This window comes from Medicago sativa, chromosome 3, assembly GCF_051527215.1.
Source record: "Medicago sativa cultivar Bolivia chromosome 3, Bolivia_mono, whole genome shotgun sequence".
Lineage (NCBI taxonomy): Eukaryota > Viridiplantae > Streptophyta > Magnoliopsida > Fabales > Fabaceae > Medicago > Medicago sativa.
The window spans coordinates 82,139,275-82,206,072 of NC_140751.1; the positions used below are offsets into that span (position 1 = coordinate 82,139,275).

The 66,798-nt window shown below is 36.2% G+C and overlaps 4 protein-coding genes and 3 long non-coding RNA genes across 12 annotated transcripts; 3 read left to right on the forward strand and 4 right to left on the reverse strand.

Annotated features, from left to right (window-relative positions):
- Positions 1–8,816: 8,816 nt before the first annotated feature.
- LOC146940924 (uncharacterized) lies at positions 8,817–10,350 on the forward strand. Its single transcript, XM_085754708.1, has 3 exons — positions 8,817–8,964; positions 9,319–9,407; positions 10,016–10,350. The coding sequence occupies exons 1-3, from the start codon at positions 8,935–8,937 to the stop codon at positions 10,161–10,163; spliced, it is 267 nt and encodes an 88-aa protein (XP_085610834.1). The 5' UTR covers positions 8,817–8,934; the 3' UTR covers positions 10,164–10,350.
- A 3,977-nt stretch (positions 10,351–14,327) lies between these two features.
- LOC146940925 (uncharacterized) lies at positions 14,328–17,264 on the reverse strand. Its single transcript, XM_085754709.1, has 2 exons — positions 16,856–17,264; positions 14,328–15,528 (listed from the first exon to the last, which is right to left on the reverse strand). Exons 1-2 carry the CDS (start codon positions 17,163–17,165, stop codon positions 14,465–14,467), a joined length of 1,374 nt encoding a protein of 457 aa, XP_085610835.1. The 5' UTR covers positions 17,166–17,264; the 3' UTR covers positions 14,328–14,464.
- A 1,430-nt stretch (positions 17,265–18,694) lies between these two features.
- Positions 18,695–22,050, reverse strand: LOC146940926 (uncharacterized). Of its 3 annotated transcripts, none has more exons than XR_015032192.1 (4): positions 21,475–22,050; positions 21,178–21,377; positions 20,885–21,020; positions 18,695–19,270 (listed from the first exon to the last, which is right to left on the reverse strand). It is a non-coding gene; the product is annotated as an uncharacterized LOC146940926 (long non-coding RNA). The 3 variants fall into 3 exon arrangements; XR_015032193.1 differs by having other exon boundaries at positions 18,695–19,275; positions 21,475–21,734; XR_015032194.1 differs by lacking the exon at positions 18,695–19,270 and having other exon boundaries at positions 20,744–21,020; positions 21,475–21,734.
- Positions 22,051–24,017: 1,967 nt separating this feature from the next.
- On the forward strand, positions 24,018–25,657 carry LOC146940927 (uncharacterized). The gene is made up of 3 exons (XR_015033511.1): positions 24,018–24,348; positions 24,690–24,808; positions 24,888–25,657. It is a non-coding gene; the product is annotated as an uncharacterized LOC146940927 (long non-coding RNA).
- Positions 25,658–26,809: 1,152 nt separating this feature from the next.
- On the reverse strand, positions 26,810–30,237 carry LOC146940928 (uncharacterized). Of its 3 annotated transcripts, none has more exons than XR_015032197.1 (5): positions 30,088–30,237; positions 29,683–29,844; positions 29,332–29,456; positions 28,845–29,191; positions 26,810–28,071 (listed from the first exon to the last, which is right to left on the reverse strand). It is a non-coding gene; the product is annotated as an uncharacterized LOC146940928 (long non-coding RNA). The 3 variants fall into 3 exon arrangements; XR_015032196.1 differs by having other exon boundaries at positions 28,845–28,995; positions 29,683–29,854; XR_015032195.1 differs by having other exon boundaries at positions 29,683–29,854.
- Positions 30,238–30,533: 296 nt separating this feature from the next.
- Positions 30,534–32,689, forward strand: MAD2 (DNA-binding HORMA family protein). Its single transcript, XM_085754710.1, has 6 exons — positions 30,534–30,744; positions 30,841–30,856; positions 30,975–31,105; positions 31,841–32,065; positions 32,164–32,285; positions 32,373–32,689. Exons 1-6 carry the CDS (start codon positions 30,672–30,674, stop codon positions 32,427–32,429), a joined length of 624 nt encoding a protein of 207 aa, XP_085610836.1. The 5' UTR covers positions 30,534–30,671; the 3' UTR covers positions 32,430–32,689.
- Positions 32,690–38,787: 6,098 nt separating this feature from the next.
- On the reverse strand, positions 38,788–43,788 carry LOC146940930 (Homeodomain-like superfamily protein). Of its 2 annotated transcripts, none has more exons than XM_085754712.1 (5): positions 43,248–43,788; positions 41,230–41,268; positions 39,775–39,903; positions 39,454–39,678; positions 38,788–39,245 (listed from the first exon to the last, which is right to left on the reverse strand). In XM_085754712.1, the coding sequence occupies exons 1-5, from the start codon at positions 43,747–43,749 to the stop codon at positions 39,043–39,045; spliced, it is 1,098 nt and encodes a 365-aa protein (XP_085610838.1). In that variant the 5' UTR covers positions 43,750–43,788; the 3' UTR covers positions 38,788–39,042. The 2 variants fall into 2 exon arrangements, with proteins under 2 accessions (XP_085610838.1, XP_085610837.1); XM_085754711.1 differs by having other exon boundaries at positions 43,173–43,788.
- Positions 43,789–66,798: the final 23,010 nt, after the last annotated feature.

The window sequence follows — 66,798 nt, forward strand, 5'->3', positions numbered from 1 at the left end:
TATTTGTTTATGTCTTCCACCTACTCTTAGTAGGTTTATGTCTGCCACATTATTTGTTTATGTCTTCCACCTACTCTTAGTAGGTTTATGTATATTCTTATTGTATATATATATATCTTCTTGTAACAAATGGAACGGCAAGGACATTAGTTTACAATATTCAATATATCATTATTCTCTTACATGGTATCAGAGCGTGTGGTCAATAGTGTAGGGTTCCCTGAACATATCGCAGGATGCGTTTGAGGGAAAGCATGTGGTCAATGCAAGGGGCATGCATGTGAAGACACACCTGTTGGACAGCATAAGAGATGTCAGGTCGAGTGAAAGTAAGATACTGCAAGGCTCCTGCAAGACTTCGATATAGAGTGGGATTGTCATATGATGTGCCGGCGGTGGTACTGAGCTTCTGTTTGGTGTCAACTGGAGTAGCAGAAGGTTTGCACGAGGCCATGCCTGCACGAGCAATAATATCACTAGCATAAGTACTCTGGCTGAGGAAGAGTCCACCATCATGTCTAGTTACGGCAATGCCCAAGAAGTAACTCAGTGGACCCAAATCCTTCATGGCAAATTCAGATGCAAGGAGTGCCATGATGGATTTTCGAAGATCATGGGAGGAGGTGATGAGGATGATGTCATCTACATAAAGCAAGATGTAAGCCATATCAGAGCCACGTCGGTATATGAAGAGTGAGTGATCTGAAGTGCTATGCTGAAATCCAATGGTGGAGACAAAGTCAGCAAATCGCTGGTACCAGGCACGAGGCGCTTGTTTAAGACCATAAAGTGATTTTCGCAAGCGGCACACATAATCTGGGCGATGAGGATCACGAAAACCTAGTGGCTGATGCATGTAGACTGTCTCCTGAATGTCACCATGTAGAAATGCATTCTGAACATCTAGTTGATGAATAGGCCAGGATTTGGACAGTGCAATGGAGAGAACGGTACGAATCGTCGCCGATTTTACTACAGGACTGAATGTCTCATCACAATCCACACCTGCAATCTGTGACCTGCCATCACCTACAAGACGAGCCTTGTAACGCTCAAAATTACCATTAGATTTCTTTTTATGACGAAAAATCCACATACAACGAATAATGTTAACATCACAAGGTCGTGGAACCAAATCCCACGTATTATTTCTAATAAGAGCATTAAATTCAGACTGCATTGCGGATTTCCAATTTGGGTCAGATAAAGCTGGTTTAGGGTTTTTGGGAAGTGGTGAGATGGTCGGATCATTAATGGCGACAGAAAGGTTAAAGAGTTTTCTGGGTTTGTGGATACCTTTCATGCTACGGGTGGTCATGGTCCTAGTAGGAGGTGCTGGCGGGGCTGGTGGTGTAGGTGATGGAGAGGTATTAGGTGAATTTGTAGAGGTTGAAGAGGATGTCATTGTAGGAGAAGTATTAGGAGGTTCGGCCATAGTGGGAGATAGATGGTCAGGTGGCGGACTAAGATGGTTACCAGGAAGAGGTTGTAAGGTAGGATTAGTCCACTGGTTGATCATATGTGGGTGTAAGTCATCGGTGAAACATCTGTAGTCAGGGTGGGGTGGTGAAGATAGTTTGGAAAAGGGGAATTGGGTCTCATCAAAAATTACATGGCGGGAAATAATGATCTTTCTGTGCGACAAATCAAAACATTTATAACCTCTGTGATTAATGGGATACCCTAAGAAGACGCACGGGGTCGAGCGTGGTTGTAGTTTATTAATGGTAGTTGATGGAAACAAAGGATAACAAAGACAACCAAAGACACGAAGATGTGTGTAGGAGGGGTCACGGTGGTACAAGAGTTGAGTTGGAGAGTAATTGGCTAGATTCTTTTGAGGGAGGATATTAAGAAGATATGTGGCCATTTGAAGTGCATGATGCCAAAATGAGGGAGGAACGGACGAATGAGCAAGAAGAGTGCGAATCATGTTGTTAATAGTGCGTATCTTACGTTCCGCCTTGCCATTTTGAGATGATGTGTGAGGGCAAGAGAAACGAAAAATAAGACCATTATCAACACAATATTTATGAAACAGTGAATTATTATATTCACGCCCATTATCACATTGAAAACATTTGACAGTTTGAGAAAATTGTGTGCGAATTTGATTGGAAAGCGAAATGAACATTTCAAAAACTTGAGACTTGTTGCTTATAGGAAATGTCCACAAAAAATCAGAATAATCATCCAAGAATAAAACATAATACCGATGACCAGAGGAACTTAAAACTGGTGATGTCCATAAATCACTGTGTAAAATATCAAATGGCATTAAAGTAACATTTTTCGATGAATTAAAAGGTAACTTAACATGTTTGCCAAACACACAAGAATTACAAATAGTCTTAGTACTCAATTTTTCATTACTAATGAATTTATTTTTATGAAGAGATTGCAAAATAGAAGAACTAGGATGACCAAGGCGCCTGTGCCAAAGACTAGAAGCAAGACCAACAAAGTGAGAGGGAGAGGTGACTGGATAGAGATCTCCGAGGCTATTACATCTCATGAGAGAAATCCCCGTCTGAAAATCAAATATAGAGAAACCAAAAGGGTCAAATGACACAGAAACATTATTGTCAGTTGTGAGTTGTCGCACAGAAATCAAATTTTTAATAATTTGTGGTGTGTGTAAAACTTTGTTAAGGTTTAAGGGTTTCTGTTTGTGAGATGTAGGTAAGGTTGTGTGGCCAGACCCTTGAATTGGAATACCTTGTCCACTACCAACAATCAGTTTCTGATTTAAATGACTCAAGTTAGAATAAGACGAGAGATTACCTTGTGATGCTGCTGTATGGGACGAAGCTCCAGTGTCCATGTACCATGTGGTATCCGAAGGAGTGAGAGACATGGTATGCATAGCAGCTGCAATGTCAGTGGGAGTTGGTGAAGCAGTGGCAATGTTAGCCTGAGGACGCTGACCTAGAATGCTTGGTTGCCTGGAGGGACCGGTGGGGCGAGTCCAGTGAGATGTAGGGTACGGACAAGGAGGCACACCCCAAGGAGGTGGGGTCCAACCCCACTGAGACCAGGGTGGATACTGGGGCTGCTGCCATGGCTGAGGGGTCCAGGACGGACCATCAGAACGGGAACTACCACTACGCTGTCCACGACCTCCGGTGCGAGATTGATTGTTGCGGCTACGATTGGAACCAGAACGGTTGTTCTGACGGCGATTAGAGCGCTGATGGGAGGAATCATCTAAGTCTCTTGGAACAGCAGTGTGCAATGCAGTGGTAGAGCTAGTGTTGTGCATTTTTGCTAAGCCGGATTCTTCTAAGGTTAGCATGGAGCGAGCCTGAAAAAATGATGGCAAGGGGTTGCTCTGGCGAATCAAGGTGGCAACCCCACGGTACGGCTCAGACAGTCCGGACACCAGTTGAAGGACCAATCGATGATTGCTGACTGGTGCTCCAACATTCTTCAATTGATCAGAGAGTTGCTTGAGACGCTGACAATATGCAGAAACGTTAGGAAAATTTTCCATGCGAGTTGATGAAAAATCATGTTCAAGGGCAACGGCACGAGAGTTTTGATTGTCTTCAAAGATATCAGCTAAACGTTTCCAGGCAGCCATGGCGGTGGATCCTTTTTCCATAATGGTGGTAAGAAGATCGAAGGAGATGGTGGAATAAATCCATTGAAGAACCGTTGAATCAAGAATTGTCCACATTTCAAAACTAGCATCAGTTGAAGTAGGCTTCTCTTTTCCGGGTTGAGGGATGATGTGGTTAATAACCTTGTGGGCACGAGCATGAACCTCAAATAATTCAGCCCACATGGTGTAGTGATCCTTCTCCATTTCTAGCACAAAAGGAATGCTATTTTTGATATTGGTGACGACAAGGGCCGGATGAAAATCAGATTTTGCTGAAGCAGTAGCGGATGTCGTTGAAGAGGTAGCGGCGGATGATGACATGGCAGGAGTAGAAGACATCTTGTCGGTGGGAGGCAATAGTACAGTGACGTGACGTAGCGTCGACTGAACAGAATCAGAAAACTACAATCTGAAACGGTGTTGAAAACACAATCCAACACAGCCAATTTAATTCGGTAACAGAGCCGTGAATCACAACAGATTTGTCAATTCAAAAATTGAGAAAAGAAAGAATAGAAGAAGTAAAAGAGAAGAAGGGGGAAGAATCGAAAAATAAGAAGAAGTATGGAAAGTTTTTAGTGTTGTTGGGAGAAGAAAGAACACGTCTGTGTTCTTGTCAGCAGAGAGAGAAAAGCCAAGAAAATGGTATGAACCTGATGTTAGGAAGGAACAGGCGGCTGTTTGTGTATATGTGATCACGCTGGAAAGAAAACAGCTCTTGATACCATGTAAGAGAATAATGATATATTGAATATTGTAAACTAATGTCCTTGCCGTTCCATTTGTTACAAGAAGATATATATATATACAATAAGAATATACATAAACCTACTAAGAGTAGGTGGAAGACATAAACAAATAATGTGGCAGACATAAACCTACTAAGAGACCCAATTCCCCTTTTCCAAACTATCTTCACCACCCCACCCTGACTATAGATGTTTCACCGATGACTTACACCCACATATGATCAACCAGTGGACTAATCCTACCTTACAACCTCTTCCTGGTAACGATCTTAGTCCGCCACCTGACCATCTATCTCCCACTATGGCCGAACCTCCTAATACTTCTCCTACAATGACATCCTCTTCAACCTCTACAAATTCACCTAATACCTCTCCATCACCTACACCACCAGCCCCGCCAGCACCTCCTACTAGGACCATGACCACCCGTAGCATGAAAGGTATCCACAAACCCAGAAAACTCTTTAACCTTTCTGTCGCCATTAATGATCCGACCATCTCACCACTTCCCAAAAACCCTAAACTAGCTTTATCTGACCCAAATTGGAAATCCGCAATGCAGTCTGAATTTAATGCTCTTATTAGAAATAATACGTGGGATTTGGTTCCACGACCTTGTGATGTTAACATTATTCGTTGTATGTGGATTTTTCGTCATAAAAAGAAATCTAATGGTAATTTTGAGCATTACAAGGCTCGTCTTGTAGGTGATGGCAGGTCACAGATTGCAGGTGTGGATTGTGATAAGACATTCAGTCCTGTAGTAAAACCGGCGACGATTCGTACCGTTCTCTCCATTGCACTGTCCAAATCCTGGCCTATTCATCAACTAGATGTTCAGAATGCATTTCTACATGGTGACATTCAGGAGACAGTCTACATGCATCAGCCACTAGGTTTTCGTGATCCTCATCGCCCAGATTATGTGTGCCGCTTGCGAAAATCACTTTATGGTCTTAAACAAGCGCCTCGTGCCTGGTACCAGCGATTTGCTGACTTTGTCTCCACCATTGGATTTCAGCATAGCACTTCAGATCACTCACTCTTCATATACCGACGTGGCTCTGATATGGCTTACATCTTGCTTTATGTAGATGACATCATCCTCATCACCTCCTCCCATGATCTTCGAAAATCCATCATGGCACTCCTTGCATCTGAATTTGCCATGAAGGATTTGGGTCCACTGAGTTACTTCTTGGGCATTGCCGTAACTAGACATGATGGTGGACTCTTCCTCAGCCAGAGTACTTATGCTAGTGATATTATTGCTCAAGCAGGCATGGCCTCGTGCAAACCTTCTGCTACTCCAGTTGACACCAAACAGAAGCTCAGTACCACCGCCGGCACATCATATGACAATCCCACTCTATATCGAAGTCTTGCAAGAGCCTTGCAGTATCTTACTTTCACTCGACCTGACATCTCTTATGCTGTCCAACAGGTGTGTCTTCACATGCATGCCCCTTGCATTGACCACATGCTTTCCCTCAAACGCATCCTGCGATATGTTCAGGGAACCCTACACTATGGTTTGCATCTCTATCCATCCCCTATCGAGAAACTTATCTCCTATACTGATGCTGATTGGGGTGGATGTCCTGACACCCGCCGTTCTACCTCTGGCTATTGTGTGTTTCTTGGTGACAACCTCATTTCCTGGTCTTCCAAGAGACAACCCACGCTTTCTCGCTCCAGCGCAGAGGCTGAGTACAGGGGTGTTGCTAATGTGGTATCTGAATCGTGTTGGCTTCGCAACCTTCTCTTGGAGCTTCACTTCCCACTTTCTCTGGCAACTTTGGTGTACTGTGATAATGTTAGTGCCATCTACCTTTCTGGTAATCCAGTACAACATCAGCGCACAAAACATATTGAGATGGACATTCACTTTGTTCGCGAAAAAGTCGCTCGTGGCCAGGCACGACTCCTTCATGTTCCCTCTCGTCATCACATTACTGACATATTCACCAAGGGCCTACCTCGTGTTCTTTTTGATGATTTTCGAACCAGTCTAAGCGTTCGTGAACCTCCCGTTTCGACTGCGGGGGTGTGATAGAATAATTAGGTGTATGCCACCTATTCTTATTTGTTTATGTCTTCCACCTACTCTTAGTAGGTTTATGTCTGCCACATTATTTGTTTATGTCTTCCACCTACTCTTAGTAGGTTTATGTATATTCTTATTGTGTATATATATCTTCTTGTAACAAATGGAACGGCAAGGACATTAGTTTACAATATTCAATATATCATTATTCTCTTACAGGTTCTGGGAATTTAAACACTTGTATTCTAAAACTGTTTGCTTAGGTCCATGATTTAACCCTAGTACGGAACAATACTCTTTAGGAATATTGATTTTAACACTTGGATTCATGTTTATGGGTTATCTCAGGAATATTGATGCCCATAAATTATTTTTGGGGTCTTGCTAACAAGTGTTCTAAGGGAACTTGTTAAGGATTCTAGAATGACTTCTTTTAGTTACATCCCGTGAATAAAAACAATTGCACTCAATTTTCACTGTTGAACATAATTAAACTTTTACAATTCATTTTGGTTTTACCTAAATTTGGTAGCGTACGTGAAACATAATCACTGCAACACATTCAAAACTTAGGGCAATTAAAAACATGGAAAAGAAATTGAAAAGTGTTAATTCACGTGAATTGGTTACTTAAGTGATTTTTCTTCTGCACCTTGGTTGCACTTAGAATGGATCAGTACGAAATCTAGGAACATATCATAGAACAATTTAGACAAATTCATCGATTCATAGCATACATTAATTCAAGGTAGTTTATTGAAGTTGAAAAGAAGATTGCATTTGAAAATTTTACTACGTGAACTAGATTCACTTACACCAACGTAAATTGAGTTCACGTTGAAATTATATATAATTTATAAGTTAAACCAGATTACGTAAGTGTTAATTTATATGTGACAAAGGGCAACTTTGGTATAACGATAAAATACTAATTAAATTTGGGTGTAACCAGATGTTTTTGGGGTGTAACTAAAAAAACTCTTCTAGAATAGAAATAGTTGATAGGTTTTATGTAGAAAAAATTACCTTTTCAAGTTTCAACGTGTTGAATGCATCAATCTCAAGATAAAACTTACTTAGAATAGAAATAATTGATAGGTTTTATGTAGAAAAAATTACCTTTTCAAGTTTCAACATGTTGAATGCATCAATCTCAAGATAAAACTTACTTATTTAGGTTTTTTAACAAGCTTTAGGGCACTTGTTAGCATTTCCTTTTTGTTAGGATTTAATATTAGAAATGATTGATGATTTTTATGTAGAAAAAATTACTTTTTGTTGATTCAATGTGTTGAATACACAATTTCCAATAGGAAGTTTCTATTTTAAACTTCTTTGTTATGGCTAGTAGCATTGGAAACCTATTTGCATCGATGCTACAGCAAACAAACCAACGTTTTATCGAGCTTTTGCTCATTTTGTCCGTGTGTTATGGGTTTTACTAAGCAAGTGAGATATAAGGTCTTTGGTTGGAAGGAAGGGTTTTTCATTTTTGCCAAAATGGATTTTGAGTACCTACGTGATTTTTGTTCACATTGCAAATGGTTGAGATTTGATGTCAACGAATCCGTTGATACCAGGTGTAAGTAATGACTTACACCAAATCTATATTGTCAACGGATCCTACCCCTAATATATATATATATATATATATATATATATTGCGTTTACCCTTCGGTTTTTAGGAGAGTAAAGCTCTGATAACGTGAAATTCAATCGTAAAGTAGGTATAACTTGACCAAATATTATTGTACCAAAGAATCAAATTCTACTGTACAATACATCTATCGGTGAAGTTTATTATTCACTATTTTTTTTAGAGGAAGTATGAAATGTCTTTAACTTTTTTTTTTTAAGGAATGAGATGTATTTAACCTTATTTACGAGACAAACAATTACCTTCTTTTTTTAAATAGTAAACAAACAATTACCTTATACGTACTATGGCACTAATATTTTTTTTTTATTGAGAAATTGATGGACTAGGCTAGCATTTTAATACGCGTTTGGTTGGGTGTTCAAGTTGGATTGTTCCACCTTGGTTTTCACGGAAATCAAAGAAAGAGAACAATATTTTGACCTGTTTATAAAAGAAAATTAAAAATAAATGTACTTTCCAGAAGGACTAATATCACGTTGGCCAAAAGAAAAAAGTATCAATAAAAAATTCTTAAAAAGAATATTCGAAGAAAGAATGGCCCAAATTGAAGGGCAAGAAAATAGGCAAGTAACCAACCACATTCATTGACACAAATTGAACGCAACTATTTTAATAGGCGGCGGGTCGCACATTGCTGACCTAATCTTCACATTTGTTACACACATGCTGCCCTAATTTTTCGCGTTATATAGTTTTGGCCCATAATTTACGTGTCACGTTCCCATATATAAACCGTATTCTCATTCACAATTTTTCGTCACAATTTTGCTCCGCTTCCTTTTCGTTTCATAAGTTTTCAGTTAATTCGCTTCGTTTGGAAGCGGGGCATCTCGTAGCGTTATTATTCTCTCCATTTTCTTCCTCTCTTCTCATCATGGCTGCTAACAGATGGATTAGACCTGAGGTACATATTTTTACATTCCTTTTGTAACGGTTTCACCGATGGAACCGCGCATCGGTGTAACCGTTAGATCTGATTTACAAAAGTACATAATTGAATTGTTAGTATATTTTTGTTTTATATGCTATTCGTACATGTTTGGATTGATGATTAATTGTACCAAAATCACACAATGATTTTGCTAAAACTCGTAAACCTAAGGTTTGGTGATTTTGTCGAATAGATGGTCAATTCAAACATGTATTTGTGATAAAATTGTTGTTTTGTAGATTACATATATTTTTTTATGTGATTGCACTACATCAAATATGTGATGTGATATATCTAAATGAGAAATGTGTTGTATCATGTGAATAGGTATACCCACTTTTTGTCCCAGTTGGTGCTGCTGTTGGGATCTGCGTCATGCAACTTGTTAGAAACATAACCACCAATCCTGAAGTCAGGTATATAGATCTTTCATTATTATTTTTATTTGGTTTGTTTTTTGATTCATTCAAATTGTTCAAATCTAGTGGTTCCTCTTTTGAAATGTTGAATATGATATATTTTGATGAATTATGTGTATGTTTGGGTGACATATTTTGATTTTATAAATTGATTGTGGGAAAAAAGTAGGTGAAATGATTTACATTAATGAAAATTTGATAATTGATTTTATGTTATTCGAAAACCTATAAACTTTTAGGTATAAATACAATCTAGATTGGTACTGAAATCAATATTTGTATGCATGCCAAACATGACTAATTTGTGGTAAAACCAGTCAATTGTGATTTTAGGGGGTGTTTGGCAGTGGAACTAAACACTGGCCATTATTCTTCAAAATCTGCAGATTACTTTTTCAATTGGATCTATTTTTCATTTTATATATAAACTGATATTTTGTTTTTCCGGATCCATTATTATAACTTTGCTGAAAGATCCTTATCTATGTGTAAATTAAAAATTCAAATTGTAGCTTGTTGCAAGAAATATATATCTGTTTGTTTTGAGTTTTGAGGTTTTTATGTATGATCTATAATTGAATTTTTGAATTTGATTATGTTTTCAGGGTAACCAAACAGAACAGAGCTGCAGGAATTCTTGACAATCATGACGAGGGGGAGAAATATTCACAACACTTCGTAAGGAGGTTTGTCCGTGGCAAGAGCACTGAGATTATGCCATCCCTCAACGGCTTCTTCTCTGATCCTAAATAAACAAACAAATGTCCAATTTTCTGTTATTGAAATTTGATTTCTGGGATTATTTTTTGCTTTATGCTATTTCGAATTGAGAAGTAGGATAAAGGAATTTGACTTTTCAGATAAAGGATATTTGTTAATGTCTGGAAATTGCTGTTGGATGACATTCAATTTGTGTCGTGAATAAAGATTTATACTTACATTTGTTGGTGTTCATCAGTTTTATTTCATTTAGTTGGTAGAATTTTCTTGCATTGCGAACAAAATAATACTTCATCAAAGGAATTTGCATATTGTTTAATCAATCGAAGTTTTCATCTACACCGTTTTCAATCTAAGCTGGAATTTGTTTTGTTCCATTTTTGGAGGATCTAAAAATTGATTCTAGAGATAAAAAAAATTAATTTTGGCATGTTTTGTTCCTATGTGATAAGTTGATTTTGGCTCATTCTAGAGTTGATTTTTACATGTTTCCCAAAAAAAAAAAAAAAATTGATTTTTACATTCAAATTATTTATTGTTCGAATCATTTTTACACTAATATTTAAACAAAAATCATTTAAAAAAAATCATTTTATATTCAATTTTAATGAATTATTTCATTCAAAATCAATTTTTCTCACCGCACAAACAAACATACAATTTTTCTCACTACAAAACCAAACATACAATTCTTTTGTTGAAAACTCGAAGTCCAATTAAAAAAATCAATAAATCCAAAAGACCAAACATACAATTAAATTATGGTTGCGTTGAATCAAAATAAACACAAACTAACTTTCAAGAGCGTTTCTCTTTATCAAAGGTTGCCTGATACAAATTATGGAAAAACTTTCAACTTTCAAAAGGGACGTGAGAATGACGAGCTTGAAGCGAATCCAAATACAATTCATTTTGAGCATTGAAAAACAAATTGTGCCTCTGCAGCTCTTTGATTCAAGATTATCACGCAGTCCTTGTGTTTGTTTTGAAAGAAATCACAAATCAGTAAAGAAACTACCAAAACAAACAGAACTGAAACACGTAGGACCTGTTTGATATGGTTTTTAGAAAATATTTTTACTTTTCAAAAGTTACAAACTTAAAAACCTTTTTGAATTTATGGAATTATGGTTTTGCAAAATTGTTTTCAAAAACTATTTTACATTTTTCATTAAAAGATGGTCAAGTTTGTGACACAAGTGCTCCATTCATTGCATTTTTTGGTGGTGGCCTCCATTCATTGCATTAAAAGTACGTTTTTCTTTTGAGTTTGGTTAACTTAATCTTGATGTTTCTCAAAAACATATCAAATGATTTTAGATTTGTATAAAATTTTACATGGATAATCTATATGACATAAACTTACGATCTAACGGTCAAATTTAAAAAATATGAATCAAGTAAAACGATACTGAGCGGTGTAACATTAAATTAGTGTAATTTGATCTCTCATCATATATATTTAAAAGTAATATCTATATTGAAATTTGATCAAACAATCACTAATATGGCTGACTTGGTGCAATCACGAAGCTCGCCACAAAATCCAAAATTGTAATAATACTAAAAAAAATGAAAAACAGGGCATCAATTGCATTTAGAAAGTTTAAATAAACTTTTTTTTGGGGAAAAGTAAACTTAAATCCATTTTATAATCATTTTATAATAAATAATTTTTTTTAATTTGTCGACATAATTTAAATCCATTTTATCGTGTTTTTTAATACCTTCAATTGGTATCATATCTCGGTCTGTTGATTGAACACCTTACCATTTGAGAGTATGTATCCTGTCTCTAGAAGACATTTTATTTTTTTGGTTTGACTTTGTGCATCACAGTTTTTTAATAACTGTGAAGGAAAAAACTATATTATAAGAAGATATTGAATTGGTCGAAAGGAATGCAAAGTTGGTAGGGCAATATTCTAATTGATCAAGTTCACAGTTTTCTTTAACTAGAAATACTTGATTTTCTGACGATTATTTTTCTTTCAATCTTATATGTTTAATTGAATTGCATTCATTGCAAAACAAATAAGCACATTCATTCAATAATCCTAGCAGACAATGAACATGAAATTCTCTTCTCTTGCAAATAATTTTTTCTTTTCAATAAACTTTTGAGAAGCGTCCCTAGTTAGAACTTGGATTATTCAAAAGATAAGAGCTAGAACAGAGAATCATAATATGAGGATAGGAAGTTCTAAGATGCATATCAGAAAGATTGTGTGTAACTCATGTATATGTGGAAACATACCAACCAATGTAGAGCTGGTAATTGCTTAACTCACTGATTTTCTTTTTTGTTATCAAATTGCTTAACTCAACTTGTTCTATATTTTTATTTTATTTTGTGGAAGTTCAATCAACCCTCAAAGAGTATTTGATAATTCTCATTCATGTTATATTTATTAGGTCCTTGTAGGTCTTGTGTTTCATCAGTTTGGCTCACAAAAAAGCTATTGAAAAACATTTTTTTTCTTCTTTTTTTGTTCGACAAAGAAATCTAGAGACTCCACAAAAGGCCAGTCATCCCAACAATGTTGGCATTGCGAAAGTAAACATGCCAAACAAGGATAACCATCTCAATTAGGTTGACACCACATAAAATAATTCGATAATAATATAAGTAAACCATTAGTTAAATTATAATAACAAACAATTTTTAAATGTTTAAAATTTAAGCATAAGCTTAAATATTTTCTCTATGGTTTCATATTCAAGTTAATCATATAGATAAAGGAGCGTATTTGGAAGAATATGCAAAACTAAAATTCTAGATCCCTTTCTCGAGTAGGTAAAGAAGTCCTTATTAAATCAGTGGCTCTAGCAATCCATTCTTATTGAACGACTGTTTTCCTTCTTCCCACTACCATTCTAGAGGAAAATAAGCACGTGATGAATTCTTTTTATTGGGGTTTGAAGAAAAACGGTGGTGTTGCATTAACCGGTTAAAATGGGATACAATGACACATTATAAGGATCATGGAGGCCTTAGTTTCCGCGATCTTGAAGGTTATAATCTTGTGTTAGTTAAGCAAAAATTGAAGCTCCTCACAAAATTTTCCTCTCTTCTCACTAAAGTTCTCAATGCTAAATATATCCTTAGAAACAGGTTTTTTTATGCTAATATTGGTCATAGTCCAAATTTCACTTGAAGTACCTGTTTGATTTGGAGGTGGGGCAGCCAAACGCACATCTCAAAGCATGCCCACCGTGGAAATAAAGAAGCTAGAAAACTAAGCTTCTAGCTCAACATGATTTATAGCCGCTAATTTGAAAAAGTAAACGCCATTCCAAACATAGACGAAGTAGAATTTGGAGCAATATACCTCTCTGTCTTGGCTATAGGTGGAAAATTGGTGACGGTAACAATATCAATGTTTGGACATATCCATGGATCCGTACTTGGCAGAATATGCGTCCATATTCACCTCCTCAAAGTAGCCTTCTAAACATGATTGCTACTCGACTTTTCAATCCAATTATCAACATTTGGAAGGCAGAATATGCGTCCATATTCTCCTCCGTTATATTAAACATCCTTGCACGTCTTGTTAAATATGGCCAAGCTCGCTTTGCATCTATCTTATGAAGTATCTGGTGCTCACGTAATGGGAACAAAAGTCTGTTAATGTAACCACACAACTACTTGTAGCTTTGCAATTATTGATTAATTCTTTTTTTAAGTATTTAGGATGACCTTATTTTTTTTAAGGAGGTCTGAATGTAGTTAAGAATAAGTTATTAGAACTTATGTTAAACACTTATACCTTGAAATTGTGTTTAAATGATTTCTAAAAATTGAATAAACTCTTAACAATAATTTGATGTGATTATTTTTCTCATTTTTCAAAGGGTTTTCATCTTTTTTATATTTAAGAAGTTAAAAAAGAATATTCCTTAGAGCCAAAATAATGCTATAAAATCAACCCATAGCACAAGAGTCGACCCATGCACAAAATGCTTGGTAAGGGGGAAAGGAATTGTTAATAATTTTTTTAGGAAAATATAAAATCCGGAAAAAAAAAATACGCTCTATCGCCAAAAAAACATCTTCAAAACTTTTATGGTGCATGATATGCTTCTCCCCAATGTACTATCACTATCCACAACAAGCAACGCTACGACTACATATGATATGCTTCTCCCCAATGTACTATCACTATCCACAACAAGCAACGCTACGACTACATGTAAGAAAAAGGTATATAGAATTCTCTATACTATCTCAAAACTTGTCCAATATTAAAACTACAAACCATGACAAGATTGCAAACAAAAGGAAAAACACAAAGAACAAGGTCCAAACACAGTGTAGAATAATAAGCATGCTACTCAACAAGACAATAATCTACATAGTTTAGATGTCTAAAACACCAGTCCAAGTACAAGTAGGGTTGTTCCGAGTCGGATGTTGGTTCGATAAGTACAGAAGGTGGAATTAATTCTGGCATTTTATTGTCATCCCCTTTATACACTCTGATTTTGTGAATTACATTATTGGTGACACACACAGAATTGTTTTCATAACCCCACATGCTTGGGTTGTTCAATGCATAGTACTTTTTCTTCGAAGCATGAAATAATGCAATGTAACCCAAAGATTCCAACTTGACATAATTCATGGTTGAGAAGTCTATCTTGTACAGATTAAACATTATGTTGGACGTAAAATTTAGCACTAAAAGATGTTCATCACAACTAACCAACCTTACATATGCATAATCAGCATAAGTTACACTAGGAGTACTCTTCAGATCTAAAAAGTTTATATTTGCAGAATTCAAACTGAGTATCCCAATGTTGGCCTTGTCAGTGATAACATATATGGTATTGTGCAAAACAACAAAATCAACAACCCTATGTGGTGTTGAATAAGTAACCCAACCAAGATTTCGAGATTGATAGACATGCAAATTGTTAGAACCTCTACATAAAACCACCAAGACAAATTCCTCTGAGCCTCTGTAAAAAGCAAGTAAGACATGGCAAGAACCACAGGAGTAATCAACTTTAAAGACTGAATTATTAATTACCATCTTTCTTCTTGTAAATGGATTAATTAGTATAAATGAATTATTTTTCCCTGTCATGATCAAATATCTGCTAGAAGACCCATGATAGGCAAAAATGACGAAGTTATTGGCCATCTTTGAGTGATAAACTTTTTGGTGAGATAAGCTGATAAAGGAAAAACCATTCTTAACACGGGACCTTTGGACAAGTAATGGTTCTTGGAATGCCATGAAATTCCTCCAATAAATTTTATGAAATGCCCGCCAATTCTTGCACACACTACCAAATTGGAAGAGGTCATCAAAATCTATCATTCTGGAAATGATATCTAACAAATCCCAAGGAAGCTCACAATTCTCTGCTGCCTTCATTTTTTTCCCTTTGTATCACAGCAAATGACAGTGTTAGGTGATTTACAAACACATGCTCTCTTTTTTCTAACCAAACATTAAACCATTTAAAAAAAACAGGAGTAAATAAAAGTAGACCAAAAACCCCATACTCCATCACAGACAGACTCCCACCTCAAAATCACAGCAAACACCTTTTACAGCAACATAACTATGCCAAACAATAAATACCCATTTTCATACTCAAATGGAAATTAACAATGTAGCATCCGGTGCAATTCTGGTTTAGGCAGCTATTAGCAACTTTTATAGCTTTCATAGGGATGTATTTTGGTGCGTTTTTGTGTTACTTTGGTGGCCTCTCTGTTGTGCGGCTGAGGGCTAGTTTTTCTGCAGGATTTGTGCTGATTTTCTGTTCAGTGGTAGCAATTTTGGTCGACAGTATTCGTGTTTTGTTTCTGGTGTGTTTTGGCTGGTGCCTCGGTTCATCTTAGCACTCGGATTGAGTTTTTAGTTTGTATTGGGTTATGCTTTGCCTGGGGCTATTTGTTTTGGTGTATCGGTTCCTTTGTCGGTGTTGTAATCTGTGTTGTTTTGTTTCTGATCCATGGCTGCTACCTAGCACGTGTTTTCGGATTTGTGGCTTCTATACCAATTCCGAGTTCGCGTTGTGTTTGGATTTGTTTCACTAAAATTTTATTTGCCGAAAACTAAACAATGTAATTCTCATAAATAAAACAATTACAATCAACAACAAACATCCTAATTGTAGAGGTAAATATAGTTTACCTTGTGGAGCCAATTAGAGTGGCAATATCATAATTTGCATGTTTGGTGTCAATAGCCCAATTCAAACTAAATAGAGTCCTAGGGTGGGGTTGATGATGGCAAGGGTTTAGGACAGACATCAACCTCAACAACATCACCATAAATGTTGGGGAATACTAAACTTTGTGAATCTAACTGAATTCCTAACTGGATTTTAATGATTTTGTTTTCTTGTAAAAGTTATAAGAGGGAAGGACTCCTTGTTTTAACAGCAATCATCAGTTTGTTGCACAAATATTTATATAAAGGAGTTTGCTAATTAGACCAACCTAAAAACATGAAGTCTGAGTAGGCAAGTACGTACCTTTTTATTTGTTATGAACACATTTGTTACGAACGCATTTATGTCACAGATACTTTAACTCACTTTTGTTATAAACACATTTGTGTCTCAAATAGACAATTACAAACGGTAAACAATAGTTTTTTTTTGTCTAAATTACCAAACCCATTTATAAAATATATAGTAAAATTATCAACAAATGTGAGGTACAATAATCATAAAAAAAAAAAAAAAAAACTACTAACCAGTCTTATGACCTAGTTGTTGATCATGATGGATTGGAATTGGAAGCCTGATTCGATAATGCCTCATGTAGTCGTTGAATCCCAAAATTAAATACATATGCCCGTTAAGGACCTCATTCACCCTTTGTTTGAATTCTTGAACTGGAAGTCTGACTCGATGATGATCATTCATGCATCTCTTGAAATCATCTATGTCTTTTACAAACTTATCATATTCTTCCCTTTTGCCATGAAACAAGCCTTTTACTTCATGGAGAAACCCGGTTCCAGATTTTAGAACTGGAAGTGTGACTCCATGTTCGTTTGCCATGGAGGCTGCTTAAGTAAATTGAAGAAAGCGAGCAATCCTAAATTCAGATCGGAAGCTTTTGTGACTTGTGAGTAAGGTGGGGGCAGTAAAACCACAACTTAACCCTATTTCATTTTTTTTATTGCTAATTCTTATTTATTAATTTTGTTACGTCTGCAGCAACTTAACCTAATTTTTTCTTATTAGGTTTGCAATTATTTATCCTAACAAATTCCATCTAAAAAAATGTATCGCACCAATTTCATTTTATCCTCTTGCCTTTTTTTTTCTACACTTATCCTTATTTATTAATTTTGTTACGTCTCCAGCAATTTAACCTAATTTTTCCTTATTTATTAACTTTGTTAGGTCTGCAACAATTTAACCTAATTTTTTCCCGCTCATTTGTTTTATTAGGTTTGCAGTTATTTAATCTAACAAATTCCATCTAAAAAAATGCATCGCACCAATTTCATTCATATTCTCTTGCCTTTTTTAAAATTTTATTAGGTCTGCAGCAACTTAACCTAATAATTTCCCTCTAAAATGATGTATTAGGTTAGCAGCAATTTAACCTAACAAATTCCATCTAAAATGCAGCGCATCAATTTAACCTAACAAATTCCCTCTAAAATGCCGTAATCCCTAATATTTCTGCTTGCTTTTCATTCCTATCATGTTTTGTAATCGTTTGTATATATCTATTGTTTCTGTAGACTTTTTTTTTTACAATAATTAATGTTAATATTCCTAAAGTCCAACAACTTTAAACCAAATATTCTCATACTTCTTTATTTTCATACGTCTTTAAAATTTTATTTTATGGCAAAGTATTATACCTTTTAACATATTATTTTATTTATGATGCAGACTATGAATATTATTTTCTACCACTATAAGCCAAGTATTGATAGCTTATTTAGGTGTGAAACTAAAGTCAATATTTGTTGGTTAAAGGATTTTAACCATTAATATGTTATGTTGTTTAATGAATTTTATTTATGAATTTAAATTATTTCAACCTAATATATTTATGTTTGCCCGAACACAAAAATTTGCTTATAATAATTAACCCGGGCAACGCCGGGTATTTAGACTAGTTATCTTTTTAATTTTGAGAAACTAGATTGATGACCCATGCGTGCACCACGGGTCTTATGAGCTGGAATTTCAACTCATAGAAATAATTGTTTGAACCATTATTTAAGAACCAAAAATAATAAGTGTAAGAAAAAATTAAAGTTTATGGGAAGTGGAAAAAGTTTAACAATCTAACAACACAATACTAATATTGTTATGTTGAACATCCTGATCGCGGTATGAATCTTAAATCTTGCAATTATGTGTGAATTTTAGTTGGTACTTGCATTCTCAGTCTACATATAAAAAAAATTAAGAATCAACTTGTAATAATAATTGTATTAGAAGCACTTATTTATGGTTGATGGACTTTGAAATGAACTATAAAAATGAGTGAAAATAAGACATTTTGGGTAAGAATACAAATAAATTTTTACAAAATAAAACTTTGAAATTTCTACATTATGTTGATCATAGAATTACTCTTATTCCTCTCCCTCATTCTTCTATCTTTGTTAATATTGTGTTTCTTCAAGTACTTTGTCAAATATATTATGTCAAAGTTACTGTCTAAATGGCATAGACTCCAGCCTGAAAATGTCATTCTCTATCTGCTACCTATTTTCGACAACATCGATTTCCAACTAAGAGATTGAACACAATCTAGCAGTCCAACCACATTAGAAATACTGTCCATAAAAATTATATTATTTCTAGTAATCTATAAAGACCAAACAACCTCTCCCAACAACATCTCCCAACAACAATAGACTGAGCCTTTTGTTTTTCACTCCCCACAAAGACACATTATGTTGCAGCAAATGTACCACAGGATCTACATGAGTTAAAATTGACACTCCAATCCACTGATAAACCTCAAACCAAACCACAACACTTCATTGACAGCCAAAAAATAGATGTTCCTCGCTATAATTATTGTCTGAACAGAACACAAGGGATGAATTATGATCTGCAGGCCTAATGTTTCTTGTGATTAAATTCAACATTTTCGGCAGCCTCTTCTGCAGAAGCTTCCACACGAAAACCTGGACTATCAACACATCACCAAATTGTTCGAAAAACCAAAAAGCAAGAGAATTCAATACAAACAACCAACATAAACATAAATTAAAAACTTGTATTTTGTACTAAAGCACTTGCAGAACAAAACAAATAGTAGAATAAAAGCTGCTCCACAAATAGTTATTATTTCAATTACCATTTCTTAATCATAACATGAAGTTAAAGCTTGTTATGACAGCTTTTGTATCTCTTGTTGGAGGAAGAGACTTGTTGATGCATATTCTAAAATTACTTAAGTGACCATATTCTTGTGGATAAAAATTACTTGTTGGATTTAGACTTGTGAATGAACTAATTTTCGAAACATACATTTAGGCAATGAATAATATAACAGGAATGAAGAAAATTTCAAATCTAAAAGCACGCACTTGTAGCACTAAAAGACATGAAAGACGAAAGTGAAATCCAATGAGTGATTCAAGCAAACATGTAACAGGAGAAGTAGGTAACGCTAAAAAACATAAACAAAAAGATGCATCACGTTGGAAGAAGATGGAAACAACTCACTCTAATCGAGCCACGGCAGGCAATCACCGCCGCATAAACCGTCACTGCAAGCTAGATTGCCACCGAGAGCCGATTCAGAGAATATTGTATAAATCGTGGGTGATTGAATTAAATTAAATAGAATATGTCATTAGAAACCAAAACTGGCACAACAGTCCAAACAGATTCGGACCAACCAGGACACTAAACCAAGGCAGAGAACACAAAATCAATGCAGCAGAACACACTAACTCAAATAATACAAATTGATGCAGCAGATGATAGAAACACCGCACAACAGAAGCAAAACTGCAGGAATACCCGCTACAGTTGAGGCGAACCAAACCAAAAAACTCCAAAAAAATGAGTAACTAACCTCTCAAAAGGTTAGAAAAATAAAATTAATCCTTCAGTAATTTGTTTAACATCTAGACCCAAAATCATAAATAATTATCCCATACAATGAAGCATATCTAAACTTCAACAAAGGAATTAATAATAAGCTAAAAGTTGTGACATTCTATAATCCATACAAACAAAACCAATGAACTTTATTAGCAGTAGTTATTTTTTTGAATCACTTAATTTGTTGTACTCGATATAAGTAAGCAATAGTAAAATTGATAGCAATGCAATTAAAAAAAACTCATTCAATAACAAATAACAAAAAATTAAGCAAAGCAAATGCTCTCTGTCTAATTTCAATAAGCAAATGCTATCCCTTTTATTCTTGAATTTCCACAATCACAAATTCTAGATTCTTCAACTTGACATGTAAAGGAAATAACAATCATGTGATAATAGCATCTAGCTAGCAAATATACATTCCAATTCAAACATCACACATTTTTAGTCTATGATCAAGTTGTCAATAAGCAACCCTAAACTAAACCTTGGAGACAACAAGTAAAGCTGGAACTGAAAATCCAAACATAGTAATTTTCTCAACATCATTAATTTTCTGAAAATGATACTAAAAAATAAACTATTCTGAATGTTGAGATTCAACAAAAGTTAAATTACACCGAACCAAGATACAACTAATAAAATTGATGCAAGTACCAAATAACAAAAATATTGAGAAGGCTTACCTAATTCCATATCCAGTTATTGATCTTCGACATCCCCCTCCTTTTGTGAAAACTGAACCATCTTCCAATGCCCGGTCAGCTTTAGCATACCAAGAAATTCTTCTTCTGTTTATTCATATTCTTCAACCTCAGAGTCCTAATTTAAACAGACCCACAGGATTAAGAACTGTTAAATATTAATAAACATAGTAAGCAAGAGAACATGTTAATCACAGAACCTTGTAGACAAAAGGAGATTTAAGTCTACGAAAACACTAAAAACTGATATACATGAAGAAACTGTAAAGATTAACCTCATCATAATCTTCGGAGTCATCATCGTCACTATCCTCATCCACGCCATCTTCATCCTCTACTTCATCTCCTTTCCCATCTTGTAATTCTTTCAACTGAATGGATACCTCCATTAGTGAAGTGAAGCAGTTTTGAATTGAATCACCACACGACTTCCCTTGTTTCAGGAGTTGCTCAATCAATCGACCCAGTGCCATCACTAAAATTCACCCAATAAATAAATTAAAAACACGGTTTGTTAAAAAAATAGATTCAACTGTTTGACTGCGTGTATCAGTAAGGAATGTAAATATTACCTGCGGAAAAATTGAATCATGTCGGCGGAACCTTCACTGCTGCAATCATCTTTCTTCTCTGCTGTCCGCCGCCGTGACGAATTTTGTAAATTTGAAATCTTTTTCGTTTTTTTCATCTGGGTTTTGATTGTACTTTAATTAGCGGCGATGGTTTCAGCGAAGAAAACAACACCAACAACATTAATTCATCTCCATCGGAGTTGACGGATCCATCGTTGTTCTATGAAGGAGATGAAGAAGAGAATAGAAAAAACTGAGAGAAGAAGAGCAGAGATTGAGATAGGAGAAGAGGGAAAATACTTTCATGACATAGCTTGTGTGCCATTGGTGCCATTGGGAAAATCCTGGCCATTGATGTGTGTGGATGTGTGTGGGGATGTGTGTGTGATGTGTGTGTGTGGTGGAGATTCAATGGTACACAAGCTATGGCACCAATGGCACACAAGCTATGGCACCAAAGTGGAGTCCGGAGAAGAGAGAATGAGAGAGAAAGAGCAACGAAGGTTTACTGCATAATAATGGGCGTGGGAAATAGAGAGAACTTTAATATGCATGGAGGAGCGGAACATGTATGTTGAAAAAAGGCATTGGAAAAGGCATCAAGTTTAATGGGGGAATTTTGAAAATGCACCGTGTGCTGTGTTGTGTGATAGCAAAGAGAAAAGCATTAAGTGTAGATGATAAATGGCTCACAATGAATGGCGCTTAAATGATCAGCATCCAATGGCTTAGAAAAGTGGAGGGAAAAGATTAAGGTTAATAATAGCTTTGGGGGATAAGTTTTAGTAAGTAAGATATCGGTTTAGTTTTAAAGTTTTTTAGGTTTAAACTAGGTTTTTTAAGTTTTACCTTTGAGAAAATAAATTTTTTTTTAGGAATTAAAATTAAATAGATTATTTAAGTTGTTAATTCAACGGTTTAAAAGTATAATTGAAATTATAAAAAAATCAATATAAAATCTCTATCATCCTTAGTGTAATGTATTTTAATTTTTTTAATTAAAATTTAAAATAATATTATTAAAGGATAAAATATTAAATAAAATAGTTTAAATGAATGGTAAGAAAAATAATGAAAAAGTCAGCTCAAACTCGTGTATTTTAAAGCATATTCTTTATATATAGTATATAATAGATATATAAAGTGAATAGGGGATTTTGGGCTGCGTTTTTTGTTATTTCAATTATACCCTTAAATAATTTTTCCTATAATAATGTTATATTTTTGGCGTTATTATAAAAGATAAGAATTTTTTATATATTTGTTATAGAAAAAGATAAATATGGTTTATTGAGTTTGTTACATTTGAAAGTCACAAATATCTATACTTATAATTTTAATATATATCAAAAGTTTTATATAAAATATCGTTTGTAATTTACACGCAAAATTTCTATAAAATATCGTTGGTAATCTGCATGTGTTAGCGCATTAAAAAGAACGGAAAAACAGATGCATGAATGTTCGTCTTTTCGCTAGTATAGTACAGATAAAGTAAGGTCGTTCTTACTATAACAACTAACACTTGTCCGTCTTTCCGCTCTTTCTATCGCGGTAACGCGTGTAAATTATGAACAATATTTTATATGAAATTTTAATTTTGTTTAAAGTTATAAGTATAAATTGTAACAAACCCAACAAACCATGTTTATCTTTTACAATGAGTACAATAATTTAACAAATATTATACATTTTTTTAATAACACTGAGTCACTGACAATATAACATTTATTAAAAAAAAAAACAATATAACTTTAATATAAGAAAATTTGTTTAAGGGTACAATTGTAATAATAAAATAGGCAGACTAAAATATGTATCCTCTTTATATATAGTATAGATAATATTGATCCTATTGTGGTGTAATATTCCTATTTCGATATAATATAATTTTTTAAATTAAATTTTAAATAATATTATTAAAGGATAAAATAATAAATCTTAAATCCTTATATATTAATTTTGTTACGTCTGAAGCAACTTAACCTAATTTTTTCCCGCTCATTTGCTTTATTAAGTTTGCAATTATTTAACCTAACAAATTCCATCTAAAAAATGCACTGCACACCAATTTCATTCCTATCCGCTTGCTTTTTTTTTTGAAGAAAATATTTTATACCATATCAATGATCTTACGGGTTAAAGATTATTTATTGGTCTCTATTATAGTCGAGAAAACTCGTGCAACGCACGGGTCAAAATCTATTAAAATAGTATAAATGAAAGGTAAAATAGGTAAGAAAAAAAAAACATCTTGAACTCATGTATTCTCTTTATATAGTATACGATTGTACCTGATCAGAAGGTAGCTATCGACGCGGCGTTTGCGTGTGGTTAATGGCAGCTGTTGCGTGTAAACATTCGACGATATTATTAATCAAAACATCATTCCTCTATTTTTTTAGAGTCCTGATACACATACACCCTAACGTGGCAATACCACTCCTACACCCACATGAATAAATGACATGTGGCAATGTGGGCCCCACACTCCACTCATCCTTAAGCAGTTAGTGATTTACTACTGCTGTTGTGCAGAACTCTGCTTCTCATCGCACCCAGTTCTCTTCTCTTCCCTCACTCAAACACCAACCACAAAAATTAAAATCAAAATCAAAATCAAAATCAAAACTAACAAAAAAAAAACCTTAAATTCAATTCTTAACCTTTCTTCCATCATTCTTATTCATCTCTTTCACACCATTCTCATTCTCTTCATGGCTTCTTCACTTTCCTCTCCTCTCTGCACGTGGCTTGTTGCTGCTTGCATGTCAGTCACGTGTGACTCTCACTCTTCTCAATCTCATCGTTCTCGTCGTCGCAGCAGGAACAACCACCTTAATCTCTCTTCTCCCAATCGAATGCCCCGTTCTGGTAATTTCACACTTTTTTTAATATTATTAATTACTCAATTTTCATTTCATTTTATTATTTTAAGTTTATTCGTTAATTCTGATGCTTATTATTTTTTTTTCTTATTTGTAGTTTATAATTAATTTTTATATCATGATGAATTTTATGTTAGTTATTTTGAAACAATAAGCATTTGATTTTAGTTTTTTTCCTTGTTTCTGTATCAGCTTTGTTTATTCATTTTTGCAAATGTAAATATGCTTGTTGTTTTAATTTATTAATTAATTTGCTTATATCTATATATGAAGCGCAGACACTGACACATCGACACCAATAATATGTACTGAATTATTTGAATGTAGTCACTTGTGTTGTGTCCGGACACGCCTTTGATCAGAGATATCGGTGCTATAATAATCTACTTGATGGTGTTAGTGGGATAAGCGAGATTAATGGTTTTGATTGTGCACAATATCCAACGGTAAACAATATTTCTTCCGAAGTTCATTCATATTCGTGCCTTTTGTAGTTTTTTGATATTAAGTATTCTATGTTTCTAGAGGATTGCTGGGGAGATCAAATCTTTCTCAACTGATCGCTTTGTAGCACCAAAGTTTTCAAAGAGGATGGATAAATTTATGTTGTATCTGCTGACAGCTGGAAAAAAAAGCCTTGGTCAATGCTGGAATTACTGAAGAAGTAATGGATGAGTTAGATAAAACAAAATGTGGTGTTTTGATTGGCTCCGGAATGGGCGGAATGTGGTGTTTTGTGGTCTCAAATTGATTGTTTGTAGTCTGAGTCATCGAGAAATATTTTTATTTGCTTATGAATCTGCTGTTGATATGCTATTAACAAGACTTATTCCGATTGGAATGTTAGAAGCAGCAACATTGTTCATTTTTCTGTTGCAAATACATATACGACTCCACAAGGCACCAGATGTTATTATGTTTTTTGTTTGTGCTTCAAGTGATGAGAATGTTGCCTACTGTGGTGAAAGGCCTGATCACCCTTCGAGAGAATTTTCTGATTTCAATATCCTAAGGGATCATTGTGCTCGTCCCTTTGGTTATCTTATTTGGATACATGGCTATTTGCTACAAATTCATGCCAAGATGTCATTTGAAGAATGTGTGTTTGCTTTCAAGGTTGATGACATTGACATGTTTATTTCAACTGATTATAGCTTGTTTTGAAGGAGTTAATTGCTTTTAAAAAAATTTAAGACATCAATAATTGTCCCATGAGTTATCTCTTTTGAACGGAATTATTTACATCTGGGAAATATAAACTAGCCAAATATATGGTCTGTATGACCACATTTTTTCATAAATTAGAACTTGTTCGTCCTTAGGCGTGATAAACTTGCCGATTGTAAAACTGTTTATTTATGGTTGGAAATGCTTTTAGTGCAGTGATCAAATGAGATCATGCGTTCGATTCGCCTAAAACGATATTATTTACACATGGTAAATATAAACTAGCCAAATATATGGTATGTGTGACCACATTTTTACATATGCATGACCACTATATTTTCAGAAATTAGAACTTGTCCGTCTTTAGGCGTGATAAACTCGTAAATTGTAAAATAAGTTATTTATTGTTGGAATTGCTTTTAGTGGAGTGATCAAATTAGATTGTGTGTTTGATTTGCCTAAAACAAGATTATTTATACCTGGTAAAGATAAACTAGCCAAATATATGGTATGTGTGACCACATTTTTTAATATGCGTGACCACTATTTTTTCAGAAATTAGAACTTGTCCGTCTTTAGGCGTGATAAACTTGCAGATTGTAAAAGAAGTTATTTATCGTTTGAAAGGATTTTAATGCAGTGATCAAATGAGATCATACGTTCGATTCGCCTAAAACGATATTATTTACACCTGGGAAAGAAAAACTAGCCAAATATATGGTCTGTATGACCACATTTTTACATATGCGTGAACACTATTTTTTCGTAAATTAGAATGTCTCACTGACAATTGGCTTGAATTGTTTTTTTTTTTTTGCACATGTAAGTTACAGATAACCAAATAAACGAACAATATAACCATAATTTGTCAAAGGCGTAACCATTTTTTCGTAAATTAGAATGTCTCACGACTAGTTTTAAACACATGAAAGAAAAAAAAACATGGTTACGCCTTTGTAAAATTGTGGTTACACACTTCAAATATTTGGTTATACATAATTTTCCTGTGTAAACAATATTATTTTAAGGCGAGTTATCACTGAAAGTGATAAAATGTAGTGAAAACAATATCATTTTAAGGCGATATATGTATTCGAGCTTAAACTATTTACTCATTGTTTGATGATAATAAAGTGAGGTGAATGATCTTCATTGTTTGACAGACTTTAGGAAAACTATCCAAAAATGATCTGCGTTTAACCATTTTTTAACAAAGGTGTAACCACATTTTATTTTCATGACCAAATTGTCTTTATCACTATTTCACATGATATTAAGAGTTCAAGAAACATAGAATCTATATCTTTTGATATTTCAGTGATAAATTTCCCATTGATTTACAATAAATAAGCAATGTTTACAATACCTTAATATTACACATCCAAGTCAAAACATTACAAAGAAATCTGTCAATTATCAAAGAATCACTCATTCTTTCTTGAGCCACTATATCATGTTATGGTCCTTCCCATACACTTTTCATCTTTTCTTCTAGTACAACCAATCCCTCCTCTTTGTTAAACTGGTAATACAAGACCTTGACTTTCATGATTCCAAGATCTTTCTTATCTTTCACCTTGGGTATATCAAGTCATGACAATTGACAACAACCTAAATTGAAGCTTCTTTTCAGTTTGTACTTCCAGATCAAGGGGTAATATTATAATTCCATTCCCAATCGTTTATATTGCTCAATGTCATCATTAAAAACCTGAAGTGTTAGTTATTGAGTCTTCTTGCAATCAACTAATTTTTTTGATCCCAAACAACAAACACATTACTAATCATTATCAAATGCAAAATAAAATATGCCACAAAACAACTCCAAAAATGAAAAATTACATACGGGTCCAATTTATACCAACAACAATCACATTAATATATGTACCTTGTTCCAAGAAACTTATAGAAACTGCTATTCAATTTCATACCAATGATCATCAATTGCAGAAATAGGAAAACTGAAATCCTCTAAAACATACATGTAGTACTTATAACATGAGTTATATGTGAATAATTTTCTATATTTGACAAACTTCTTCATTCCAATTAGTCTCCTTCTCACTATTTCTACGCGTATTTTTTGTGCAATGCCTACATCTGAGGCAATTTTGCGGGATCTTAACTGATATGCAGGGTTCATATGTGAACTATTGTATAACTTTCTATATCCGAGTTAGGAAAACTAACAAAAATTGTGCTAGAATTCACCATTATTTTTCAAATGAGTTACCCTGTGTGAGATGTGAATTACTAAAAAAAAAGATTGAGAATGACTGAACCATGTTTTTTCCGGGGGTGCAATTTTTATTTTCATATAGATTTTGTCTCTTTCTCACTACTTGTCTATGTGCTCTCTTTGAAAGGAATAAATCTGAGTACTTATCAAAGTTGAATAATGAGCATGAGTGAGAGGTGAACATACATCCACCTTTTACAGACTTTAGGAAAACTAACCCGAATTGAGAGACACTTAACGGCATTTGACTAAGAATTTTTGGCACAATCTCTACGTCATATTAATCAGAGGATCAACAAAAATCTGACTAAATAATTGGGGGAAAACTTATGAGTTTTTACTAACAAACAATACAATGAGAAGTGAATGATCTTCTATGTATAACATGTTTTACACAAACAAACTCAAAAATAGATGCACTTAACTAACACAAATTACAATCCCAAACTCATATGCAATTCCAATCAAATGCAAGCATTAACATAAGAAGAACCTCAAAGCGGGTAAGAAGCAAAATGTTCATAAAACTATAAGTATCAAATCTCATATTGGCAAGCAGCCAAAATGAAACAATCCGACTGAGATTTCAGAAAAATTATGAACTAAACATCATAATAATATCATTCAACATTTAACACAAATATGTCCCAAAATTGGAAACATACACTTATATTTTACAAAATTATTTTGGAAAACAATTCCAAAATTTGTAAACTTATTTCAAAGCAAATTTCGGTCTTTACCAGGTTTGGGTATAGGGTTTAACAGCTAATTTCAAAACAAATTTCAATTTTGGAAAAGTGCATCTATTGGTTGGTGTTTCATGACTAGAGACATCTTCAACCACGTCTTCTTTTGCTTTACCCCATAATTCATATAAAACTCATCTTCCTATTAGTGTTACCGATATCGGTCTTAACAATATAAAACATTCAAAATCAAAATTTACTAAATTCATAACTATTAATTACTTATCAGTGTTTATCCAATTTTTGAGAGCAATCACCAAAATCCACAAACCTTAAATACAAAGCCACATCACAAAATGGAATAAAAAAAACTAAGATAAAGTTCACCTTCAACATAGAGATTCAGTTTCCGACCGGATTCCGACGATGTGATCTCCAACGATGATAGAATAGGGTCATGACAGATAGAGGGAACAGGGTCACACGAAGATTATGATGCGGCCGTGAGTGTTAGCCTACGGTGGTTGCAGGGCCGTCCCTGAGAATTCGGAGGCTCGGCTCAGGGAATGAAAAGAGGCCAGTGATAAAATCAAAATGTATTTTTTTTTAAAAGAGCAATGTTCTATTTATATTTTTTAAAAGATAAATACAAGGTGCCGTATATATGCGGTACACCCATAGGAACTAATTCTAATATGCCTAAAAGGCTAAAACAAGAGGACAGAAAATGAAACCTGTTGGTAGACATTAAACACATATCAACATTTAGCAGGGCAGTTTGTTAAAAAAAAAAAAACATTTAGCAGGGCAGTATCTATCACAAACTAAACACCCAGAAAAAACTGAGGTACAATACATAAGTGATTGTAGTTACCTTGTGAAGTCCCTCTCAATTTCCCAACAGCTATGAATTCCAATATTCTTTCCTTCACATCAGTTAATCCATAATGGTCTTCATCAAGAATCTTTTGTGCCCGAGTAACATGAAAGTTCTCATCACTGGATTATGAAATTAACAGATTCAGACTCATGGTATTCATGACAGTAACTTACAAAATGCATACTTAGTTCATCCAAGAGCCTATGAAAATTATGCTTATGCATTTTAGTTGTCAACTTCTAAGGTTCTTGCTGAAACCTTGTTCTAGGGGGGCTGCGTTCTCCATGAGGCATACATCGAAATCTCTAGCAATAATGATAAGAATGAAATTACATGTATACAAACCTGTATTCACCCCAAGGCACTGCAGTCAACCAGTCCAAGTAGTTACGGGTAACACTGAATTCACTAGAACTAGCCTCCAATAGCTGTAGCTTTGCGAGTTCCTCGTCTATAACTTGTAATACATGAGGTGGGCATTTTTCTCGCTTAGGTTCAATCCTTTCCCTGAATTTACCTGAAATAAAAAGTAAATTCAATTATACATTGAAATTTGAATAATTTTAACAAAACCCCCAAAACAGTAAATATGAAGAAATCAAATATTACTACTGTCTACTTCTATTAATAATCAACCAAATCTCTATCAATCTCTATTTTAGCAATTTCAACATTCAACAAAAATCACCCAATTTCATGAAAGAAAGTAAAATAAATCAATGAAAGAGAGGTTATTTACTTAGCACTTACCAAACAGTGTTGTTTACTTGGTTTGGAAAAGCAGAATCAGTGAATTAGTGATTTGGTGTGAAGGAAGAAGAAGAAGGAAAGCCTTGATGATGGATTGATGGTGAATCAGTGATGACGCAGAAATCGGTGATGTCGTTGCCGTGATGGAATGGATGAAGTGAAACGCGTGAATCAATGAAGAATGAAGAATGGAGAACGGCAGAACGCGTGAATTTACCAAACCACCCCTTATCACGTGAATTTACCAAACCACCCCTGCCACATCAGCGGGTGTACCAAAAGGGTGTACCAAAAGAGTGGTTCACCAATCTTTTTCCATTTTTTTATAAGGGAATCACAATCTTGACCGTTAAATAACCAAATTCAAAATAATCTTATGGATAAAAAAAACAAACAAAAAAAGGCGCAATGAAAACCAAAAAGCAGAACTAGCCGTTAAGGCGCTTCCCCTACAAGTTTCTTTCCAACTCGAATCCCTATTTTATTATCCTCTTTTCTCTCATTTTCGATTCACTTCATTCTTTTCTACTCTTCCAATCCCAACTACCAAAATTACCAAAATTTCTCTATCCTTTCACTTGATCATGGCATCAAAAACAGTTACCAAAGACATAATCACTCTTCGTGGTTCTGCAGCAATCGTTAGCGAGTTCTTCGGTATTATTATTATTCACATTTTTCCCCCAATTTCACTCATTTTTCTACATTTTCGTATTTTCCACTGATTATTTTTTTGTGCTATTTTCGAACCAGGATATGCTGCTAACAGGTTTGATTCTCTTTGTTTAAGGGTTTTTGTTTAGTATATATTTTCAAATCATTTATTTGTGAAATTTTGTGATATTGATTAACAAGGGTTTTGTTTATTTTATTGGGAATTTGTTCAGCATCCTTTACAATCGAGGTGTTTATCCAGAAGAAAGCTTTGTGAAGGTGAAGAAATATGGCCTTCCGATGTTGCTTACTGAAGATGAGGGTGTTAAGTCCTTTATAACCAATTTAACCGCTCAGCTTTCTGGTAACTAACAACCCTAACCCTACTTTGTTTCTTTCTATAACCAATTTAACAACCCTTTATAACCAATTTACTTTGTTTAGAGAAATTGATAAAATTTAAGTGTTGGGACAGTTACTTATACATATTTTAAATCACATTTCATTTGACAAAATCACGGTATCATCGTAATTTTGTTGAAGCTCTAGAGTGTAGATTTTGCAAAGTCAATCTGGTTTTCCGTGATTCTGATTCTGACAAACTCATAGTGAACCCAATCATGGGCTTAAAAGTTCATTTGTGAAAATTATAACTTTTTTTGTGAACTCACATGTATACTTTTTTGTTATGGAGATTTTAATACCAACAATCAAGCCTTATCCATGTAAGTTGGGTTATGTAGATTTTAATGCCTACTCAAATTATTGAGTCAACTGTTTTTTTGTGATATCATTTTAGGTAAAAAAAATACACATGTATACATGTTAACTTTTGTTTATACTATTTTGTTGTGGAGATTTTAATACCTGTAAACATGTTCACTTTTGCTTATACTATTTTGTTATGGAGATTTTAATATCTAATTGAACTAGAGAGTGAGTGATTTTTCTGAGGTACCATTGTGAACCATAATATTGAGATTTTAATAATGTTCTGTTATGGAGATTTTAATACCTAATTGAATTTGAGAGTGAGTGGTTTTTTTGTGATATCATTGTGGACCGTTCCTGATGATTAAACTGTTTGAATGTTGAAAAGAATGGCTTGAAGCTGGCAAGTTACAGAGGATTGTCCTTGTTATAATGAGCAAGTCCACTGGTGAAGTCCTTGAAAGGTGGAATTTCAGCATTGAGACTGATAACGAGGTTGTCGAGAAGGGCGAGTCAAGGGAGAAGAGTGACAAGGAAATCATGAGAGAGATACAGGCCATTATGAGGCAGATTGCTTCGAGTATCACCTATTTGCCATGCTTGGATGAACCTTGTATGCTGTCACTCTTTGATTCTTTTTTATGTTTTTTCTTTCTTAATCTTCATTTTATATTGTTTTATCTCCTAGTTGAATTTGGCTATTTGTTTCAGGTGTGTTTGATGTGTTGGCATATACTAACACAGATGTGGAAGTTCCATTCACTTGGACTGAGAGTGATCCAAAGCTGATTGCTAATCCACAAATGGTGAAACTGCATTCCTTTGATACTAAGGTGCAATTTGGACTTACCAATTTTGTTATTTATCGACTGACATGGTTTATCCTTTGGCTATAAGTAATACTTATTTTGGTTATGCAGATTCACAAGGTTGACACACTTGTATCATACAAGAACGACGAATGGGATGAGCAGTAAAGCTTAGCCGCCTGTGTCCTTTTCTTGTCATGGTTCTGTTTCTGTTATTTTTTCCAAATCAAGTGGATTGTGCCAGTTGTGAATTTTCTATTCACATGGTTAGATGTGTACTGATGTGGATGAATGTATTATTCCTCGCTTTTGTATGTTTTCCTTTTGGCAAGGATATCAAAAAACTTCCCTAATCTTTTCAGAATTATGGTTGATTGTACTCAGTTTTATGAAATAGTGAATCATCCCTAGTACTCAGTTTTATGAAATAGTGAATCATCCATGATCTCGAGGAATTTCCTAATCCTTTCTTAATCATGGGTATTTGGACCTATCATTCTAGCATTTAAAGGAGATACATAAAATTCTTAATCCTTTCATAGTTCTGGTTGGAGTAGAAAGGAGATAATATATTTATGAATAACTCTTGTCAAAAAATAAAATGAAATATTGAATCAAGAGTGAATATTTAATTTGGTCATTAAAATATTATGAATTAGTGAATCTGTCTGTGTGAAAGCGTTAAAATGAGATCATACAAAAAGCAAATCCTCCAAGAGCATGTTCTTTAAACTATTACTCTAATTTTTTTTAAACAATCAAGTTAATCCTCAAACTATTAGGTTCTCTCCTATTTTGAAGATAACTGGGTGACAGATGAATTGAGAAGATTAAGAACTATCTATCATAAATCTATAATGACCAATATAGCCATATAGTGATATCAAATTGAAGGTTTACTCTTGAAACATTTACTACGAATTTTGGAAGCTTATTTGAGCTTATAACATGTTACTTATAGTCTTGCGGTTCTACCAGAGAGTTGTTCCGGCACTCCTTTGTTCATATCTGGTTGTGCATGTAACCATGTAAGGGGGATCTCAAGACATTTTTCCTAATCCTTTCAAAGTTCTGGTTTGTTGGATTTATCGTTTTAGTTTAATGAATTAGTGAATCACTCTGAATTATTAATTCAATTCTGATTACGAAAGCATCAAAGGAGACCATAGAAAGCAAATCTAAGAGATGTCAGATGTATCATTTGGAGTTGAAGCAATTGCTAGAAAGCTGTAAGAGCTTATTTGAACATTTTTAACCACTTTATAATAATAACTTATGTCACTAAATATAATAATAACCTGTGACGCTTATAGTCATAGACTTGTAATCTTGTGCAGCCACTAAAGTCTTCTTGCAGTGCCTCGTTCTCATGATATCTCGCTCTACTCCTCTACTGCTTTGTGCCCAACTATCATCACCACTCTGCAGCATCTATCTCCTATTTTTAGAAAACTTTAGGTGCAACATCTATCGCACCTGAAGACCAATCGAATAAACATCTTTTCAATCTAGCCCAACAGAACCATGATACTCTGCGGCAAGTACTTCTGCAACTCTCTTGATTTCCCTCTCTCGCACGCACATCATTATCTCTTTTTTTCCTCAATATTCTCTTATTCATATGACTTCTGCCACAAATGCAGCATGGCAACATGTGCTCTCCACAATCTGCTTGTATCACATTAAATTTGCACAAGTTAGCTAAAAGAATAAACTGAGCCTAACCTTCATCAAGGTGAAGAGTTTGATTTCCTACAGGCTTGTCATGGTTAATACTTCCTAACAGGTTGTGTATGGCAGCGGTCAAATTCCCGATCAATGTCCCACTCTTCTACATGAAAGTTTGATATTTTCAATCAAAGATTCCTTTTCAAGGTTTTTGTCTCCTGAAATAATTTTCTCGGGAATGATACCTGTCCCTAATGAATTATAATCTGAAGGCATACCTTGGGGGATATATTTTACAACTAAGAGTTGTCGATCGATTAAATTTGGTGTGCTTAGAATTTTGAAAAATCTGTAGTTAAACAACAATTCAACTGTGAAATCATACATTGATAAGGGATGTAACTAAATGTATGCAAATCAATCCAAATGCAGTACAATATGTTTGACATTTTATTACAAGGAAAACATTCAAATTGTGTAAGTACACATATCTAACAATGTAAACGGAAAAAAAAAAAAAAAAAAAACACATAAACTGAACAGATGACAAGAAACGACCCGCATATGACTACTTCCCCAAGGTTTCCACTGGGATCCCATCATGACCTTCATCTTTCGCAATATCGCCGTCATTACTGGCTTCATCAACAATAGCCTTCATAACCTCGGCCTCATTACTGTCTCCATCATCAATAATCTTCACAACCTCGGCCTCATTACTGTCTCCATCATCAGTAGCCCTCACAACCTCGACCTCATTACTGGCTCCATCATCAGTACCTTGAGCCTCCGCTGTGTCCCTAGTCCCCCTAGCATTTTTGACCCTTCTACCCCTTCTCAGCCTTCCGCCCCTTCTCAGCAACAAGTACATCCTTGCAGCTCTTGGCACCATAAACCACCAGATCATTGACCTTCTGACCCTCACCCGACCGTCCTCCCTCACTGCCCTCCTCGGCCCCCTTGCACTTCTCGCCCTCCTTTGCCCCCAAGTTACTGTGAGAAAGGCCCTTGGTCTCCTCGGCCCCCTTGCATTTCTAGCCCTCCTTTGCCCCCAAATTGCTGTGAGAAAGGCCCTTGGTCTCCTCGGTCCCCTTGCATTTCTAGCCCTCTTCCGCCCCCATGTAGCCAGCATCCTCAACCTGGGGCAAATCCTGAGTGTGAAGCCTGAGGGCATCCTCCTCACCTCTGGTTGAGCTGGAGCTGGAACTGGAGCTTGAGCTTCAAATTCCTCTTCAAGGTCAAGTAATGGAACTGGAGCTTGAGCTTCAAATTTCTCTTCAAGGTCAAGCAATATTTCAACAACATCCCTCTCATCTTTGTTTAGCTCCTTAGTATCAACCATTTTCTAAGGTTAAGAAAAAGAAATAATGTTAAAATCAAGAACTAATCAACTCCTTAGTATCAACCATTTTCTAAGGTTAAGAAAAAGAAATAATGTTAAAATCAAGAACTAATCAACATACATCAAAGATGCACCATTATATATACAAGATCAAATATGCACACTAGACAATTTTGAAAACTGATGAAATCAATGTGACTCCTCAAACCAAACATCAAAAAGCAGAGATTACATATTCTCAGAACTACTTAAAATAGCAACGTACTGAAATTTAAGATCAAGACTTAAACTTCAAGATCTCTGATTTTACCGAACATAAACGATGCTTAATTGTGAATTCATGTCAAAGATAGATCAAAATATTTTTAGCAACAAAATCAGTAGAATTTGATCAACAAAGTACATATGACATCTCTATAATTTTTAAACATACATTAACTGAAGAAATCCAAAATCCTATGGTTTGGTGCATGAGATTAAAATATTCAACATATGGAGTGTACATGAAAACTAAATGGTAGCTAATCACCAGAAGAAGTCCTGCTGATGATTTCAGCTTCCTTGAGTTTCTGTGTAAGAATCTGTAAGAATGAGATATCAACCTTGCTCTGTGATTTCAGCTTCCCGTAGAAGGTGCTTCAACCTGAGAAGGAAATTGAAAATAAGAAACCGAGAGAGAGAGAGAGAGAGAGAGAGAGAGAGAAGGAGGAGGAGGAGGAGGAGAGAAGAAGAAGAAGAAGTTCTTCTTCTTCTTCTTCTTCTTCTTCTTCTTCTTCTTCTTCTTCAAGAACAATTCTTGTAACTCACTGTGGTAGTTGAAAGCAGAAGCCTGGCGGGAGAGAATGTGAAAGCTGTCACATAAGCTCTAACAGAAACGGTTATCAGTAAAAGTTACTCAAGTCTTTAGCATGGTTACTTGTTACACAAGACAGCTGTATTTTGTACATTAGATTGGACTTAACTGATAAACTAACTCTAGTTAGAGTTAATTATGATTGGTTAGGGACTTAGGGCAGTTATAGTTAGTTAGGCAGTTACAATAAGAAGTTTTTTAGGAGAGATTGAAAACTTTCGCTAATGTTGCCTCATCATCATAAAGCTTGCATGAGAACCCTAGAGTTGCCACATAGGCAAAATGCAAGGCAAATAGATAGATAGATTACTTTTAATGCTTCTCTGTGTCATTCAATTCGATAAATTGTTGATTCACAATTTCTCTATACCGTAAAGTTCTCTATATGTTATCAGGGAATATCTCGAGTAATGATACATAGACATCCCTAGGTGGCAATACACCATTTAACACCCACACAAAAATCTGACACGTAGCTACGTGGACCCCGCACAAGCACACTTTCTCTTTCCTCCCCTCTTCTCTCTTCCTAGTGCAAGGGTGTATGGGAATAAAGGGTGTCTATGAAACATTTTCCATTTTTTAAACCATATAGAGATTTAAGCAGTTGGTTAGGCAAGCCTTAACAATGATTATTAACCAAAATATAATTGTAAAATAACTTATGCGCGTTATTACTTATTTCAATACATTTTTTTTTTGTTACTTGTTTCAATGCATTTTAATATTATGTTCTTTTCTCTTTGAAAAATTACAACGATTTTATGTTTTATGATTTTTGAAAGCAACGATTAATGTTTTTTCTCTCAACAATTTATGTTTTATTTTTAACTAAAAGCAGCGATTTTATGTTAAATATTATTTTTCTCGTCATCGTGAGCTTAGCTCAGTTGGCAAAGGACAATGCATAATATATGCAAGGTCAAGTACAAACCCCGGCCACCACCAAAAAAAGTTATTTTTCTTAGTAATCTTTTTAAATGTGTTTAAAATATTTTAACAAATTATTCAACATTATAACGTAGATAGAATACTCATAATGTAAATTATATTCTGGAGGTAATCTATGAAGAAAAAAACACATTTTAACATAGAAAGAATTTTTGGAATAGAAAAAAATATCGTGGTCGTAATCTTTGAGGGGAAAAAACACATTAGAACGTAGAACAAATTTTTCAAAATAGAAAAAATGTTTAACAAACAACTTTAACGTCTTTAAAAAAAAACATTAACGGCTAAAACAAGTTGGGGCAAACACTAGCTTTCGTATTTGCTTGTTTATAAGTTATTTTATAATTATATTTTGGCTGAGTTTTTTTTTTTTTTTTGACAAAATATTTTGGCTGAGTTGTGCCTTGAATATATCAAAATGTATATTGTATATTTTAATTATATTCTAAATTTGTAAATCATTCTCACTTCATTATAAAATATAAGCAAAATTAATCACTTATTAAAAAAATTAGTTGTTTACATTTACTCTATTAATTTTATTTAAAAGCTCAACTTCATTACTTAAATTAGTCTTACACACTTATTAAAAAAAATTGGATTACCATAAAAAAAAATTTATGGAGAATATATTTTTTTGAAAGGAGGGAGAATTTTTAAAATGATGAAAAATTATGAAGTATTTTTTCAAAGTTATTAAATTTAAAGAATTTTTAATGACACTTAAAATGTAGGAGTTTCAAATTGCTTCCTACTTATAATTTTTTCAAAATTTGTAAGTTGGTGCCTATATTTTTCAAAAAGTTCAAACTAACCCCTATAAATTTTCAAATATTTCTAATTGGTCCCAATTCCAATTTTTTGAAGATTACAATTCAACCCCTCAAAATTTTCAAAATTGAAAAATGACCTCTCATAATTTTTAAATCGGCCACTAATATCAAGTGAAGTTTTTCATTACTCTATCCAAACAAAAATATTTTAAAATGAAGAAAATTCAATTGAATTGTCTAAAATTTTAAATTATCTAAAAATTTCCAATTATCTCATTCAAACACACTCTTAAGGTTCATCACCAAATTCTATGAAATCCACATTGCCCCTCCTCCAATGAGAAGAACAAAAAATACCGATTCATCTTTCCATGAAACTCTGATACTTCCATTCAAGATGCTCTTGTAGTCTTGCGGCTCTGCTACAACTTCGTTCCAACGCTCCTTTTTTCATAAATCATATATGAAAACGTCAAAAGGAGTTCATAAAAGCAAATCTCTAGGAGATGTATGGTTCGGAATTGAAGGAATTGTTAGAAAGCTAGAAGAGCTTATTTGAACAATCGTAACCACTTATTATAGTATATAACTCATGTCACTTAATATGATTACTTTTTTTTTAGGAACTTAATATAATTAGCTGTGATGTGATGGTTATGGGCTATCATATTGACAGACAGTGCCTTGTTCTCACGATGTCTCGCTCTACTCCTCTGCTGCTTTGTGCATCAACCGTCGCAACAGGTGGGTAAAGCACTCCCCACGGTCTTGTATCACATCTTGCATTCCTTCATCTAAAGTTTCCAGGATTGAATTTTTATGACAAAATGTTTGTCTGATTATGGTTAACAATCATGATGGTTCAAAAGATTCCGGCTTAAGCAACGTGCTAGAAAAAGAATATGCCACTATCCTGGAGAACTTCACCAGCATCAGAAGTAACAATTGAAAATTATCCCATAGAATATATTGACAATAATTCTTTTTCTCACTGTCAATGCATATTTACACAAGGCAAAAGAACCTGTTCATTCTCCTATTATAGACTAATTATAAACAGCATTATCAAACTAAACAAATACAGTTTCAGGTTAATGCTGCACATATATATTGTCAAAGATCCTCACAGTTCCCTCCACTTATCTAGACATTTGATGCAAATATTTGAAGATTGTTCATGCCATGCACCTGCCCTCAACTCACGCCTCGGTATATGGCACCAGGCCGAAGATCATCCATATTGTCAATATTCCTATAACCATCAAATTCTCTTAGACCTGTCCAAGCCCGACGTGCCAGAAAATCACGGTAATCATCCTCGGTATAAAATATCTTCTCTTCAGTATGCACAGGGATATGGTCAGACTCGTCATATAGGCATACTTTGATGGCCATTCCTGCAAATGATAATATATTGTTACGTCAACAGAAACGGTGCACAAAATACGGTTTGGCTGAAATGCAGTGTATGCCCTAAATGTAAGGGGTCAACAAACTCAAATCCCAGTACATGAACTTTAAACAACAGTTAAACTCCTAGACATTAAAAGTAAAATAAACCATGAAATTTGCACAAGTTAGCTAAAAGAAGAAACTGAGCCCAACCTTCATCAAGGTGAAGAGTGTAATTTCCAATAGGCATGTCACGGTCAATACTTCTGATAATCTGTTCCTCATCCTCCAACCAAAATGCACGTTTAGTTCTCAACCTAAAAGCGGCCCTAATTGCCTCCTTTATGGCTTCCGGAGTGCCATCAATACCTATCCGTCTTGTATAATCACCCCATTTGACTGATATAACCCTTCCACAGCAAGACTGACTTTCCCCACCTGCCATAATAGTAAGAACCAGTATCAGAAATAAGAAAGCGATTAACCTAAAGAAGAAGAAAAAAATGAACCAGTCCTTTACATAGCATAGCTTACCATTTCCGGGAGTTTCTCTCCAATTCCAAGGAGGGACTCCGCTTGCTGCAACATCTGCTGCGGCAATGGCAAGAGGATGCCCATCATGATCCAAACTTCTCTCAAGATTGAGTGTTGGTCTTCCAGAAGCTAATTGCCAAGTATTTGAGAATGATGAGAAACATGAAGGAACTTTTACTTTGGAAAGAATGAATGCCTAAACATCAAAACGATATCCCACATATATCTAAATCCTTTAAATACAACCCCCTTCCCTAAATACTACTACTGGACATTTTAATTAAGATAAACTGATGGATGATTACAACAAGCAGCAACAATACTTTTTTCTACTATTTAAAGAAATAGTTACCAGCCAGACATGAGCTGAATGACTTCCTAGTAAATTGCAATAACCAGAACATTCCTACAGATTACACTAGTACGGCATTTGAATTTTCATTTCAATAGGCTTTCCAAAGTAACATTTCAATATGTGTCCAATTTTTTTTATCGTTATATGGAATGTTTACAAGAAAAAGGAACAGCAAAAGGGTAACAGGTCACCTATGGTAGCAGTTAAATTCACATGCAATCATGTGCGTCTAGAAAATGAGACAGGACCAGCCGGTCCGATTGGTTCAACCATAAACCGGACCGAAGGCCTGTGTGGTCAACCTATTAGATCAAATCTCTGCCAGATTGTTATATATATGTTCTTTAAACCAGTGCATTGTTAATGAACATATACAAAAAATTTGTGAATACATATTAAACATATATAAATTTGAAATATATACTTATGAATAGTAGTTTACTGTACAATCTATTAAACTATAATATATTAACCTATTAGGTCCAATCTCGGCTAGATTGCTATATATATACTTATGAAATAATATATACTTTTAAATTCCCCTAAAAAATATATATATACTTTCAAATTTGAAGAGTAAAATGTATATTTCAAAAAAATCATATACTACAAATATACTTTTGAATTATAATATGTACATATATAAATTCCCATTTTGTGAATACATATTATTTTAGTAGAATAGTAGTTTATTATGTAATATATTACATAAAAATCAAAGATATATTTAATTATAGTTTTAAAAAACTAGACTTGTATTGATATTTTGCAATTTTTTTTTACAAAACTAAGTTTATTAGCATAAAATTTAGAAAATTTAATAACATGTGAGATTTTAAATATTGTAAAACTTTGACCAGTATTCAACTTGGCTAGGGTATTAGGTTAGTGAGTCGCTGGTTTGAATGTATCATACACTAGTGTTATTTTCCAATACAGCAATCTAGGATTAGAACCAAACCAAATGGCCACATGGAATCAACTAATCAAGATCCTACATGATTTATGAGCTGAAAAATATGAAATAATCTTAGGACACAGACACATCACAAGTGAACTATCATAGAGTAGAAAATAAAAAGCTGACTTCAAAGACATACCTTCAACGGGTCCAAAAGAAATGTTGGCATCATCAATACCTGCACAGCAACATAATAAGTCAACTAACTGTTCCTAAAGACAAAATGGGCGAAATTGTAACAAGACAGACATCCAAATGTCATGACTCAGAACAGCAACTAGGGAAAAATTACCAATTCACTTAAATTCGGTTTGATGATTCAAGAGGGTAGGAGTTGTCCCCCCTGAGAACCTTCAAATTGCAGTGATTTATACTCTCGTATATCAAAGATCGTAAGCATAGAGAAAAATAACACAGCTGTCAGACCTGATATCAATTGATATGGGCTGAGTATCTACTAAGGGTAGATTGTTAACAAAGATATACATTTGACTTCCAAGCGAACTTCCTAAAGCTATACAGGCCAACTCAATGCTTTTTCTTTACTCCAAATTTCGGTTTCACAAAGAAGATTAAAAATAATAAAAGCTTAAGGTATAAAAACCAATGTTGTCTATTGCAGAGAGTGGAGAATAGCGGACTGTTAAAATTCCTCTGTGCAATAGTGCTATAGCACCACTATAGCCGCTATTTGACAATATTTTGTACTAAATAGCATATGGTGGAACAATGGTGGTTTGTCCAAAATTCCACTACGTTATAGTGGTATAGGGCCGCTAAAGCTGCTATTTGTCAACACCGATACAAACATGTAAAATAGCAATTTTAACCAAGATGCACACCTTTTGGGACTGGATTTGTTGGAATTTGGAAAATGTAGTTGATTAGGCAGTTACAAAAAGAATAGTTAGGTTTTTAATAGTCGGGCATTTCATTGAATTATATCCACTTCATAATACAAGAAGCACGGCCTAATATTTCAAGCCATAATGTTTGAAAAAGATACCAAATCAGCCCTTCTTTTTGGACCAAATTTGTTGGACTTGGTTGAATGCTAACTCTTTGGTTTTGACTAATGCTACATACACGATTTCTTTTACACAAACTGCCTGTGCATCTGTGCCACAAGTCAAGTGTTGTCAATAACAAGTTGGATTTAAGTTTGATGCCCCGGAGTTATAAAAGTTTTAAACACCATCACTGGACATGCATTGTACAAAAATAGTTTGAATTCTACCATTATTACCTCAAAAGTCACATTCTTTACGAGTAAACTCATAAACTCATTAGTGCAAAATTCAGAGAAGTGACACATTGATCCCAGAGTATTCACAAATCACTTTAGTCCATAAAAACCCCATGTATTTGCCACATTAGTCCTTAATGGGTCCACTACAGCAACTAGTGTGACCGACATTCTAAAAGATTCACTTCTACCCTGTTTGTGCAAGTGCTATCAACTGCGGATCACGGAAAACCGCGGCCTGTTCAAATTCCACTATGCAATTATGATATAGCGTCCGCTATTTCATGATATTTTGTACTAAATACTCTATTGTGGAACAATAGCGTTTTGTTCATATCCTGCTACGCAAAAGGTTGATAGCCGCAGTATTATTATCGTTTAAGAACTCAAAAATAGATTCTAGAATAAACGACAAAAACTTTCTTTTGTAAAAAGTGCATCGGCAATCAATTTTTCCGCATGCTTCCACTATAATTCGAAACAAACAGGCTATCGTGTTCCCTCCGGATTTTATTTCACACCACACGTTTGAAAGCCTACATAAACACGCACTTGTGACTTGTCTGCCACCGATTTTAGGGACAAATCTGGGGTTCACAACATAACATGACTGTGACAACAGTTTTTAACTAAAAAAAGATTGAGCTACAGTGTACAAATCAAACATAATAACTTATACTCAAATAAGCACAATTGCATATATAAACCAAAAACATAAACAATTATCCAAACATAGCATCAAATCAAATTTGCCACAAACATTATTATTATTATCTAAACACGAAACATAGCATGAAATCAAATATAGAACTAAAAACATAAAACATAAAATTAACCTTTATCAAATTGCATGTAAGAAGATTCAACTTTAGAAGTAGGTGTAACAACACTCTTATATTGTCCACACTTACTTCTCTCTCTTAAGATCTCGTCAATCTCTTTGTAACAACTCATTTTCCCACCAGAACCACTTCCACCACCTCGATCATGATGCTTCGCTTTCTTAAACTCTTTCAAAAGATTCCTCCATTTATCAGTACACATAGTCGGTGACCGATCAAAACCCTTTTCTCTCATCTTCGCTGAAATCTGCTCCCAAAGATGCTTATTCGACTTCGAAGTGTTGAATAACGAATCCATCTCGCGTCGTAGACCAATGAGGCTTCGTGTCTCGTCTTGAACCCAGGTTTCCGCGCGTTTCTTTGGAGCTTTGATCTCCATCTCAGGATCGTCGCCGCTGCTCTCGGCGGTGAGAATCATTTGCGGTTGTTGTTGTTGAAGGTGGTGGTGGTGTTGCGGCGGTGGCGGTGGTGGTGGTTGAAGATCGGTGTTGGCTACTACTTCCATCATCATGTCGCGTGCTTCTTCTTTGTAGAAATCGATTGGGCGAGGCTTTTCTGATGATAAATACATTTTTGCTGCGGAATTGAGATTCTTCGATTGTAATCGATTGAAGAAGAGGAAAGGGAAAAGACAATGTTTTTTGTGTTTTCTATCTACAATTGTCAATTTTTTGTAGTAAAAAAAATGTTGAAAGAGTAAAATTTTGTAGTAAAGAAAAGGGTAGAAGGTGGGTTTTGGGTTTTTGTAAAAATCTGTCAGCGTGAAGTAAAGGCTTTGATGTGTAAAGCGGATGAGGTTGAGGTGGACATGTGTGTCTCTTTATATTGAAAAACTAAATTAAATATTCTTTTTGGATAAATAATCTTTTTTTTCAGAGGTTCTGGATAATAATCTTTATCATTTTGTTTTGTAAAGTACTATAGTATATTATTATTTATCATTTAATATTAGAATTTTGTCACTTAGTTTTCAAAAATATATATTAGAGTTTTGTTAAAAAAAATAAGTGGCTTTAGCTTAAATGGTTAAAGAACTATGAACGAAACAATATTTGCTTAATTTTTATTTATTTCATGGTCAAACTTTGAATTATTGTGATCTTTTTATCTTAAAAATTTGAGCATTTAGAGCAACAAAAAAGTTTTGTAAAAAAATTCATTGAGTTTAATTGTTTTTTTTATTGAGTTTAATTGGTATGTGTTATATATTTAGATTTTTATTTTTATAATTTTGTAAATCGTTTTAAAATATTGATAATGTAGATTATTAAGTTGATATGGTTCTTTAATTGTGTACTATACCAATTTGAGTAGGTATTAAAAACATTTGTAGATGAGTGAAATTGCATAACATTGTTATTCTAGATTAGGTCAAGACTCAGTTCATGTGACAAACACAACTTAATCTACAAATCATTCACGAATAGTTATACATGTCACATCGTGTTCTACAACACTTGAAATGAAATCTCATGATCAAATCATGATATCTTGATAACAATCAAAATTTGATTTGTCATTCACGTCAAACAAGATGCAATCGCGTAACCACTTTAGACCCAAAGGGCTCTACATGTCACGTATATACAAAAGGTTTAGACAATTCGTGCATGTTTTCTCATTTGAAAGAAGAAAACAAATATTTTTTTTTGAATCGGCAAATATTATTAAACGCCATCCCCGCGAGACGCAAGGTATGGACGGAACAAGATACAAATGGTGCCGCATATAGACGGTACACCATAACCACCTAAAAACACCCTTGAAGATAAACCCACCAGAACACATCACCCCCTAAAACATACTCCAAAAAAACCAAACACTGTAAACACGGTATCCCCCACCGCCCATCGCCACTACTCACCCCTGAAGAACACCCTCAAAATAAAACACCCATATCCAGACACCCAAGCAGAGCCACATTTCGAAGAGCACCTGACTTAAGGATCATGCAGCTTCCACAACCTCGCGACCTCTGATCCACCGAAAGAGCACAAAACAAAAGCCCAAAAACCAAGCAGGGCACCCCTCGCCCCCGGTACACCAGAGAAAAACCAAATCAAGTCAAAACAAAGATTGCAGCTAGATCCCGACTCCCGATCTCGAAGCCAAATGAACCGGCCCACCAAAAACCAGCATACAATATGTAGGACGAAAGACATGGCATGCGAAGTTGAAACAGCAAACAAATCCCAATGAAAAGGCTCAACACAAAGGTACACGCAGCCTCCAAACCCCGAAAACACCTAAAACACCCAAAAGGCACAAACAAGAGCTAGTGACGATGAACAAACACCCATGTAACAGAGGTTGCTTCCTAAGGAAAACACCCCAACAAACACCTGCCTCCTCACTAAAACACCAACCACCTCACTAAAACACCAACCACCACCACCTCACATAACACCCCTACCACACTTCACCACCACCTCGCATCACCACCCCCACCACAAATGAAAAACCTCCACCACCAATGCCTCACCATCGCGCATCACCACCACTGACACTGCTTCACTATGCCACCAAACATCCTCACCAAGAAACAAGCAACAACACAAAACATACATCTAAAGGGAGACAAAATCCAACAACAAAACACGGGCAGCGACGCCGGTTTGAAACGGAACCACAACCCAGATAATAAAAAGGCAGCCGCTTGAAACAAGGAGAAAGTATTCGTCGACGTAGTAAAAGAGAACCAAAGATGGAGCAAAAACGGCGGATCTGAACGGCACTTCCCGGATGCCGAAACCCGTGACCTCCTCACACCACATCACACTCCACAACTGTCGTCACCACCGCCTACACTCCAACCCAACGAGCCACCAACTCCATCAAAAGAGCTCCCTCACCCTGAGCATCCCACCCTCGTCGCCACCACCTAGACAAAAAACCGTACAACTTCCTCCTTCACAAAACAACACAAAATTCCCTTGACGAGGGGACGACAAAACTGAACATATAGTCCAGGACACCAGATCAAACACCACAGATCGGAGAGGGGCTAACGAAGCGGTGAAACAGAGGCTAAGACGGGGGCGCGACCCACCACCTGCTGAATCGGCAGCGTCGCTGCCTACCTGTGAAGCCCAAAGTCCTCCGGCGAGGCGGGGGCAAGCTGCCTAGCACTTCACAGATCACCTCAACGACAGAAAAAACGACCCACCGGAGATGGAACTGACAGATCTGACGAAGAGAGGATCCAGAACCGCCGGAAACGGACATGGCGTCACCGGTGGTGCAGAGGTTGAACCTCGTCGCACCACCACTCATATACTCTACATCAGAGAAGATAAAGGTTTGGATTTGAGGAGAGCAGTACGGGTAGCTTTTAGTGAGAGGTCAGAGAAAAAAATTCTAGAGAGAGAAAGGTTTTAAAAAAGATTTTACTCAGCCAAACTAAAGAAGAAAACAAATATGTTTGTATTGTTGCTAGAACCACTCAAACTTGCCTGAAAATGTTTTGAAAAATACAGCATTGGTGATTTTATTGTCAAAATAATGCTTGTATATAACACATTTTTAAATTGAAATAAAAGTAAATATATTTTACATTGATTTGATAGCTCTAAATCAAGTTTTGTGAGGATGTTGACTTTTTTAGTTAATTTATATGCATTGGCAATGTGCAAAGAATCATTTACGCACATCTAATTAGATTTTATCATTGAATCATTTACGCACATCTAATTAGATTTTATCATTTATATATCAAATTATTTTGTTTATAACGGTATGTATACACAGGTATTTACATGATAAGATTGTTGAAGTTGATTAAGACATTTTATAAAAGTTTTAGTATGTGTTTGGTTTGACGACAGCGAGAATTGATTTTGATAGAATTGAGTTTGGTTAAAAGTAGGTTGGATGTGAATTGATTTATGTTTGGATCCACTCCCTTAGAAGTGATTATTATGAGTTGATGTTGTTTGGATAGTTTACATCAAAATTGATTTTGAATGTGTACTGACCAAATTATCCTTTTAATTGTATTTTTGTAGAGCATCCTTTTAATTGTATTTAAAACTAAATATCTCATTTTTATTTTAGATAATTATTTCAACTTATCTTAAAGGTTTAATTACTGTTTTGGCCCCCTAAGTATCCAAATGCTGTGATTTTGGTCCCCTAAAAAAATAACTCTTTCTGAGCCCTCTATGTTTACCCTCTTTTGCAGTTTTGACCCCCCAGACTAATTTTGACCCAGTCAACGCACACGTGTGTAATTTTTTATTTTTTAATCACTTTTTAATTATTTTTTTAATTATTAATTATTTTTAAATTTTTAAATTTATTTTTTAATTATTTTTATATTTAAAAATAAATAAAATAAATTTTTTTTTAATAAAAATTATTTTGTTTTTTATTTATTTTTTTAATTAAAGCATTTACACGTGACATTTTTATTTTTTTAAAAATTAAAAATTACACACGTAACGTCCACGTGTGCGTTGACTGAGTCAAAATTGGTTGGGGGCTAAAATTGCAAAAGGGGATAAACATAGAGGGCTCAGAAATAGTTATTTTTTTAGGGGGCTAAAATCACAACATTTGAATACTTAGGGGGCCAAAACAGTAATTAGGTCTATCTTAAATGGATTTATATTGCTTCAAAAATTATTTTTAAAAGATATTAATATATTTTCAACAAATTTGACAAAAACAATAGTTAAAAAAAAGTTTAGAACATTCAATTTTTCCATAATTTTTTTCCATCATCTATTTTTGGAGTGATTTAATTTCAGCAAAGTATACTCTGTTATGATGGAACATGATCGTTCTTAAACAATACGAAAGAGATGCAAAAGGATATCCTATAAACGGGTCATTACATAGAGATGCAAAGAGTTGAAAGAATTAATTTCAAGAATCTCGTTTCTACCATTTTCCCAATCCCTTCCTTTATCAAGAGAGTTACAAAACGGACTAGAAAATTTGGCTCTCGTTGTTCTCAAAGAATATTCCCTAAATTTCTCTTTACCCTCTTACATTCACTCAATGATTTTCAATATCAAGGTGTTTTCGAGGAGTAACACGTCCTAGAATCCCTCTCGAAAATGCATAAACCTTTTCCCAAAAGTCTCATATTTTAGAAAACAACAATGCCTAAAGTTGAAAACAACAATGCCTTTTATATAGAACATGTGTCACGCGCCTCGCGCATGAGTCCATGAGGGGGAATCACACTTTTTTCATAAATACAAACCCATGTGCCTCACACATGGTGTCATGTGCCTCGTGCCCGAGATGGAACCAAAATCCTCTATCGAAAGATTTCCATCATTCTCTTGATGCATTGTAAGATATTAAGTCTCACTCAACAATTCGATTTCTAATTATTGTGTGTTTAAAAATCTTGTTGGGAGGACACAAGTCATCCTTTGTGCCCAACAAGTTTTCCGATGGAGATCCATTGATAAAGAGTGTTGAATATTTTGGACCTATAATATGATTATAAAAAAATAGAAACATTAAGTGTTCATGTACCATTTCATTCTTCTAAATATGTTGATGATTATGACTTTATAGTAGTTTTATCTTGGTTTTCGGGTGTCAAACATTGATTACGTTTGAACCTTTCTAACCGGTGATATCTTATTTTTTTCTTGGGAAGGGAAAAAGTAAGCAAAACCCTTGAGAATCGAGGTCCGGGAGTTGTTTTCGCTACGGGAAGGTGTTAGGCACCCATAACGACTATAGTATCCTATAGGAACCGTCTTTAATTTCTACGCGCGCGCTTTATTTTTAAACGCTATTTTGAAAAGTATTTATTAAACCTAAAGTTTGCTAAGTGAAGAATTGGAGGGAGAAGAATGTGTTTGGATTTTTATTTTAGTTGAATTGAAGGAATTTTGTTCCTTGCCTACGTACCCGTTTAAGGGATCAAACCCACCGTAGTTCTCTTCCAAAAATGTTTTTGTTTTTGTTGGTTGATTTTAAGTTTGAAAATTGGAGTTTGAAGAATAGAAAGAGGCCTCAAGGGCATGAGATTGGGAAATTGTGAGGTTGAATTAGTCATTTGCAAAAACAAGTCAAAGTATGATTAAAATTTGTTTGAAGTTTGATTAAGAAAATGAAAAGGAAAATCAATGGGGTTTTGACCCCAAGGTTTATTGTAAAAAATGCTTGAGTGAAGTTGTTCACATTTGTTTGGAAAATTGGTTTTTTCTAAGTATAAGTCCTAGGCATTCATCTAAACATACAATCCTAAACATACATCTAAACATGCATATTCTAGCTATATTATAGTGATGTGTGTGCATGTGTCGGTGTTTGTGTCGGTGTACATCATTAGAGTCCATTGTCCTTTACATCATACCCTAGATACATTCTATGGCCTCTTTGCCAAGAAAATTAAAAGTGCACAAAGGAAAAATATTACAAAACTCCTAAGTGTTTACATTCTAACTTTGATACAAATTCAATTGCAAGCAAGAAAGAAATAGAGATGAATATGGGATGAAATGGAGATGCTTATGAAATGATGAAACATGAAATGAAAAGAGTTAGTAGCATATGACAATATCAAAGGAAATAAAGCAAGAGAAACACTAGGATATAAAGGATAGAAAATGAGTGCAAACATGGCTAAAATTTGTTCATAAAATGCAAGAACCAAGTGACCTATAATTCTCACATTCCAATACATTTTAAAGGTTTAGAAACAAGTCTTGGAATGGGAATTAAGGCAACATGAGTTACTTGGCATTTTAGAACAAATTTTAAGCATATTTACATTACTTAACTATACAATTAACTTGTAAGCTAAGTAATTAATCAAGATTCATGCTCATGCATTAATATCAACACAAACAGTAGTTAAAACTCCCTCAAATCAAGTGGCATAGGTCACAAGTGTTCATCAAGCAATAGGATTGAAATCAAGCAAAGTTTTATTCATTTTTAGCACAAAATATGACAAAAATAGCAAGAAAATTAACACCTTATTTTTTTTGCCAATTTTAACATATGAAAATCATCACAAAATGCTACAAAAATATCAAGAAGCCTACATGAATTTTTTTGGAATTTTTTAAAGGTTTTTTGGACTAAAAAGTGCAAGAAAATTACTAATCCTAACAAAAATAAGGAAAAAAAAAAGCTTCAAATGCTTTTCTCAAGTTTTTAGCACAAAAAATGTCACCAAAATGTTGAGAAAAATATTAAGAACACATTAGAAAAATTTAGAAATTTTTTGTGAAGAAATTGGACTGGAAAGGGTGCAAATAGCAAAAAACAACAAGAAGCATGCAGGATAGGGGGGTACGAACAGCAAAACTGGACAAAGAGGAGAAAACATTGGGCCCTAAGAGGCGGGCCAGGGTTGAACCATGGGTTGAACCGGTTCATTGGCCTATATAAGGCCTTGAACCGGTTCAGGTTCATTTCCCCCTCTCCACTTCTCTCTCTAAACACAGACTAGAGAGAGAGAGTCTGCAAATGACTCTCTCTTCTCCGACGAAGCCTCTTTTCTCCGATGTGGTGGCCCAGGGTGGCGCCGCCGCGTCGGAGCTTCAACCAACTCCGATCTAAAATCTAAACACATCATCCTGAAGCTCTTTCTCTCCTCTTTATGATTCTTGCACTCGTTTTTCAAAATAAGGCACGGATTCGAACAGATCTACACTTGTTTCTACGACCTAGGGTTTCGAAAATTTCTTCTGATTTCTCTGAACTTAAACCCTATCTTGGCTTATTTTACATGCTGATGATGAATTTATGCTTTAAATCGAAGAACAAACGGTGAACTTTCATGATTTTCGTTTTTAGGGTTCGGTCTTCGATCTTTTTCAAATCTTTTCGAATTTCCACTTCAATTCACCGTTTAATCTTTCAATTAGAACCTTCGATGATGATTGCAAACTGAATGAGAAGGTTTTTGTGTACTTACCTGAGTTGATTTGGAGGTTCGAACGAAATTCTTCAGAAAACCTTGAAGCTTGGATGTTCTTGATGCTTCTGGTAAGTTCTTGTACAGAAACTGAAAATAAATCAGTTCTTCACTCTCTTCTTCTTCACTGGTCGAACTTAACCTTCGATTTCTTCGTCTTTCTCCACTGTGATCGTGTGGATTTGCTGCTTTGGTGGCAAATTCACACTGGAATTGCAGTGTTTCAAGTTCGATGATGAAGATTCAGTGATGAATCTCTGAGAACTTCATTGAATTCACTTCAATTCTTCATTCTGGTGGAGCTAGGGTTCATCAATGTTCTTCGTGTTCTTGTTATTTCTGGCTTTTTGATCGTAACTGAATAGAGAGAGAAAGAGGAATTCTGTTTCTGTGTGTTTGATGTGTTGGCAAATTGTGAATGGTATCTTCTGTGCATTGATGACTTGGTCCCTTATATAGGCTGCCATGTGGCCTTGGTGGCCAATGGTAGCTTGCCACCTGTCTGGACGTGACCCTTGCTGAGTTTGGGACTTGGGGGTCTTTCTGCAATTGTTGAAAATTTCATGGACCATTCTGTAATTCGAAAAAAAACTGGACTGCAAGTAAAAAAAAAAGGACCAAAAAATTGGACATAAAAAAGGACTTAAATGTAATTGACCACAAAACAAAAGTTTGACCTAACAAGGAAAAAAGGACTAAAGTGCAATTTTAAAAGTTTTAAAGGACTGAAATGTAATTTTTAACAGTTTTAGGGACTAAAATAAAAATAAAAATAAAATTGGAATAAAATTGGTAACTTGGAAAAAACGTAAAGTGAAACGATTAAAATTGACAAAACGGACTAAAACGAACCAATGGCCTAAATGAGGTACTTTAAAGTACCTCTCTGCCGAAATTTCGTGTGAAATGACCAAAACGCCCCTGGGGCTAAAACGACTGAAAATGACTCAGATGCAAATTTAAAATGGATTTTTAACAGAGAAATGAAACAACAGTTTATTTAAACCAACTTGAAAAACTCAAAGACAATTTTTAAGATTTGAACAGAGTCTTGACACTTGAAAAGACTAAAATGCCCCTAGGGGCAAATTTGACTCAAAATGACTTCAAATGCAATTTTTTTTGAGATGGATTTTGACATAGAATGAAACAAAGACTTATTCAAACTCCTTGAAAGGACTTAAACAAATTTCCAAAGATTGAAAGAAATTTTGACATAGGAAATGACCAAAACACCCCTGCATGTGAATTTTGCAAATAACATTGCAGAGAAAGATGTAATTGATCAGAGCCAGTTCAAATGGCTTGTAATGCAAGAAAAGAAGAATTGATCAAGTATTTTTAGGTCCAAAATTAGGGTATAACAGCTGCCCCTATTTAAGTTTCTTTGTCCGGAGAGTCAAGAGACGAAGTCTTAGAGTTGACGGGACGAAGATACTTAAATATTAACTTTTGCACTGCTTTTGGACATAAAAATACGTTTTCAAATTTTCAAAGACATGAATGTTATGCAATACTTTGATTATGAATGTAAGACAAATAACTGGAGTCTAAGGAACCTATCATGTCACTGGGGATTCAGATAGACACTGACAGGGTAGACAAACCAGGGATAGCAAATAAGGTACAAGCTGTTCTCTGGGTCGAACTAGCCACTTGACCAAGGAATACAAAACAAAAGATAGGTGCAAGCTGTTCTTGGGATTGAACTTGGCACTTGACCGGAAACATAGACACATAGGCAGATATGAGCTGTTCTTTGGATCGAACTTGACACTTAGCTGAAGATACAAACAGATAGGCAGACACAAACTGTTCTTTGGGTTGAACTGGCCGTTTGGCTGGAGACATAGACAAAAGGGTTGATGCAAGCTGTTTCTTTGGATCGAACTTGCTTGTTGGATTATCACCACATCATGTGGGAGAGTGCAGACTGTTCTCTTAGATCGAACTTGTCGTTTGACCGATAACAAAGCATGAGCTGGGTACAAACTGTTCTTCAGATTGAACTTGCCGTCTGACTGGAAGCATAGGTATATGAGCAGGTACAAGTGGTTCTTTTTGGATCGAACCTGGCACTTGACCAGTAATGGAATACAAATTGAAAGTCTGGTTTAACAAAATACCGATTGAGGGTAAATCGTTATTGACTTGATTTGGAAATAGACATGACCATTTTTGTTGGCCCAAGAGTAAATTGAGAGTGAATTGACATTGATTTGGATTGAATTGAAAGTTGAATTTGACATTGACTTTGGCTTGGAAATTGAAATTGACATTGACATTGACATTGACATTGAGATTGGATATTGACATTGGCATTGAAATTGAAATTGAAATTGAAATTGGAGATTGGAAATCGCTTCGAATTTGACATTGAATTGAAATTGAGATTGCTTCGAATTTGACATTTGACATGGTTTGAAATTGAGATTGGAAAGTTGAGATTGCATCGAATTTGACAATTGAAATGGTTTGAAATTGAGATTGGAAAGTTGAGATTGCATCGAATTTGACAATTGAAATTGGAATAGGAATTGGAATTGAAATTGAAATTGAGTTTGACATTTGGAATTGAAATTGAAATTGGCGTTGAATTTGACAGTCGACAGTTGGATATGCAACATGTATGTATGGTATAGCAAGATTATTGGATGTATGAACACATAAAATGCATGATTATGCATGTATGAATGCTTGAAATGCATGATTGGTTTGTAATTTGACAGAGAAGCTTCGCAGAGATAGACAAAACATTGGAAGATTGGGCACGTAGTGGCTCGTGCTGCAACATACTCACAGGGGAAAACCTCTTTGGTGAGACCGTCGTTGAGTGACGTATCGAAACCATGGCTGAGGGCAATAAAACTTGTAGAGGAGGAACCCTTGGAAAGTTCTTGGATACAGGTCGCCGTTGCTAGGCGTGTCAGTGCTGGGTAAACATTGGATGTTCACATCTGTGGTCAATGCTTTTCAATATTTCATTCTTTTCATTTTTCATTTTCAAATCCCAATTTTGCCTGAACCGCCCTTTCGGGTTTTCGATTCAACGGGGAATAATATTCTTTTCATTGCCCCATTTTTGCCTGAATTGCCTTCATAGGTTGTCATTCAGCGGGGTGCTCATTTTTGCCTAAGCCGCCCTTTCGGGTTTTCAACTTAGCGAGCTTTTTATTTTCATTTTTTTCATTTTTCATTTTCATTTTCATTCTGTTTTTTCATTCTTGCCATTGACCACAGACCATCCTGGGGAGTAACCTGCTTGTAACATGTATTGAAATAGACATTGACATTCATTCATCCATGCATGTTTCATTGAAATGTACCCTGTTGCTCAGGTTTGTTTTCAAAAATAGACAGAAAAAGATTTTTTATTTTTCAAAAATGTTTGTTTCAGGCATTGACATTATCAAAATAGAAAGAAAATATTTGTACATAGCATTGAAAGTAGGAAGAAAAATAGAGTTTCAAACAATAGAAAGGCTCAAATTGATGTAGAAGAGTGAAAGTCAGCCAAGGGCATGACTCCACGGATTTACAAAGCTTGGAAAATGGTAATTTTATTGGTTGGTGATACATTGAACACGATGACCGCTATATTTCATAGAAACTTTGAATTCACAAGTACAGAAGCCTCTGATGAAGAAAATCATTGACAGTTGCAGATGCCCCAAGGGGTGATGGTGATTTGCCAGATATAGTTACTTGTCTTTTATCAACCTCATTTTTGCATGAACCGCCCTTTCGGGTTTTCGGCTCATCGAGGCGCTCATTCTTGCCTGAGTTGCGTACAATCTCAGCGAGCTTTTTCATATTCATTTTTTTTGTCCCTAACTTTTGCCTGGATCGCCCTTTCGGGTTTTCGATCCACCGGGAAGCGCATTTTTGCCTAGGCCGCCCTTTCGGGTTTTCGACCTACCACGCTGTTCTTTTCTTTCTAGACAAAGTATTTCTTGACTATATCGGCATTAACAGGATTTGGGAGTTCAACACCATCCATGTGTGTAAGAATCAAAGCACCACCAGAGAAAGCCTTCTTGACAACATAAGGACCTTCATAGTTAGGTGTCCACTTGCCCCTTGGGTCGGGTTGTTGACTTATCCTTCTTTTCAATACAAGTTCGCCTTCCTTGAATTCTCGAGGTCGGACTTTCTTGTCAAAAGCATTCTTCATTCGCACTTGATACAACTGTCCATGAGTCATAGCGTCCATACGTTTCTCTTCAATCAGATTCAATTGATCGTACCGACTTTGACACCATTCAGCCTCAGTTAATTTTGCTTCCATGATTACTCGAAGAGATGGAATCTCCACTTCCAGAGGGAGAACTGCTTCCATACCATACACAAGAGAGAAAGGAGTTGCCCCGGTTGAACTGCGCGCTGTAGTACGGTAACCATGCAAGGCAAACGGTAGCATTTCATGCCAGTCTTTGTAAGTAGTGACCATCTTCTGAATAATCTTCTTGATGTTCTTGTTAGCGGCCTCAACTGCACCATTCATCTGAGGTCTATAAGGAGAAGAGTTGTGATGTTCAATCTTGAATTCTTCACATAAAGCTTGCATGATGCTATTGTTCAGATTGGAGCCATTGTCAGTGATGATTTTGTTGGGAACACCATATCGACAGATGATGTTATTCTTGATAAACTTGACAACCACTTGCTTGGTCACATTTGCATAGGAAGCAGCTTCAACCCACTTGGTGAAGTAATCAATTGCCACTAGAATGAAACGATGTCCATTGGAAGCTTTTGGCTCAATTCTCCCGATCATGTCAATGCCCCACATAGAGAAAGGCCATGGGGAAGATATAACATTGAGAGCGTGCGGAGGCACATGAATCTTGTCAGCATAAATTTGACACTTGTGGCATCTTTTAGCATGTTTGTGGCAGTCACTCTCCATGGTTATCCAGTAATAGCCGGCTCTTAACAGCTTTCTTGACATGGTGTGACCCGAAGCATGGGTCCCAAAAGTACCATCATGTACGTCGTGCATCAATTTCTCAGCTTCTTGTTTGTCAACACATCTCAGCAAGACCATGTCATAGTTCCTCTTGTATAGGATTTCCCCGTCCAGAAAGAATCTACTAGCTCATCGTCTCAAAGTCTTTTTATCCCTGTTGGAAGCACCAGGTGGATATTCACGATTCTGCAAGAATTGTTTGATGTTGTAATACCAAGGCTTTTTATCATTCACATCTCTATCAGCTTGATCTGGCATGTTTTCAATAGTAAACACATGAGCGGGTCTATCAAGACGCTGCACCTTGATCACAGGCACATCATTCCAGTGATTCACACGAAACATGGAAGACAAAGTAGCGAGAGCATCAGCCATCTGGTTTTCATCCCGAGGGATGTGGTGCAGTTCAACCTTTGTAAAGTATGTCAACAGACGTCTTGCATAGTCACGGTATGGGATCAGCTTCTCATGATGAGTCTCCCATTCACCCTTTATCTGATTAATAACAAGTGCAGAATCTCCATAGATGTCAAGGTGTTTGATTCTCAGGTCAAGGGCTTCTTCAATGCCCAAGATGCATGCTTCATATTCAGCTATATTGTTTGTGCATTCAAAAGTTATTCGAGCGGTGAAAGGAATGTGGTGCCCCTGAGGAGTTACAATGATGGCTCCAATTCCTTTACCATAAGCATTAACAGCACCATCAAACACCAATCCCCACTTGCTATTGGGGTCCGGCCCTTCATTGATCAGTGGTTCTTCACAGTCTTTTGCTTTCAGATACATGATCTCTTCGTCAGGGAAATCAAACTTAATTGGCTGGTAATCATCAAGAGGTTGACAAGCAAGATGCTCAGCAAGGACACTTCCTTTGATTGCTTTCTGAGCTTTGTACACAATATCATATTCAGACAACAACATTTGCCAACGTGCGATCTTTCCAGTAACAGCAGGCTTTTCAAAGATATACTTGATTGGATCCATTCGGGATATCAACCAAGTTGTATGATTCACCATATAATGACGCAGGCGTTTGGCAGCCCAGGCTAAAGCACAACAAGTCTTTTCAAGCATTGTATACCGAGTCTCACAGTCGGTGAACTTCTTGCTCAGATAGTAGATAGCATGCTCTTTCTTACCAGTCTCATCTTGCTGACCGAGAACACAGCCCACTGAATCATCTAACACTGACAGATACATAATCAAAGGCCTTCCTTCCACTGGCGGGACAAGGATGGGTGGCTCTAACAGGTATTCTTTGATGCTATCAAAAGCTTCCTGACATTCATCATTCCATACAACAGGCTGATTCTTTCTGAGCAATTTGAAAATTGGACCACAAGTAGTAGTCATGTGAGATATAAATCTTGAAATATAATTCAGACGTCCGAGGAAACCTCTGACTTGCTTCTCAGTTTGAGGGGCCGGCATCTCTCTGATGGCTCGGACTTTGTCAGGGTCAACTTCAATGCCTCTTTGACTGACAATGAAGCCGAGCAACTTTCCAGATCGTACGCCGAATGTGCACTTGTTAGGGTTCAACCGCAGCTTGTACTTTCTCAGTCTTTCAAACATCTTTTTCAAATACACAACATGCTGCTCTTCATCACTCGACTTCACAATCATATCATCAACATATATTTCAATCTCTTTGTGAATCATATCATGAAACAGAGTGGTCATACCCCTTTGATAGGTAGCACCAGCGTTTATCAAGCCGAACGGCATCACTTTATAACAGAACGTTCCCCATGGAGTGATGAAGGACGTCTTTTCTCTATCTTCAGGAGACATTCGTATCTGATTATAACCAGAGAAACCATCCATGAAGGAGAACACTTTGGATTGAGCAGTACTGTCAACAAGCACATCAATATGAGGCAATGGGAAGTTATCTTTTGGACTGGCTTTATTCAGGTCTCTGTAATCAACACACATTCGAACTTTCCCATCTTTCTTTGGTACTGGTACGATGTTGGCAATCCACTCAGGATATTCAGCTGTCATGAGAAAACCTGCATCAATCTGCTTCTGAACCTCAGCCTTGATCTTAAGAGCCATATCTGGACGAGACCTTCTCAACTTCTGTTTGACAGGAGGACATTCAGGCCTTGTCGGTATCCGATGTTCCACAATCTTGGGATCTAGTCCCGGCATATCTTCATAGGACCATGCAAAGACATCTGGATAATCATGTAGAAGCTGAATGATCTTCTTTTTCACCTCTGGCTCAAGTGCTGCACCAATCTTGATCTCTCGCTTGTTCTCTTCAGTACCCAGGTTGATAAGCTCAATTTCTTCCTGGTGAGGCTGAATGGCTCTTCTTTCTTGCTCGAGCAGTCGAGTGATCTCATACGGTATCTCTTCATCATCATCATCCTCATCTTCAGCTTCATATACAGGGAATTCAAAATTTGGAGGAACCATAGGGTCACTGTGTTCAACAGGTTTATTATGGTTCAATCTGCATAATATGATTGGGATGATTTTAAAAAAATATTTTTATGCAGATTTTTGAAATTAATAAGAAAATAACAAATGTTTTGGTTTTTTCTGGCATTACCATTATTTCCAAGAAAAAGGCACTAGAAAGTAAAAAAACAAAGAGTCGTGAGAAAGACGACAACTTTTATTGATAACGGCAATGCCGAAACAAACACGCCCTTACAATGATATCACTTTCGCCTTGGGCAGAGCGAAAGGATTGTTATTTTGAAAACAAAAAACATGAGCAACAAAACACATTACATGGAAGCATGCATGACTAAAGGAACATCAATGGCTTCCCAATTCCTCACAATGCCTCCTGGTGTAACAAATGCAGGCACGTGGCTTCCTTCAGCAGCATCTTCAGTAATAGCGTTGATGAACCCAGCACTGTAGAAAGTTCCCTTTGAAACAGCAGATGTCGAGGAGAATCCAAGGCCCTCTTTACGCTTGTTTTCCAGAATCTGAATCACCTTGCCCCAGCCAGCAGCTTGCCCTGCTTGGACAGCCTTCTGGGCATCTTTCAGTGAGGCCATGCTAGCACCAGCCCTCCGGGGTTCTGCACCCTCGACAGTCAAGCCTTGAAACGACGTCCCTTCAGCGGACCCTGCTTCAACACAAGAGAACGATGATATTTGGCTAACTAGATATGCTTCCTCACCATGCACAGTGACAATCTTACCATTCCTCATGAACTTGAGCTTCTGATGCAAAGTAGAAGTGACTGCTCCAGCGTCGTGGATCCACGGTCTTCCGAGGAGACAACTGTAGGAAGCATTGATGTCCATAACTTGGAAAGTAATCTGAAATATCTCAGGACCAATGGTAATTGGCAAGTCTACTTCCCCGAGAACATCCTTGCGAGATCCATCGAAAGCCCTAACCAGATAGCTGCTACCCCTCAGAGAAATTCCATGATGACTCAATTGCCTTAGTGTGGACTCGGGCATTACATTCAATGATGATCCGGTGTCCACCAAAACGTTGGATATCATATCAGACCCACAGTGCACCGAGATATGTAGAGCCAAGTTGTGGTGCTTCCCTGCTTCGGGGAGCTCATCGTCACCGAACCCCAAGTTGTTGCAGGCAGTAATATTACTCACTATCCCATCAAATTGATCCACAGAGACTTCGTGGTCAACATAAGCTTGCTCCAGTATCTTCATTAACACTTTTCTATGAGCCTCTGAGCTCATGAGCAGAGACAAGATGGATATCTTTGATGGGGTTTGTAGCAGCTGGTCAACAATCTTGTAGTCACTTTTCTTAATAAGCCTCAGGATTTCGTCCAGATTGGACTCTTCAATAGATTGGCCTGCTGGGCTGGTGTTCTTGTCAACAGGAGGAGCAACCGGTGGAGTTATTGTGGCAATAGGTGTCACCCCCTTCTTTTGAAACAAGGGTGGACGGACTTTTCCACTTCTCAGAGTTGTAATTTCACCGGCAACATTGTCAACTGTAGCTGGGGATACCAGAGGCACCTCCACCCCGTTTTCAATCATGGTTGCATTGTACTTGTAGGGAATTGCTTTGGTAGAGGTATAAGATACCAGACCAGGTAACCTGATCACCAAAGGCTCAACATTCTTCATCTGAGATACACTTTCAACAGGAGAGTCATGGAACACTGGTACAATCACACATACATCACTGGCGATCAAGTACTTGTCATCCATCAGACTCTGGATATCGTCTTGCACAACACAACAGCCCATAGGATTCCGAAGACATTCTGAACAAGAAGCATGATCATGTTTGAACAGAGAAGCCTGGCAAAGTTTGACATGTAATGGCACCAAAGGAGTAACGACATTGCGGACATCCAACATGGGATCCTCTTGAGGAACGGGGACCCTTTCAAAAGCCTCGATCATGTTAACTGCAGCATGGTTTGGGAGCGGGTTGTCAAGAACATGCGGGACACTATTCTCAAAAGTCAACCGTCCCTTTTCTATCAGGTCCTTCACAATATACTTCAGAGCAAAGCAACCTTCAACATCGTGGCCTTGAGCGCCCTGATGGAACTCACATGTCAGATCCTGACGGAACCTGGGAGGCAATGGATTAGGCGGAGGCTTGCCTGGTCTAGTAACACAGTGTCCCTTAGCCAATAGAGTTGGGAGCAGCTCACCATACCGCATTGGTATTGTCGGAAAAGAAGGTTTGGGTCGGGGACCCTGTTGTTGCTGCCGTTGCTGTTGAGCAGGAGGCTGTTGTTGTGTTTGCTGAGGAATGGCATTGACGGGCATTGGTGGTTGACCCGGTGGCAGAGGGTACTGTTGATAGAATGGCGGGAAGAAGGGATGTTGAGAGTACTGCATGTAGTGATAGGGCAGAGGTAGTTGCGTAGCAGCTGCAGATGGGTTACCAGATACCATCCCTACGTCAGATTCTTTCCTCTTGTGGTGACCATTGCCATACTTCTTTGGCACACTGTTTGAAGATTCACCCTTCTCAAGGACAATAATACCATCTCGGACAGCCTCTTCTAGGCGAGTTCCCATTGTAACCATATTAGAGAAGTTGTTCGGAGCAGAGACTATCATTCTCTCCTTATATTCCTTCTTCAGAGTCTTCAGGAATGTCTGCGTTAATTCTTCCTCATCAAGTCGAGGAGAAACACGGGCAGCTGCCCCTCTCCACCTCTGAGCATATTCACGGAAGGTCTCATCTGATTTCTGAGATAGGGCTTTGAGAGAGTCCCTGTTTGGCCTCAGACGGGTGTTGAACTCATATTGACCTTCGAAAGCAGCAGCGAGTTCCTCAAAGGTATGGATGTTATCTTTGCTCAGACTAGTGTACCAATCTGCTGCATCATCTGTCAAGCTACTCTGAAAGCAGTGGATCATCAGTGCATCATTGTCTGCATAGTTAGCCATCTTTCGGACATACCGGATAACATGGTTATGTGGGCAAGAAGTCCCATTGTACTTGTCAAATTCTGGCTCCTTGAATTTCTTAGGAACCTCAAATCGGGATACCAAGCATAGATCACGAGCTTTAGCAGGAGCACCATTGCTTCCCCGGCTAGCCTTGACCTCACGGAGTTCTCCAGCCAACTCCCTTAATTGTCTCTTCATAGCTTCCATTGCGGGATCTTGTCCACGCGGAGTATCAACATCAATCACCTGTTGCACAGTGTGTACAATGGGGTCGGTAACAACGGTAGTTACCTGAGGCATAGCAGTGGACACAGGAATCTGTCCTTGACCAGCAACACCAGAAACACCAGCAGCAGTATTAGGAGAATAGAAAGGTGGGAGTCCATAAGGACGGCCGTTGGGCATAACAAACCGAGCATCGGTAGCCACAGTAGACAGTGGGATAGAGGGAATCACCTCAGCAGTAACTGGAACAGAAGTGGCTGGTTGTTCTTGTGAAGCCATCATAGCGGACATAGCATCATGAGCCTTGGCCAAGTCTTCTTTCATAGCAGCCAATTCGGCACGGAGCTGAGCATTTTCTTCTTCAAAGTTAGCCATCATCCTTCTCTTGTGAAATCTTGTCTGATGAATTCTATCTGGTTGGTAGACTTTGCGAACACGAGCCACTTTTCAGACTGCGGCGGACAAAACCAGGAGGCAATGAGCACGAGAGAAGTTCTTTGTGACCAATGAATGCATATGATGCATGAAATGTGTTGATGCATATGCAAAAAGACTCTTTTTTTGTGTCATCGAAGGGTTTTAGACAAATTAAAAACTTGTAAACATTACTAAATAACAATTAACATAAACGGGAATCAAACAACTAACATATAGTTTTACAAGACAAATCCAACATGAACAAATGGAAATAACAACAGGAAATGGAAATCCTCAAGCATAGGAAGTGGAAGCGTCATCCTCAGACTCAGACTCATAGTCGCAGTATCGTGCATAGAAGTCACGGGCACCCCTAGCTCTCTTGGAGTCCCTCATAAGCATCCTATCTTTCTCCTCAATCTCTCTCTTAGCCTTAGCTAACTCTTTCTTTAGTGTCAAGACTTCATGAGTCTTCTGCTCATCCTTTCCATCCAAAGTCATGATCAAGTTCTCAGCCTCATAGTATCTAGCCCTCCACTGATGCTTCTCCCGACTCTCCATAGCTAGGTGCTCCTGATACATCTCCTGGGTAGGTGGGAGTAGAGGCAAAGGCATGGTAGGAACAGATGCAGACACATATCTCATAGAGGGGTAAGGCATACCAATCTCCTCAGCTTGGTTTATCACCCACTGTGTATAGGCCTCATGAGCAACACCGGACCTTACACCCATATGCTTCACCTCTTTCTTCCGAAGCTTGGTCCAAGCTTGCATGAAATCTTCTCTAATTCCGGTGGGAGCATTGGAGTAGTGAAAGAAGTAAGGAGCTGTAGCCAGATTGATGGGCTTATCTTTCATCGGGAAACCAAATTGTCGCAAAGCAAGCTCCGGGTTATAGTTGATTCCACCCCGGGTACCAAGAAGAGGTACATTAAGAAACTTCCCACCACCAAAGATAATTTCCTTAACCCTAGAAGCGGGAGTGAGCCAAACCACTTCATTAGGAGTGAGAGCCATAATTCTCTGTGAAATAGACCAATTCTTCGGATTGTTGTGGAAAGACTGCGGAAGGTGCGAAATAAACCACCTATAGAGGAGAGGCACACAACAAAGAATGTATCCACGACCCTTGCCAGAACGATCATGCATAGCATGGTAAGTGTCAGCTAGCAAAGTAGGAACCATATTCTTGGAGTGGAAGATCATAATAGCATTCATGTCCACGAAGCCATCAAGATTCGGAAAGAGAATAAGCCCATAGATAAGAAGTGCAAGAATAGCCTCGAGAGTGTCCTGACAAGTGGTATTGAGGTGAGCTTTCCCAAGAAGATACTCTGAAGTGAACCCTCGGATACGTGCCTTAGTGACAAGATTCTTGGAGACATCGGTGGTCTTGAGATAGAGATCCTTAGCAATAACCAATGGAGTAAGAGGATTTTCAGGTCCTGAGAAAGGTATCCCCTTAGCAATAGACAGATCCATCAAGGAAGAATAAGCCTCTAGAGTAGGCACCAGCTGAAAGTCCGGAAAGGTGAAGCACCGATACTTCAGATCATAGAATTGCACTAGAGTGTGCACAAGCTTCTCATCCACATTAGTATGAAGAATAGGAAGTAAAGCCCCGTAACGATGTCGGAAACCAGTCAGATCCTCAATCTTGAGTGCCAAATCTCTCAAACTAGCCAAATCCACTTCCTTGAACTTGTAGGAATTAGTCCTCTTCATCCCTACAATGTTTACAAATTCAACTTGTCTAAGCCCTTCGATAACAATGCATGGAAAAAGTTTATGCATGTATGCATGTATGCATGAATGCATGATTATGTTCAAGTTCGGAGAAAACATGGTGGGTTGAAGTTCAAAGTCGAGGAGTCATGGGTGGACACGGTGTCCGGTGAAACTAGGGCTTTAGGATATAGTAACCGGGTTCTAAAAAAGTTCCCAAGTTGCAACCTCTCCGACGTATATCACGGTGTCACGAGACAACACTCGCTCCATGATTATCCGTGGAAGGTCTAACTTGAGTGTAGTATCGCGTGACGACTAAAACTCGAGACAACACTCGGTTTAGCCTCCGCACTACATCCTAGAAAATGGCCATGGATGGGTTTGGTTATCTACGGTTCATAGCGTCATAGAACAATTAGAAGTAAAGTGCCTAAACGCGACAACACGCGCCGACAACATCACCCCCAAAATGCCTCAGCTATGTGGGATTGATCGCATAATCCAAAACACGAGGCAACCCCCGGAATGAATTGTCGATTATATCCCTCCTAAATCCTAAGTTCACTCAGCCCGGGTGCAGGACTTTTGATATTCTCACCCCACACGTTTGCAAGAAATCAAACATTTATTCACATAGGAAAGCAAGTAAAAGAAACAAGTAAAAATACAAGCGCAAGCGTGGAAATAAAGACTAGGCGTAACTCTCGAATCTCCCCAGTGAAGTCGCCAACAGTTTTATCTTGGTTTTCGGGTGTCAAACATTGATTACGTTTGAACCTTTCTAACCGGTGATATCTTATTTTTTTCTTGGGAAGGGAAAAAGTAAGCAAAACCCTTGAGAATCGAGGTCCGGGAGTTGTTTTCGCTACGGGAAGGTGTTAGGCACCCATAACGACTATAGTATCCTATAGGAACCGTCTTTAATTTCTACGCGCGCGCTTTATTTTTAAACGCTATTTTGAAAAGTATTTATTAAACCTAAAGTTTGCTAAGTGAAGAATTGGAGGGAGAAGAATGTGTTTGGATTTTTATTTTAGTTGAATTGAAGGAATTTTGTTCCTTGCCTACGTACCCGTTTAAGGGATCAAACCCACCGTAGTTCTCTTCCAAAAATGTTTTTGTTTTTGTTGGTTGATTTTAAGTTTGAAAATTGGAGTTTGAAGAATAGAAAGAGGCCTCAAGGGCATGAGATTGGGAAATTGTGAGGTTGAATTAGTCATTTGCAAAAACAAGTCAAAGTATGATTAAAATTTGTTTGAAGTTTGATTAAGAAAATGAAAAGGAAAATCAATGGGGTTTTGACCCCAAGGTTTATTGTAAAAAATGCTTGAGTGAAGTTGTTCACATTTGTTTGGAAAATTGGTTTTTTCTAAGTATAAGTCCTAGGCATTCATCTAAACATACAATCCTAAACATACATCTAAACATGCATATTCTAGCTATATTATAGTGATGTGTGTGCATGTGTCGGTGTTTGTGTCGGTGTACATCATTAGAGTCCATTGTCCTTTACATCATACCCTAGATACATTCTATGGCCTCTTTGCCAAGAAAATTAAAAGTGCACAAAGGAAAAATATTACAAAACTCCTAAGTGTTTACATTCTAACTTTGATACAAATTCAATTGCAAGCAAGAAAGAAATAGAGATGAATATGGGATGAAATGGAGATGCTTATGAAATGATGAAACATGAAATGAAAAGAGTTAGTAGCATATGACAATATCAAAGGAAATAAAGCAAGAGAAACACTAGGATATAAAGGATAGAAAATGAGTGCAAACATGGCTAAAATTTGTTCATAAAATGCAAGAACCAAGTGACCTATAATTCTCACATTCCAATACATTTTAAAGGTTTAGAAACAAGTCTTGGAATGGGAATTAAGGCAACATGAGTTACTTGGCATTTTAGAACAAATTTTAAGCATATTTACATTACTTAACTATACAATTAACTTGTAAGCTAAGTAATTAATCAAGATTCATGCTCATGCATTAATATCAACACAAACAGTAGTTAAAACTCCCTCAAATCAAGTGGCATAGGTCACAAGTGTTCATCAAGCAATAGGATTGAAATCAAGCAAAGTTTTATTCATTTTTAGCACAAAATATGACAAAAATAGCAAGAAAATTAACACCTTATTTTTTTTGCCAATTTTAACATATGAAAATCATCACAAAATGCTACAAAAATATCAAGAAGCCTACATGAATTTTTTTGGAATTTTTTAAAGGTTTTTTGGACTAAAAAGTGCAAGAAAATTACTAATCCTAACAAAAATAAGGAAAAAAAAAAGCTTCAAATGCTTTTCTCAAGTTTTTAGCACAAAAAATGTCACCAAAATGTTGAGAAAAATATTAAGAACACATTAGAAAAATTTAGAAATTTTTTGTGAAGAAATTGGACTGGAAAGGGTGCAAATAGCAAAAAACAACAAGAAGCATGCAGGATAGGGGGGTACGAACAGCAAAACTGGACAAAGAGGAGAAAACATTGGGCCCTAAGAGGCGGGCCAGGGTTGAACCATGGGTTGAACCGGTTCATTGGCCTATATAAGGCCTTGAACCGGTTCAGGTTCATTTCCCCCTCTCCACTTCTCTCTCTAAACACAGACTAGAGAGAGAGAGTCTGCAAATGACTCTCTCTTCTCCGACGAAGCCTCTTTTCTCCGATGTGGTGGCCCAGGGTGGCGCCGCCGCGTCGGAGCTTCAACCAACTCCGATCTAAAATCTAAACACATCATCCTGAAGCTCTTTCTCTCCTCTTTATGATTCTTGCACTCGTTTTTCAAAATAAGGCACGGATTCGAACAGATCTACACTTGTTTCTACGACCTAGGGTTTCGAAAATTTCTTCTGATTTCTCTGAACTTAAACCCTATCTTGGCTTATTTTACATGCTGATGATGAATTTATGCTTTAAATCGAAGAACAAACGGTGAACTTTCATGATTTTCGTTTTTAGGGTTCGGTCTTCGATCTTTTTCAAATCTTTTCGAATTTCCACTT

Excerpts from the sequence above, each read along its gene's own strand:
- LOC146940925 (XM_085754709.1), bottom strand. The coding sequence starts at position 17,165 with ATGGCAAACGAACATGGAGTCACACTTCCAGTTCTAAAATCTGGAACC. Across the intron at positions 15,529-16,855 it reads ACAACTAGGTCATAAGACTG|GGAAAAAAATGAAGGCAGCA; the intron begins GTTAGTAGTTTT and ends TGTGATACAAAG.
- LOC146940930 (XM_085754711.1), bottom strand. The coding sequence starts at position 43,749 with ATGTATTTATCATCAGAAAAGCCTCGCCCAATCGATTTCTACAAAGAA. Across the intron at positions 41,269-43,172 it reads TTACATGCAATTTGATAAAG|GTATTGATGATGCCAACATT; the intron begins GTTAATTTTATG and ends GTTGCTGTGCAG. Across the intron at positions 39,679-39,774 it reads GAGAGAAACTCCCGGAAATG|GTGGGGAAAGTCAGTCTTGC; the intron begins GTAAGCTATGCT and ends CTATTATGGCAG.
- LOC146940924 (XM_085754708.1), top strand. The coding sequence starts at position 8,935 with ATGGCTGCTAACAGATGGATTAGACCTGAG. Across the intron at positions 8,965-9,318 it reads ACAGATGGATTAGACCTGAG|GTATACCCACTTTTTGTCCC; the intron begins GTACATATTTTT and ends TCATGTGAATAG. Across the intron at positions 9,408-10,015 it reads ACCACCAATCCTGAAGTCAG|GGTAACCAAACAGAACAGAG; the intron begins GTATATAGATCT and ends TTATGTTTTCAG.
- MAD2 (XM_085754710.1), top strand. The coding sequence starts at position 30,672 with ATGGCATCAAAAACAGTTACCAAAGACATAATCACTCTTCGTGGTTCT. Across the intron at positions 31,106-31,840 it reads TTTAACCGCTCAGCTTTCTG|AATGGCTTGAAGCTGGCAAG; the intron begins GTAACTAACAAC and ends AATGTTGAAAAG. Across the intron at positions 32,066-32,163 it reads GCCATGCTTGGATGAACCTT|GTGTGTTTGATGTGTTGGCA; the intron begins GTATGCTGTCAC and ends TATTTGTTTCAG.